The 72089-nt window shown below is 39.6% G+C and overlaps 2 protein-coding genes across 2 annotated transcripts; both read left to right on the top strand.

Moving 5' to 3' along the window:
• The first annotated feature begins 23021 nt into the window (after nt 1-23021).
• Nucleotides 23022-25482, top strand: LOC104247527 (3-ketoacyl-CoA synthase 11-like). Its single transcript, XM_009803568.2, has 2 exons — nt 23022-23173; nt 23386-25482. Exon 2 carries the CDS (start codon nt 23609-23611, stop codon nt 25145-25147), a length of 1539 nt encoding a protein of 512 aa, XP_009801870.1. The 5' UTR covers nt 23022-23173; nt 23386-23608; the 3' UTR covers nt 25148-25482.
• Nucleotides 25483-28358: 2876 nt separating this feature from the next.
• LOC138871705 (uncharacterized) lies at nt 28359-30541 on the top strand. Its single transcript, XM_070149602.1, has 2 exons — nt 28359-28616; nt 30239-30541. Exons 1-2 carry the CDS (start codon nt 28359-28361, stop codon nt 30539-30541), a joined length of 561 nt encoding a protein of 186 aa, XP_070005703.1.
• The last annotated feature ends 41548 nt before the right edge of the window (nt 30542-72089 follow it).

Genomic DNA, 72089 nt, shown 5'->3' with positions numbered 1-72089 from the left:
AGGGGGTATTTATAATTGAGAATTGGGAAAAAGTGTAATTATATAAATTTTGGGGTTAAAATAAAGTTTGGGGGCCAAATGGCTATTTTTGAAAGTTCCAAACGATCAAAATTGCAGCCCAACGGCTACTTTTTAATTTTTGACCGTTGCTAATTTTTAATTTTTAAAAAGTAGCCGTTAGAGGCCCGTTAGGTCCGGTAAGACCGGCCCAGGCCCACCAGCCGGTCCCGGGCTTAGCGGTCCCGGGCTCGTGGGCTATTTTATGTGACCCGGCCCGCCTCGGGTTTTTTGCACCATTAAGGATCGGCCCGCCAGGCCCCTTTAGCCCGTTAGGACTGCGGGCCCAGTCCGGTCCCTGTCCCAGCCCGGCCCACCATACAACATTAAACTGAGTTCAAATAATAAGTCAAACAGTGAGGAAAATAGTGATAAAAATCCCCGAAGGGTCCAAATAGTTGGCACGAAGCCCAAATATAGCAATCAGCCCAAATCATGATGATAACAATAAATTTCAGTCAAATATGCGGTAAAAATCATCAATCGGGACGGACCAAGTCACAATCCCCAGTAGTAAAGGACCCCACGCTCATCATCCAACGCGTGTCTCACCTCAATATAGCACTACGATGTGCAATCAGGGGTCTCAAACCCTCAGGACATCATTTACAATCATTACTTACCTCAAACCGGCTAATTCTCTAGCTCGCGACGCCTTTGCCCCTCGAATTGGCCTCCACGCGCGTCGAATCTATCCAAAATAGAACGGATACGTCACAATATGCTAAGGAAACAAAGCCCAAGCGAAAACATTCGAAAAATATCAAAAATCCTGAAATTAGCAAAATCCGAGCCACGGGCCCACGTCTCGGAATCGGGTAAAATTTACATTTTCGGAATCCTCATACCCTCACGAGTCTAACCATACCAAAATTATCCAATTCCGATACCATTTGGTCCTTCAAATCATCATTTTATATTGTTGAAAGGTTTTACAATTTTCTTCCCAAATTCCATCCCAAATCATGAATTAAATGATGAATTCAATGATATATTCATGTACTCTAGCCAAATATGAGTTAGAATCACTTACCCCGATGAATTTCTTGAAAAACCTTCGAAAAATCGCCAAAATCCAAGCTCTCTAGGTCAAAATATTAAATAAAACCCAAAACCTTGTATTTATAGAGTACCCTCAGATTTCAGCCTCTGCGGTCCGCACAGAACCACCACGGTCCGCGCAAAAGCTCCGCGGCCCACACAAAACCACCACAGTCGCACTTCATTTTGTGCGGTCCGCGCCGCACATACCGCGGCCGCACTCCTTTTTGTGCGGTCCGCGCCGGTGAGTTCCGAGGCCTGCAACCCTTCTGGACCTGCTACAGCTATGCTTTTCGGCCTAAAACATCTCAGAACCTACCCGGAACTCCCGAAACTTCAAACCAATTGTACCAACACATCCCATGACATCGTTCAAACTTGTTCAAAACCTCTGGACTCTCACAAAAACATCAAATCACCAATTTAACAAGGGATTCAAGCCTAAGAACTCCAAGAACTCTTAAATTATGCTTTCGATCAAAAAGTCTATCAAATCTCATCCGAATGACCTAAAATTTTGCACACACATCCCAAATGACACAACGAAGCTATTGTCCCTCTCGGAATTCCATTCAGACCCCTATATCAAAATCTCACCTGTCAACCAAAACCGCCAAAATATCAACTTCGCCAATTTAAGCCTAAATCTTCTCTACAACTCCAAAACCCATTCTGATCGCGCTCCTAATTCACAAATCACCTCCCAAAGCTAACCAAACCATCGGAACTCACTTTCAAGCCTTCTAACACATAAGTCAACATCCGGTTGAGTTTTCCAACTTAAGCCTTCTTAAAAAGAGACTAAGTGTCTCATTTCTTACCAAATCCTCTCCGAACTCGAACTAATCAACCCGATCACATAAAACACGGATAACGAAGCGTAAAGAAGATAAAATAAGGGAAAATGGAGCGGTAACTTATGAGACGACTGGCCGGGTCATCACATATATATTGCTGCGACGTGCAGCCCGATCCATAAATATAAAATCCTCACCACCAGCCCATCGGCCTCTCTCAGTCATTAACCTCACTATCAGACCCTCGGTCTATCTCAGTAATTAATCTCAAAATCATACCCTCGGTCTATCTCAGTCAATACCCTCACAATCAGACCCTCGAACTATCTCAGTCATCAACCTCACAATCACTCGGACCATTAGTAAAACAGGGAACTCAGCCCAAATAGTTTTTCACATTTTAAGAATTAAAGTGATAAAACCAGGTTTAAACAATAAACATGTAAATCATAACTAAGGATATGCTTTCAAAATAAATGGAGTGAGGAAAAATAGTAAAATACCCCTAAGGGTCTCAACAGGTCGGCACAAGGCCCCAAACGTGGCATACAACCCAAAATATATTATCAATCTCTAAAATATGGAATATCATAAGATTTCAAATCAAATACGCGACTTAACACTCGTATGAGATGGACCAAGTCACAATCCCCAATGGAGCACGACTCCACGCTCGTCATCCAGCGTATGTGTCACCTCAAAATAGCACAACGATGTGAAATCAGGGGTTTCAAACCCTCAGGACAGTATTTACAATCATTACTTACCTCGATCCGGTCCAAACTCTAGCTCGCGATGCCTTTGCCCTCACGAATCGACCTCTGGATGCTCCAAATTTAGCCACAATCAATACATAACCATTAGAATATGCTAAGGGAACAAAGCCCACTGGAAAATATCCAATTTACATTAAAAAATCCCGAAATTGCTCAAACCCGGCCCCGGGCCCACATCTCGAAATCTAACAAAATTAACATCAATGGAATCCTCATCCTCTCACAAGTCTATACATACCAAGAACATCAGAATCGGACCTCAAATGGCCTCTCAAATTCCAAATTCTAGGTCTCCAATTACAAGCCCTAGTTCTTCAATACTAGGCTTAAATTCCATGATAAATTAGGTAGAATTTACATAATAAACGAGTATAAAATCCATAAATCTTACCTCCAAGTGATCCCCCTTGAATCCGTCTTCAATCCTCTTCAAAAAGCTCCAAAAACGACCAAAAATGGTGGAAATGAACCCCAAAATCGCGGACAAGACGACTATTTAAACATTCTGCCCATGCTTGAAATACTTCTTCGCGAACGCGGTCAAAGCCTCGCGTTCGCGAAGCACAAAATAACTTTGACTAGAATTTCCTCTTCGCGATCGCGACCTGCCCATCACGAACACGATGCTTCCTCAGACTAAACCTTTGCGATCACGTTACACCACTTGCGAACGCAATGAATAAAAATTCCTCAAGCCCAGCTGACCAAATTACTCTACGCGAACGCGGAGATTCACCCGCGAACGCAATGCCCAAACAATCAGCCCTTCGCGAATGCGGAGCCTTCCTCGCGAACACGAAGGCTAAAATTCCAGACTTCACCCGCTAACCCTTCGCGAACGCGTCGGTCTACGCGCGAACGCGAAGGCCATTTCTCTGTAACATTGATCAACAATTTTCTGTTATTCCAAACAACATGAAATGGTCCGATTGACCACCCGAAACTCATTCGAGGCCCTCGGGACCTCAACCAAACATGCCAACATATCCCATAACCTTATTCAAACTTGTTCCAACCTTTGGAATGCTCAAAACAATATCAAAACACCAAAATCACATCGGATTCAAGCCTAAGAATTTCAAGAACTTCCAAATTACGCTTTTGATAAAAAAATCCAACCAAACCACGTTCGAATGACCTGAAATTTTGCGCACATATCACAAATGAAAAAACAGATCTACTGCAACTTTCGGAATTCCATTCCGTCCCCTATATCAAAATCTCACCTATCAACCGGGAAACGCCAAAATCTCAATTTCGCCAATTCAAGCCTAAACATTTCACGGACTTCCAAAATGCATTTCGATCACGTTCCTAAGTCCCAAATCACCTAACAGAGCTAACCAAATCATAAAAATTCTGATCCAAAATCATATACCAACAAGTCAAATCTTGGTCAAACTTTTCAAATTTCAAGCTTCAAAATGAGAACTATTCTTCCAAATTTATTCTGATTACCCTAAAAACCAAAACCAACAATTTACATAAGTCATAATCCATCACATGAGGCAAGTCATGCCCGAGAACTGACGAGCTAGGTGCAAAAGCTCAAAACGACCGGTCGGGTCGTTACAGATATTCCTACGCCATCACCTTGATGGGGGCCTGAAAATGGAAAATTTCACTATTAAAGATCTAGTCATTTTGTGGAATAATTTGAAGTATAGATATGACCACCTGAAGATGGTCGTTCTTCCACAGGCACGTTATGATTGGACTCATCTAAGACTAGAAGATTTTAAATCTATAAGTGAATATAATTCTGCTATGTTCAGAATTATTTCCCAATTGAAATTATGTGGTGATAATATTACTGATCATGATATGTTGGAGAAAACTTTCACCACTTTTCATGCCTCGAATATGCTCCTGCAGCAGCAATATCGAGAGATGGGATTCAAAAAGTATTCTGAACTTATCTCACATCTTCTTGTAGCCGAGCAACATAATGGGCTATTAATGAAAAATACATGAAAGTCGATCTATTGGTTCTTGTCCATTCCCTGAAGTGAATGAGACGAACTTCCACCAAGCTAAGCGTGGAAGAGGTCGTGGCCCCAGTCGTGGTCATGACCATGGTCGGGGAAGAAATTTTAATCGTGGTAATAATAATGCACCAAAGAACTCTCTTCACCACCAGCAGTGGAAAATGAAGGAACAAAAGCATGAAGTGGTGCAAGCACCAAATGCAGAAAATGCATGCTATAGATGTGGAGGAAAAGGGCACTGATCACGTACTTGTCGTACGCCAAAGCACCTGGTTGAGCTTTATCAAGCCTTCCTAAAAAAGACAGAGAAAAATGCTGAATTAAATTTTATTTCTGAAGATAATTTAAACTTCATGCATTTCGATGTAGCTGATTATCTTGCACTCCCTGATGGAGAAACAAGTCATGTGATCAGTGGTGAATCTGTAGAAATGTAAATATTTTAATTTTTGTTGTTTGTAATAGATAATATGACTATGTAATTGTTGTACATAAATAAAAGTTATGATTTGATAATGATGCTTATTATAATATATCTTATTTATGTCATTTTAAAGAATATGGATAACATTATTAAATCAACTTAAACTCTAGCAGAGTTTGCAAGAAATATACAACCACCAGAAGTGGTTATATTTCGTATATTTCATTGTAACTATATTTTGTTAACCACCAGAAGTGGTATATGCCTATGATCACATAAGTGATAATTCAGGCTTTCTATGATTATAATTGAAGATAAGCTGCATAAATATTCTCTTAAATGCACGCCTCGATTTGCTCCTGAAGTAGTAAATATTTTAAAAGAGGTTGAAGCATCACAATTTGATGTGATTAATGCGCATTCAGATAATTATATTCGATTTCCTGAAGGATGAGAACTTTTGATAGTATTAATTCATTCCTTGAAGTGAATGTGACAATATTAATAAGTCGGGTAAATATGAACACACTCTTGATGTGAATATATTAAAATTCACCTCCAGAAGAGGTAATATAATTGAGAGAATATATACTTAATATTTTGTATATTAAATTTGCTCCTGAAGAAGTAACACAATTGAAATCGCCTCCTGAAATAGGAAAATATTATGAAGAGGAGTTTTCGTGTGCTTAAACAATTATTTTACATTGTTTATTTGATTGTTATTTTCTCTCATGATACTAGAAGTGTCTGAACAATATTTGATAGGACAAAATATATCAACAACTTCTGAAGAGCTAACTGTTTGCCTAGAGGATACATGACACCAGTAGTATCCGATAAATATTAGATTGTGGATAATAAATGAAGACTCTCGAAGAGCTTATATATAAATATGTCATTCATATTATATGATTATGGTCAAAACATATGTTGTATTAAACCTGAAGTTTACTAATACAAATGACTATCATATTGAGACTACAAATGACTGGAAGATTGAAAATCTTCATGTTTCCACAATCATAGGGGATAAAATAATATGTATATGAGAAGTTACCCGCCTTATATCTTCAATTTTTACTACATCATGTATCATAGTAAACCAAAAGTTTACTAATGCAAAAGTTTATGCCACAGTAAACTAGAAGTTTACTAAGAGATAGTACATGCTATGATCAACTTGAAGTTTTCATTTGCCATTTTTTGAGCTATTTGAGAATTCAGATAAGCATATACTGAAGAACTAGAAGATTCTTCAAGAATTCTCTTGTGTTGCTTGTTCTCATAATAAATTGATTATACCAGCTAAAGTTGGGATTAAGATCCCTAATTCTGAAATATATAAAAGGTGAATATGTGCCCATTCACCTGTCATGTGAACCACTTATAGATGCACATATTAGATAGTTACATGTGCGATTATTGTCAACCTGCAGTTTGACATGTGAAAATGCTTTTCTCGGTTATGAGAATAATTTTCAGATTATTAAATCAAGATAGTTCATCTTGATGATGCTGGTTTATATTCAAGCTGGTTTAACATTGAATACCTCCTATTAATGGTTAAACCATTACTTATGAGAACAAAGCTTCATGTGTTGGTCTATGATTTTCTAAATTGCATATATCAGCACTTGTATGCATTAGACCAACAATATATGATAAGTCCTCCCCTCACAATTGGTTTAGGATCAGAAACCAAACATTTTTACTATCTTTTGATGTGTGGTATATGATTAATTTCTCTATCACAATGCACAAAGATATGTTTCCCAAAGAAGGTTGGGAATATATGTTAGTTTTTCTAACATTTGGGGAATGGAATAAACAATTGAAAAATATGCTATATGAATCGAATTATCATTAATATGATCCTCACTTAGAAGATAATTCAAGTCAAATGCCAGAAGCATTTGCTGATCCAAAATTAAATATCATATTTTAGTCACAAATGCTCCTATTAAAATTAAAGTTCTCGAAGGATAGAGTTTACTGTACACATGAAGCGTGGTAGACCCATCGGTTCCAAAGATAATAATTCTTGAAAAATGATTGGAGCTAATGATCAAAATGATCATAATAAGGATAAATAAGCTCTAGAAGAGCCCACGACATAACATTTCATGAAACTCCTGAAGAAGTTCAGGTACCTGAAAATAAAGAAAGTGATGAGATCTCAACAAGTTATGTCGCTTGCGAACCGATACAAAATAATCGTCGACGATATATTTAATGCAATATAGTGCACAGTATTGTAAAAGACTGTGAGTATCAGATCTGTAGTCCAGTCATCCAGACACATGATGTCATGACATTTAAATGCAAGCCATAACCTAATGACTCATTTGATTAAATCTAAATGAAGATCCCTGAAAGATTTAAAATACTTGAAGCATATAATTCAAAGTCTTGATAAATGTACTCGATCAAATTATAAAGATCTTTGTACGGTTTAAATCAATCTGGGCGCATGTGATATAATTGCCTTAGTGAATATTTGTTGAAAGAAAGTTACATAAATGATGTTATTTGTCCATGTATTTTTATAAAGAAAATATCGTCAGAATTTGTTACACTTGCTATTTATGTTGGTAACATAAATCTTGTTGGAACTCCAGAAGAGCTCCAAAAAGGCAATTGAATATCTTAAGAAAGAATTTGAGATGAAAGATCTTGAAAAAATAAAAAATTATCTTTGGTCTGCAAATTGAATATTTAGCAGATGAGATCTTTATCCATCAATTTGCATATACAAAAGGGTCTTTAAACGCTTTTACATGGACAAACCGCACCCATTAAGTACACCAATAGGTGTTCGATCACTTGAAGTGAATAAGGATACGTTCCGACCTCCATAAGAGGATGAGGAACTCCTTGGTTTTGAAATATTCTATCTCAGTGCAATTGTTATGCATTTATGTATCTTGCTAATGCTAACAACGGTAGTGCAGATCGTATTGGTTATACAGATACAAGATTAGAATGCAGAGACTCAAATATTTGAAACAAGGTTTTCATCAGGGGGAGTAAAATACGCGATGCACTCTTTTTTCCTTACTAAAGTTTTTTCCCACAGGGTTTTCCTTATAAGGTTTTTAATGAGGTACCAAGCAATGAGTATTACTAAATATGTGTACTTTTTCCTTCACTAGGATTTTTTCCCACGTGGTTTTTCCTAGTAAAGTTTTAATGAGGCACATTATCATTTAATGAACATCCAAGGGGGAGCGTTATAAATATATTATATTATGGATGTTTATTTAGTACTCCGTTGTTAATAAGCTTCTTGAAGAAGCTTATCCATATGGGACTTCACCGTAAATATATTTATCTATTTAGTACTCTATTGTAAATAAGCCTCCTGAAGAAACTTATCACTTTGGTACCCGGTTATGGATAAATATTATCCCCGATAGAAGATTATTCATACCGGATACAATAAGTTTATCCTTTCGATACTCCATTATGGATAAACATTATCCCCGGTAGAAGATTATCCATACCGGGTACAATGAGCTTATCCTTTCTGTACTCCGTTATGGATAAACATTACTCTCAGTAGAAGATTATCCATATTTGGTATAGTATCAGCTTACACAACAGCTTGCAGTAGTAGCTTACACAACAGCTTCCTTTCTTCTATAAATAGAAGAGATTTCAGTTCATTATGTACATAAATTTGAATTTGAATAATATATTAGTTTCTCTCTATACTTGTATTTACTTTACAGTCTTTATTTTATAACACTATAGAGTATAACGTAGATACTTAAGGGAAAAGAAAATATCATCCACGTAATTGAATTTTTCCGTTGTACCTGGGTTTTTCATATGTTTACCACAAACAATACACATTATTAAGTGCTTGTTTCATTTCTGCATAGACTTTGTGCATTAATTAAGTTTTTTTCCTTTTAACTTTTGTTAATTTATACTCTCTCCATTCTAATTTATGACTGTATACTTATCATAACATAAATTATATTTATAAAATAATAATATTATCTAATTATTTTTTGATGACCCGATAGGTCGTCTCATATTTTAGAACTAAATTCCGTATTCCGAAGCCTTGTGGTCCATTTTTTTCGGGAAGGTTTACATGTTAAAAACTGACAAAAACAAGAATTTTTGCTTTAAAAGTTAAATTGAGTTGACTTTGGTCAATAATTTGAGCAAACAGATCTTGATCCATATTTTGACGGTCGCGGTGGGTCGGTATCATAATTTGGGACTTAGGTGTATGTCCGAAATCGAATTCTGAGGTCCCTAACTCGAGATATGAATTTTTGTTAAAAATTGAAAGTTTGAAAGTTAAATGGTTTTTAAGAATTGATTGATGTTTGGTCTTATTGATACCAGTCGTATTTTGGTTCCGGAGCCCGTTACAGGTTCATTATAATATTTATAACTTGTCTGTGAAATTTGTTGAGAAACGGAGTTAGTTTGACATAATTCGGATGTTGGGTTGTGAAAATAGAAGTTTTAAAGTTTTCTAGAAAATTTCATTTGATTTGATGTTCAATTCGTAGTTATAGATGTTATTTTGATGATTTGATCGCGCGAGCAAGTTCGTATGATATTTTAGGACTTGTGTGCATGTTTGGTTTCGAGCCCGAGGTCTCGGGTGGGTTTCGAATAGGCGACGGAGTGTTTTGAACTTAGTAAAACACAACTGATGCATTTTAGTTTCTGGTATATGTTGCAGGTCTTGCATTTGCGAAGAAACATCGCATTTGTGAGCCTGGGCATTGCAAGGGGTACTCGCATTTGCGAGTAAATAGTTTGCAATTGCGAACTTGCCAGTTCTGCTTTTGCGAAGGCAGAGTCGCATTTGCGACTGAGCACTATTGGGATTATCTCCGCATTTGCGAAGGATGGTCCGCATTTGCGAGGGCATCAGGGTTCGCATTTGCGACCACTTTATCGCAAATGCGATCACTGGGATTCTGAGGGGAGTTCGCAATTGCAACCTCTTTCTGGCAATTGAGATGTTCACAATGCGAACATGTCATCGCATTTGCGACATGTGCAGTTGTGTAAAACTTAAGTTAGATGGGATTTTTCTCTCATTCATCAAATTTTCAAATCCTAGAACCCTGGATGCGATTTTTCCAAGACCATTTCTTCCTCAAAATATTGGTAAGTGATTCTAACCCATTTTCTTCTAATCTTTCATTATATTTCACAAATATTTAATCTAAAATCTAGGATTTTCATGGTGAAAATTGGGGGTTTTGGTAGAATTAGGAATGTTTTTAAAATTGGAATTCAGACCTCGAATTGAGGTCGGATTTCGAAACAAATTACATAATCGGGCTCGGGGGTGAATGAGTAAATGGATTTTGGTCCAAACTTCGGGTTTTGATCAAGCGGACCCGGAGTCGATTTTTGACTTTTTGGGAGAAAGTTTGAAAAATCTAAATTTATGTATTGTAGTTGATTTCTTTAGAAATATTTGATGTTGTTGAGTTAATTGTGGCTAGATACGAGTGGTTTGGAGGCAAATTCTATGGAAAAGGCCCTGGTAGAGCTTTGAATTGACAGTAGAGTGAGGAAAGTGTTGTGTCTAACCTTGACTTGAGGGAATTAAGAATCCCCGGACTATGTGCTATGTGATTCTCATGTGAACTGCGTATATGCGAGGTGACGAATGCTTATACACCGGCGAATTATCTCTTTTCCCTGATTTACTGTTTTTCCTTAATTATTTTCTTTCCTGTCTTAACTGTTATATGCTCTATATGCTTTCCATTCTTAATTTCTAGTTGTTGTTCAATATCTTCTCATGTTCATAATGTTAGTTCTTCTATAGTTTCATAACTCCCTGTTATTTGTTTAAGTTGACTTGCTTGCACCTTCTAATTATCAATTGTTGGATTGGTTTCACTGTTTAGTATTACTCTTGTAGATTTCTTCGTTGTACGAGTTCCCTTTTTGGTTCAATTTGGTAATTATTGACCGTAAAGGCTTAGTGGTAGAACTATTGATTTGATTGTGCTTTGAGTATTTGGTACTGATATAGTAGGATCATGCTGCACGCCGCAGTAGATGTAATAATGGTGGATTGATATGGTAAAATAAAGGTGACTTGTAATATTAATATTGATATATGGTGGGATCGGGTTGCACTCCGCAACAGGGGGAATAAGGGTGGATTGATACGTCGAAATAAAGATGAATTGTGATATTGATATTGATATATGGTGGGATCGGGTTATGTGCCGAAATATTTATATATAGTATTTACTAATGATATTGTTACGGTGAAATAAGGGAGGATTTTTTGTTGTCTGGTGGGATCGGGTTCGCGCCGCAACAACCTATATGTTTCTATTTCTTAAGTTGTGTCGGTTTTCTGGTATTTGTATTTGAACTATTAAAGATTGGTAATTCTGGACGACGCTGGTTTATTCTTGAGGCTATGGTTATTATTTTCAATTGACTGTTTAATTATGTTCAGTATTTCTATTATTCTATCATTATTATATATACTGCATACAGGTTATAGTGTAAGTGACTCGCCTTAGTCTCGTCACTATTCGTCGATGTTAGGCTTGGCACTTACCAGTACATGGGGTCGGTTGTACTGATACTACACTCTGTACACTGTGCAAGTTTTGAAGTCGGTCCCAGCGGCGGTTATTAGCGTGCTCGGATTGGACATTTACGGAGACTTGAGGTACGGCTGTTCCGCGCCCGCAACTCCTGGAGTTCCTATCCTCTTTCTATTTAGCTGTGTATTTTCATTCAAACAACTTTGTATTTATTTCAGACCCTTATATGTATTACTCTAGAAGCTCGTGCACTTGTGACACCGGGTTCAGAGATTTGTAGTTGATGTGTTACGGTTTTAGCTTCCGCATTTTCATTTGGATTATTGCAGTTAAATCAGTTCTTCTTCATTGATTTTTTAAAAAGTTAAAAATGATAAATTGTTCTAATGTTGGCTTGCCTAGCAAGTGAAATGTTAGGTGCCATCACGGTCCTGACGGTGGGAATTCCGGGTCGTGATAATTTTTGTATTTAAAATAACATGATAAATAGTTTATTGTGAGTTTGAATCTATCTAGAATCTAAAATTTTGAAAATAATAATAATGCCTTTTGTAGTGTAAATAGTTATAAAGTCATTTAAGTCGTTTTAATAGAAAAAAGAGCTTATCAGAACTTTTTAATTAAACACTTCAGTTGCTTATTATCAATTTCAACACTTTTATTTAAATACGTAACTGTTTATTTATTAAATCAATTTCAATACTTAAAAATATTTTTTAACACCTAATGTTTATCAGTTACTAAAAATCAGCTAAGCCAAACGGGTAAGTTTTGATAGTGCCTGCCCAGAAGCAAGCCTCAGACGACTCTAAAGAAGCCTTCAAAAATACTGTTTAATTCTTCGTAACATTCTTTATTTTCTTACACTTCTATACATCATTCGAATTGAGAGTAATAAATGATAGATGCATCACATATCTTTTTGTTGAGTAAGGTTATGGACTGAATAGCAGTGTAGGGCTTGATAGGTAAACCGTGTACATATGCCTGTCTAAATTGCCGTCCTTTTCTACGAAGAAAGACACTTCATTGAAATATTCTCATCGTCATTAACTGCGTCAATATTAAATGTGCACAAATTAATTGCATGGTGTGTCATTGTGGTCACATTTCTCCTTTTTAACGTTGACAAACTAATAAGTATTTGACTTTGAATTGTTCGATCTTTTGAACAACCCACCATAACTTTACCAACTCTCAACGTTCTCTATCAAAATTTTGATATATCAGAATAGATAATAAATATTTGACATCTTGTGTAGTAAAGTTTATGAAGAATTAATAATCGAATATAAAACATAGTTTAATAATTTTTGTCCCCACTTAACTTATCCTAAAAGTGTGATAAAATAATTGAAATTTCTTTATATTTAATGAAAGGTATCGAGTTCAAGATTTACAAATGAAAAATCTAGTAATTGAAAGCGCTTTATTACCTTTAATGGAATGTGATTTCAAATTAATTAATTCAATAAAGCTTAGATATCGATTAGTCAAACAGAAAAAAACTTAGAAATAATTAAATGAATAGCCAAAGTGAACGTTTAAACTTGAACCGTGACATTAGTTATTGTAACATGTGTATGTATTTTTAAATGAACCCCAAAAGTTCTAGAACTTGCTGCAATCATGAAGTATGGCTGCGGATATGAACATTTGCCAAGTCAATATAACTTTGTTGTTTTAGTCATATAATATAGTAATTAAATTTGTCGATCGCTGGCCGAATTAAAGATGTAATTAATAGAATTGGGAACTAATAAGCTTTCCAATTTTTTTTTTTATTTGGCTTTCCTAGAAAAGAAGAAGAAGAAGAGAAGTTCTGACGAAGATTAGATGACCGTGAATCTCACTTTGTTTCCCCAAATCCCTCTTACACAACTGTTAAATATGAGAATAATATTATACACCAAAACTTTTAAAAGTGTGTCAAATACACACCACTTCACTATTTGACCACATCTGCTTAAAAATTGCTATTACTTGCGAATGCATCTGACACGTTTCATAAATCTAGAAGAAAAAAAAAAAGAAAAACTGAAGGAAAAAAACCTCTGCCCCTCCCCCCAAACCCCATCTCCTCATCTTTCCAACGAAAAAAATACAAAAAAGAACCCCCCTCATCTTCCCAACCTCATCATCTTCTCCACCACCAGCCCTTCCACCACAAACACCTTCTCCCCTAACTATATATTCTAACTCTTTGCCGATTTTAATAGGTTTTAACAACATCCATCACAAATAGAGATGTCTAACGGGCCGGGTTAGCCCGTTTCCGAACCGGCCAGACCGATTGAAACTGGAACCGGCCCGGAACCGGTACAAGGGGGCCGAGTGGGGCTGAGTTAAAAGGGGCAAGGGGATTTGGTCCGTTCACCTATTTTCAACCGATTAATCGGACCGGTCAAACCCGGTCAACAAAATACTGTAGAACCGGTTAAACCGGCCCGACCCGGACTGGTCCAGACCGGTTAACTGCTAATTTTTTTCTTAAATTGTTGATTGGGCAGCCCATGTTAACTGTTGGCAACGGTCACCTGCCAAGGAGTCGTTGCCCAACGGTTGTTTCGCACAATTAGCCCTTTTGGGCCTTTTTTTTTATTTAAAATTAACACTTTTGTAATTACAAATTTAACCCTTTGAAAAACTATAAATACACCCCCTCTCTTCTTCATTTCTTCACTCATCTCTCATTTTTCAAACTCAAATTCTCAATTCAAGTTAAATTATGCCTCGTACTTCTAGAGTGTGCTCATATGTTTCGGAACACTTTGAGGTGGTAGAAGAAAATAAAGAAGTTCAGAAAGTAAAGTGTAAGAACTGTGGTCGAATCTTAAATCTTCTTCCAAAGTGTGGCACAGGCAGTTTAAGGAGGCATATGAAGAGTTGTCTTGAGCATCCTCCGAAAATTCGTATTTAAGTTGATTTGAGACAATTTGTGTTATTTTAAAATTATTAGACGTATTTATGCTTAATGTTTTAGTTTGTTAGATTAATAATTAATTTGAAGTATTATTATGCATGAAAATTTAGTTTTACCTTTTTTTGTTAATTTACTTGTTAAATGCAAACTTCAATTTTGTAATTTTGAAATAAATGTAGCACTTGCAATTTATAAGTGCAATTTTTTCCCATCTTCATTGTATTCTTTATATTTTTAATTTATATTAATATAACTTACAATGGTTATGCAAAATACAAAAAAAATTATTAAAAATTACACTAAACCGGCCCGAACAGACCCCTTGTACCCGTAACCCTTACGGTTCATTTTTTACCCGGATGAACCCGAACCTGTTAAACCCAGTAAGCCCCAACCCGTAACCGGCCCGGACCTCAACCCGTACGGTTCCTAAATTTTCCTACCCAGCCTGGCCCAGCCCACCCGTTACACACCCATAAATCACAAATCCTTATACAATTTTCAAATTCAAGCTTAAACCCAAAGCTTCAAACTTGTTAATGGTGTTTTTTGAATTTTATCAAAATTAATCACCAAATTTTCAGCATGTTTTAAGTAAATTTTTACTGAACAATAATTACGAATTCAAACTAATTTTCTAAGTTATGGAACACCAAAATCAATAAGACCCGATAAAATTTTCAAGCTTTTTCAAAAGGTCAATAGTGATGATTTTACAAAACCCAATAGTTCCTCTCCTTTTCTTTTTCTTTTTCTTGTTAGACATGGGGATTGGAGAGACGAAACATGAGGGGTAGACAAAACTAGGATGTGTGTTGTGGAAAGAAGACGAAATTGGGGGGAGGGAGGGAACGCTAGGGGTTTGAGATTGGGGAAGAAGACATGAGTTATATTTTTTTTCTTTGATTTGAAAAGGAAATAGTTAAAAAAAGGGGAAAATTAAAAATAAACTTTATTTCAGATGAATTTTTTAGTTTTCACACGCCTCTTTTATGTGTAATACACGCGCGTGACACATGTCAAAAAAGGTGTGTAATTGACATATTTTTAAAAAATTTGGTGTGTAATATTATTCCTGTGTTTAACAAATATGTAAGAGAAATTTGAGTACAAGATCGATAGGTAAAGTATGTATTTTACTTTTTATTTATTTATTATTTTACGCTATATATAGATACATAATTATCTTTTGGTTGCAAAATTGATATTATGACTTTGATGAAATAAAAAGTTGGATGACCATCTAATAATATTATTGCATGTATCTCTAACCGTCATTCTTTGTTCGTTTATGTATTATATATCTTACTTATCCTAGTTTGAGAGGAGTCTTGAAAAGTTATTTCTTCATATAAATGGTCTTTGATGCGTGTAATTCTAACAGTTAATTTCAATGGGAAAACAGAAAATAAGCCAACAAGGGAAGGAATTGTTATGAATAGTTTGTACATTGAATGCTACGTTGGATGCCTATGTTGTGAATAACTTAAAGATTAAATCTCTTACTTTATGTACATCATCTTTACTTTTTATGCCTACAAAAGGCCATGTAATTGCAAATGAAAGATACACCAAAGTAAAAGAATAAAACACTTCTCCCTTCTTTCCATCTCTTCTTATTAACATTTTACTACATTACTTTTATTTTATAACACGTTATCAGCACGAAGCTCTAATTTTATTCCTATTAAGGTATGTATCATTATAATCATTTTATTTATGGCAGTACATATCATATGCTCACTGTTTGTAGATTACTTGTGCGCTTGGGCATCTTAAATAGTTTAAGTACATTGCAGTGATAAAATAACTATTTTCTTCCGTGCTTAACTCTTAGAGGACCTCAAAGTCATCAGACTAGCTATGCACTAATGTCATACTTATAATATTCATGGACTCCCTGGATCAAAACATATCTTTAAGGCATTTTGAAAAACTATGAGAAATGAATTGACAAGCAATAATTTTATAGTTTAATTACTTTATATTTATTGGAACATATAAATAATGTTAGTCACGTTCAATTCTATTAACACATATATATCAATAATATAAAGTGAAATGAAACAAGTATGTAATTTCTACTTTATGGCAAGAATAAAATGAAATAGTAGATTGTTAACATGATATAGCTCTATTTTCATTTCTTTTACCTTAATCGTTTTGTTTTCATTAATTGTTTATTATTATAATTATTTCTCTAACTTATTCATCTTTTATGATAGTTTTCACTATGTCAAATTTATCAAAACTTGAATTTGTGGCACTTGACATCACCGGGAGGAACTATTTATCATGGGTCCTTGATGCTGAAATTCACCTTGACGCTAAAGGTCTTGGAAATACTATTATACAAGGAAATGAAGCATCAAATTAGGATAAAGCAAAGGCCATGATTTTCCTTCGTCATCATCTACATGAAGGGTTAAAAACTAAATATTTAACCGTAAAAGATCCACTTGAATTATGGATTAATTTGAAGGATCGGTATGACCACCTAAAACTTACGGTATTACCGAAAGCTCGGTATGAGTGGATACATTTAAGGTTGCAAGACTTTAAAACTGTAAGTGAGTATAATTCTGCTATCTTTAAAGTAAGTTCTCTATTAAAATTATGTGGAGACATTATCACAGATGAGTACTTATTGGAAAAAATATTTTCTACTTTTCACGTTTCAAATGTGATGCTACAACAACAATACCGTGAAAAACGTTTTAAGAAATATTCTGAGTTAATCACATGCCTACTTGTGGCAGAGCTGAATAATACTCTATTAATGAAAAATCATGAAACTCGTCCCACTGGGTCAGCTCCATTTCCGGAAGTGAATGATGTAGCAGCATATGATAAGTTTGAAAGAAAATAAAATAATTACCGTGGTCGTGGACATGGTCATAAACATGGACGTGGCAGGGGGCGAAACAATTATCGTCATTATTGGTGGAAATAAATTGGAGAACAATAAGGGTTCTCAAATTAATCATTCAAAAGGTAAAACTAGTATGTGTCACCGATGTGACATGAGAGGTCATTGGGCACGCATTTGTCGTACGCCAGAACATTTTGTCAAACTTTATCAAGTCTCCCTAAGGAAAAAAGAAAATAATGTGGATACACACTTGACCTTTCAAAATAATGATGATGAAGCAGGTTCTTCAAACAAATATGATTCTAAGGCACATCTTGCATATAAAGATGATGATTTTGAAGGCCTAACAAATATTACTCATTTAGAAGCTGGAGACTTCTTTAAGGATATTGACTGAAGAACTAATCATCTTACTGGGAAATGAAGCTATAAAAGTTGTTATTTTTATGTTTGCAACTAGTTTATTTTTCTTGAGTGTATTTTCCTAATGCATCACATGTTGCTAGTTTCTACATTCCTAATGTATTTCTTAATATTTTTTTCTGCTTGTCTTTCATATTTCTTATGATGTATTATTTATCTTTTTTTTTATGAAGAATATGAAAATTCCTCAGTTTTCAATTGGACTCAAGATTAATAAAGATGATATAGGTCTTCTGGATAGTGCTACAACACACACTATTTTAAAAGATAAGAGATATTTCTCTTATTTGGTAATGAAAGAAGCAAATGTTAATACAATATCCGGTAGTACAAGATTAATTGAAGGTTCTGGAAGAGCCAATTTATTATTACCAGGAGGAACAAATTTGGCTATTGATGAAGCACTATATTGTAGTAAATCTCAAAGAATCTTATTAAGTTTCAAAGATATTCGCCAAAATGGCTATCATATTGAGACTACAAATGATGAAAAGATTGAATATCTTTTATATTACTACAATAATGTCCGGTAAGAAATATGTGCTTGAAATGTTACCTGCTCTTTCCTCCGGCTTATACTACACAAGTATTAGCAGGATTGAAACACATGCCATAGTAAACGAGAAGTTTACTAATCAAGATAATTTTATTATTTGGCATGACCGGTTGGGCCATCCTGGTTCTAATATGATGCGTAAAATAATTGAGAATTCACATGGACATGCAATGAAGAATCAGAAGATTCTTCAATTTAAGGAATTCTCTTGTGCTGCGTGTTCTCAAGGAAAATTAATTATTAGACCATCAACTATTAAAGTTAGGATGGAATCCCCTGCATTTCTGGAACGTATACAGGGTGATATATGTGGGCCCATTCACCCTCCATGTGGACCATTCAAATATTATATGGTTTTGGTAGATGCATCTACAAGATGGTCACATGTGTGCTTACTATCAACTCGCAATATGGCATTTGCGAGATTGTTGGCTCAAATAATAAAGCTAAGAGCACAATTTCCAGATTATGCAATTAAGACAATTCGTCTTGATAATGCTGGTGAGTTTACATCCCAAGCCTTTAATGATTATTGTATTTCAACTGGGATAACAATTGAGCATCCGGTTGCTCATGTTCATACACAAAATGGTCTAGCAGAATCATTGATCAAACGCCTCCAATTAATTGCTAGACCAATGCTTATGAGAACAAAACTTCCCATTTCAGTATGGGGTCATGCTATTTTGCACGCAGCAGCACTTGTGCGGATAAGGCCCACAAGTTATCATAAAGTCTCCCCATTGCAATTGGCTTTTGGTCAGGAGCCAAATATTTCCCATCTTAGGATCTTTGGTTGTGCGATATATGTTCCAATTGCTCCACCACAACGCACAAAGATGGGTCCTCAAAGAAGGTTGGGGATATATGTTGGATATGAATCTCCTTCTATTATAAAATATCTAGAGCCGATGACTGGAGATTTATTTACGGCAAGATTTTCTGATTGCCATTTTGATGAATCAGTATATCCAATATTAGGGGGAGACAATAAGCAGCTGAAAGAGAAGATAGATTGGAATGCATTATCACTGTCTCATTTAGATCCTCGAACAAATCAATGTGAACAAGAAGTTCAAAAGATTATTCATTTACAAAATATTACAAATCAATTGCCAGATGCATTCACTGACCTACCAAGGGTGACTAGGTCACGTATTCCAGCTGCTAATGCTCCAATTCGAGTTGATATCCCGACAGGACAATAAATTAAAACAAATGAGTCGAATAGCCTGTTTGGCCAAGCCTCTCAAGAGGCCAAAAGTGCTTTTTTCCCAAAAGCACTTTTTTCCCTAACTTGAACTGTTTGGCCAAGCTTATTTGGGGAAAAAGTGCTTTTGGGAAGAAACAGAAGCAGTTTCAGAGAAGCAGAAAAAAGTAGCTTCTTTCCAAAAGCAGAAGCAGTTTTGGCTTTTCTTCTTACCTAAAATACCCTTAACAAAATATAGTATATACCAAAATAATCCTTAAACCTAATACTCAGAATATTAATTTATAAATATTTCTTCTTATTTTTAGGAAAAGTTTCTAATATATAGTGACTTTAGGGGTGAATGCTTTTATATTTGTTGAAGGAATTTTAATATATTTAACTTATATTAAAAGAATTAAGTATTTTTTAATTTTATTTTCATATTTTACTTAAATAAAATGAATTTCTTTTAATTATTGCATGTAATAACAACATTTTGAGATTATTTATTTACTTATAATATTAATTATTAAGTAAATCTATTCATGTCCTTATTCATAATTTGACACTTAAAAGCACTTTCTAAAAAGCTTGGCCAAACACAAATTATTTCTCACAAGTGCTTTTCAGACTGATTAGCTAAACACAAACTGCTTCTTTCCAAAAGTACTCTTTTCAAAAGCACTTCTCAAAACAAGCTGATTTCTCCAGCTTGGCCAAACAGGCTATAAGCCATGCTTGAAACGTGGTAGACCAATCGGTTCTAAAGATAAAAATCCCCAAAGAAGAAAATGAGCAAGTGATCAAAGTGAACATAACACATAGGTAGTGGCTCAAGAAGAGCCCCAAGACGTAACAAATGATAAGACCTTAGGGGAGATCCAAGTACCTGAAAATAATGAGAATGAAGAGATATCAATAAGTTACGTCTCAACCGGGAAAAGATGGAACCGAAATAATATTGTTATCGATAACATTTTTGCTTATAATGTTGCTGTTGAAATAATGCAACAAGATGAGGATCTTGAACCAAAATCTGTCAATGAATGTAGACAGAGAAATGATTGGCCAAAATGGAAAGACGCTATCCAGGCAGAGTTAACTTCACTTGGAAAACGTGAAGTCTTCGGACCCATAGTTCGAACACCTGAAGGCATAAAGCCAGTAGGGTATAAATGGGTTTTTGTGCGAAAACGAAATGATAAAAATGAAGTCGTTAGATATAAAGCACGACTTGTGGCACAAGGGTTTTCCCAAAGGCCTGGAATTGATTATATGGAGACATATTCTCCTGTAGTGGATGCTATCACCTTCAGGTATCTCATAAATATGGCAGTGCAAGAAAAACTTGATATGCATCTAATGGATGTTGTTACAGCCTATTTGTATGGATCATTAGACAACGAAATTTTTATGAAAGTACCTGAGGGATTTAAAGTGCCAGAAGCATATAAAAGTTTTCGAGAAACTTGTTCAATAAAGCTTCAGAAATCTTTATACGGATTGAAACAATCAGGTCGTATGTGGTACAATCGCCTGAGTGAATACCTGTTGAAAGAAGGGTACAAGAATGATCCAATTTGTCCTTGTGTCTTTATAAAAAGGTCTGGATCTGAATTTGTTATAATCGCTGTGTATGTTGATGATTTAAATATCATTGGAACTCCTGAGGAGCTTCCAAAAACAGTAGACTGTTTGAAGAAAGAATTTGAAATGAAAGATCTTGGAAAGACAAAATTTTGTCTTGGTCTACAAATTGAGTATATGAAAGATGGAATATTTGTCCATCAATCAACATACACCGAAAAGATTTTAAAGCGATTCTATATGGATAAAGCACATCCATTGAGTACCCCGATGGTTGTGAGATCACTTGATATAAAGAAAGATCCATTCCGACCTCATGAAAATGATGAAGAGCTTCTTGGTGCCGAAGTACCATATCTTAGTGCAATTGGGGCATTAATGTATCTTGCCAATAATTCCCGACCAGATATAGCTTTCTCAGTAAGCTTATTGGCAAGATTTAGTACTTCGCCAACACAAAGACACTGGAATGGTATTAAACATATATTCAGATACCTCCAAGGGACCATTGATATGGGTTTATTTTATTCAAATGAATCCAAGCCATCATTGATTGGTTATGCAGATGCAGGATATTTGTCTGATCCACACAAAGGTCGATCTCAGACAGGCTATTTATTTACAAGTGGAGGTACAGCCATATCATGGCGTTCGACAAAACAAACTATGGTTGCTACTTCTTCAAATCATGCAGAGATAATAGCCATTCACGAAGCAAGTCGAGAATGCGTTTGGTTAAGATCTATAACTCAACACATTCAGCAAACATGTGGTCTTTCTTCGAAAGAGAATATTCCAACAATATTGTATGAAGACAATGCTGCATGCATAGCTCAATTGAAAGGAGGATATATCAAAGGAGATAGAACAAAACACATTTCACCGAAATTCTTTTTCACTCATGATCTTCAGAAGAATGGTGAAATAGATGTACAACAAGTTCGTTCAAGTGATAATTTGGCTGATCTGTTCACTAAGGCATTACCAACCTCAATATTTGAAAAGCTGATATATAAGATTGGAATGCGTCGTCTTCGAGACATTAAGTGATTTTTCATCAGGGGGAGTAACTACACGCTACACTCTTTTCCTTAACCAAGGTTTTGTCCCACTGAGTTTTCCTGGTAGGGTTTTTAATGAGGCAGCAAACAATGCATATTATAAATAACTATGTATACCCCAATATTTTTTTTTGTAAGTTCTTAATGAGGCACATTATCTTACATGGACATCCAAGGGGGAGTGTTATGAATAGTTTGTACATTGGATGCTACATTAGATGCCCATATTGTGAATAACTTAAAGATTAAATCTCCTACTTTATGTCCATCATCTTTACTTTTTATGCCTATAAAAAGCCATGTAATTACAATGGAAAGATGCACCACAAGTAAAAGAAGAAAACACTTCTTCCTTCTTGCTATCTCTTCTTATTACATTTTTCTGCATTGCTTTATTTTATAACAGGAATATATATTTAAACCTTATGTTTAAATATTTTTCTAATGCTGATTAATAAAAGAGCAAGCAAGAAAAATACGAAAAATTGTTTTCTAGTGTTGTGGATTCTGGCAGCCAGGCTGCCACTAGCCTAGCAACACATTGGCACGTTGTGGTCAAATTCGATAGGCTTATTCATAGCCACGAGCAGTCCAAAATCTTTACGAAACCAAACTTCTCTCTCTCTAACTTCAAATCTCAACCCTCCATTTTCTTGATTTTGAAGTTTCAACGTTCCAAAATCCACTGCTTTATCCTCTTTCGTCCTACTTTCTTGGCTGCCCCACAAACAACTACTAGTATACAACACTTTCAGATTCTCAGTGTTGCCTCCTCCATTCCACTCCCCCTTATTTATTAATAAACCTGATTATTCCCCCTCTTTCAAATGCCATTTTCTCTCTCTCCTCTCTCTCTCTCACACACACAGAGTTCATAGGTTTCTCCGTTTGTGGGGTACTCTGCGTAGACAAAAAGGTTTGTTCTTAATCTGGGATTCTGTTAACTTATGCCTTTTTATGCTCTTAGATGCTTGTTTTGAAATGGGGTTCTTTGCTTTTTTTAATTTATTTAAGCTTTTAAGAATTGGGGTTTTGTGCTAGATCTTATGTTTGACTGTAATGTAGCTATTGTACATGAAATCTGATTCAAATTTGTTTTGTTTTGCTCCCTCTTAATTTTGGTTGCAGGAGCTTCTCTAATCTTGGACTGAGTGAGGTACTCCTTTGAAATTCTCCATTTCCTTTGTTAGATCTGGCTGTGTTTTAGGAACCCTTTTGTTGTTAAACCCTTTGACCTTATAAAAATTCAATCTTGAGAACCATTTATTAAGCAAAAAAAACTCAATCTTGAGCTGTTGGTTTTATTAGTTTTGGCCTTTTGGGTGGGGAAAAGTTGTTGAATTCCATCAAAATGAGTGAATCCAAACCGGAAGCCCAAGTTAGTAATGCCCCTTCTTATTCCAGAAACTTCCCTGATTTCAAACAATCCGTGAAACTGAAGTATGTGAAACTTGGATATCATTACCTCATTACTCATGGAATGTACGTATTTTTATCCCCTCTAGTTGTTGTCCTTGCTGCTCAACTTTCCACGTTCTCGCTCAGTGACCTATATATTCTTTGGGAGCAGCTTAGGTTCAATCTCATATCCGTCGTCATATGTTCCACCCTTTTGGTCTTCCTGTCCACCCTCTATTTCCTAACCCGTCCTCGCCCTGTATACCTTGTTGACTTCTCGTGCTATAAGCCTGAAGATTCTAGGAAATGCACGAGGCAGATTTTCATGGAGAGGTCAAAGTTGACTGGTTCGTTCCCTGATGAAACTCTTGAGTTCCAAAGGAAAATTCTTGAGAGGTCTGGACTTGGTGAATCAACCTATCTCCCTGAAGCCGTGTTGAGGGTACCGCCAAATCCTTGTATGGCAGAAGCAAGAAAAGAAGCTGAGATTGTTATGTTTGGTGCCATTGATGAACTCCTTGCTAAAACCGGTATTAAGCCGAAGGATATTGGAATTCTAGTAGTAAATTGCAGTTTGTTTAACCCAACACCGTCATTGTCTGCAATGATCGTGAACCATTACAAGCTTCGTGGAAATATTGTTAGCTACAATCTCGGTGGAATGGGTTGCAGTGCTGGGTTGATCTCGATTGATCTTGCAAAAGATCTTCTTCAAGTCCATCCCAATACTTATGCTTTGGTGCTCAGCATGGAAAACATCACTCTGAACTGGTATTTTGGGACTGAGAAATCCATGCTCCTTCCGAATTGCTTATTCCGGATGGGAGGCGCTGCTGTATTGCTCTCCAACAAAGGATCTGAGCGAAGAAGATCAAAGTACCAGTTGGTTCATACTGTCAGAACTCACAAAGGTTCTGATGACAAGTGCTTTTCTTGTGTTTATCAAATGGAAGATCCCAATGGAAAAGTTGGAGTATCGCTGTCGAAGGATTTGATGGCAGTAGCTGGCGATGCGCTAAAAACCAATATCACTACATTGGGTCCTCTTGTGCTTCCTATGTCCGAGCAGTTGCTTTTCTTCGCAACGCTCGTGGGAAGAAAACTGTTGAAGATGAAGATCAAGCCTTATATCCCAGATTTTAGATTGGCCTTTGAGCATTTCTGCATCCACGCTGGCGGCAGAGCTGTGTTAGATGAAATAGAGAAAAACCTGCAACTTACTGACTGGCACATGGAGCCTTCAAGGATGACATTGTATCGATTCGGAAACACCTCAAGTAGCTCTCTCTGGTACGAATTGGCCTACTCGGAAGCTAAGGGAAGGATCAAGAGGGGAGACCGAACTTGGCAGATAGCATTTGGTTCAGGTTTCAAATGTAACAGTGCAGTTTGGAAAGCTTTACGGTCAATTAATCCAGCCAAGGAGAAGAACCCGTGGATGGATGAGATCAACCAGTTCCCTGTTGATGTTCCAAGGGTTGCAAAAATCTAACAATCCTTCATTTAGCTTAGTGTTCCCAAAATTGTTGGGGAATTATTCTTTATCTGTTGGCATGTGCTGTTCAGTCGTTTCCTTTTGTGATTCGAAAGCTAGTCTTTAGCTGATGTAATTTCTATTGAGAAGCTGGGATAGGGAATTCTACTTGCTTTCAATTGTAATGAGGATCAATCAAGTAAGTGTTCTTCTTGGATATTGAGTTTAGGGTCATTGACTTGGTGGTAATTTGGAGTTGAGGGGGTAATTTGCTGAATATCTGCCAGTTGATATTCATGTGTACTATTTCTTATTCATGATTTATCCTAGAAATTGATACATTTATTATGTAATGCTGATTGTTTTAATCAGTGGAGCACACTGGTTATGTTGGAGAAGAGCAGTTGTGCTATTGCTCTCTGCAATAAGTTTCCTTCATCAATATGCATTTCCCTATTAACCCCATCATCTTGCCCCCTAGAAAGAAAAAATAAAAACATGTATATTGCCTGTCTCAAACAAGCAACTAATGATCAAGGAAAGAAAAGGGATCTAAGGCAAGGATGATATTTACGTAAGGATTCAAATTTTACAGAATAAATAGAGGTGAGAAATGTGCTTTAAAACAGGAACCTCGCAGTAAAACATTCATTTCAACTTGTTAGGTTTTGTCATCCTCAATCTTTTGATGGCTCCTATGTTTTATCATTCAATGTCCACAATCTACAGGTTAAGAAGCAGATTTAAGATTGAAGATGTAAAATGAATCTGTTGGTGATGTAAAATTGAAGATGTTATTCTACTCGTGCAAATTTATTTTAAATGTACATAAAAAAGTTAATTCCCTATTGAAAATATTGACTTTACTTGTGTTGTTAGTAATATAGGTGTGATTCCTTATTTAAAATGGTAATTACGTTTGTTTCTTGATATTTGAGATGTGATTTTTTTTATGCAAATGAAAAACGCCTATTAAGTTGACTTCAATAAGCTCAAAAGGGATCAAATCGAACCGATACAGATTCCTAACAAATTGTATTAGTCATTATAAAGTAGAGCATACATTAAAGAATATTTTGACACCTAATGTCTTCAAATCCTAGTTCCTGTCACCCAAAAATGAAAAAAAGAAGAAAAAGGAAATATGGCAAAGCGCGTGAAATTGGGAAAGGTTATTTTTTTTTTGAAACACAAGTCATTGTAATTCGATAAGATTTGTGACCAATTGAATATGATTGGTAGAATAACAATAATATCAAATCCTGTCAATTCGTTAGAAATTGCGAATAACTGAACAACACAAACATGTCTTATAAATCTGTCATTTGTCAGAACTTGTGATAGAGTTTCTGGATATATTTTTAAATTAATTACTGCTTCAACTATATGCGATAAATAGGGTGGTATAGCACTAATTTTCCGGAGGTAACATGCGGCCGGTGACGTTCAATTCTTTATGGCGTTGACTCGATTTTCCCCTATATGTATCTCCAAATGCCTACCAATTTCCAACCTTTATTATTCATCTTTTCATTTTTTTAAAACATTTTTGGGGTTTTTTTTATACTTGCTTCTAGTTTATATAAGTTTGAAAAATGATAAGTTTGGTGTTACAATTTATTACTAAATACTTAGAGCCTGTTTGACCAAGCTTCTGGAAGGCCAAAAATATTTTTTTTTTTAAAAAAAATTTAAGTTGTTTGGCCAAAATAGATAAGTATTTTCGTCCAGCAACAAAAATAGTTTTTCTGCTTTTGGGAAGAAACAGAAAATTCTAGCTTCTTCCAAGAAGCAGAAACAGAACATTAATTTATTCAAGACAAAACTTTTCGCACAATATTTTTTTTTTAAAATTATCCCATATTGATTTAAGTTTTTTTCTTTATTTTTGTTTCAAGTTTTTATCATTCTTTTAAATTTAAAGATATCATATACATGAATTATATTGTAACTTTTCAAATTCTTTATTGACTTTTCTTGTTTTTGATATTTTCTTTGTGTAATGTCTTGTAACTTACCAAAATATCTTCTTTTTTTTTTACACTAAAGTAAATTATCTACATCATTCTTTAGATTATCAATTCTCTTCATTTATAATTTCTTTTTCTTATAGGCTATTAATTCCTGAATTTTTAAAATAGTTATCAAATCTACTTTGTGAAAATTACCTAGAAATAGATAATAAATTTATAATCATATTGTTACCCGTAAAACGCTACAGTTGAATTTATATGCGGTTTTTAGATAAGTGAATTAATTCGATCCTAGAATAATAAAGGAATTGAAGAAATATGTAATACTTAGCCTTGATATGAAAGATGAAATAGCAGAAATAGTAATTTCGGGAGCGAAGCTTCCGGGCACAGCAATAATGAAACCAAAAAATAAGAAGATAAAATTGTATAGAGCTTTGAATAGATTATAACATAAGTTTGCCAGAAAAATCCCTTTAGAATGATGATAAAGCTCACTATTTATAGATACACATAGGGAATAAGGTCCTAGGATCAAACCCCTCTTCAATGCCAATTATGAGGACCATTGAAGGATATGTAATGACAGTCATGAATGCCATATTCTTTTGTAACAGGAAGCATATTAAGTGCTGTAGAATATTCTCCATTAAATACTATCAGGTGGAGGGTATTTATTGTATCTTTACGAGTGTCATTCCTTCTGGTAACAAATGAAAAAATTGCCTTCGATTTTAACTATCTCCCCTTAGGCTCCATGTGTCTTTCTCTTAAGCGGCAACTTAGCATATCATGTTTTACCCTATACACACATTCACATACACACACACACACACACACACATATATATATATATATATATATATATATATATATATATATATATATATATATAATATTAATAGAAGAAGAAAAAGCCTCCACATTAGCCAAGTTGCAGCCTCACAATAGACCATTTGGCAACAAGATTTGGAGATAGTGTGAAACTATCTTGTCAAAGCCCAAAAGCGGATAAAGAGGCATGCTGATCAAAATCGTCTCTTTGTTGAATACCAAGTAGGAGACAAAGTGATGGTCAAATCCCAAAACGGTACTTGTTTGCAGGGGTCCATGACCCTCGCCTATTGCAAAAATACATTGGACCTTTGTCCATTGAAAGACGCATTGGGAAAGTTGCGTACCGGGTGGATACCCCAGCCCGGTGGAAAATCCATCTCGTCTTCTACGTTAGTCTTTTGAAACCTTTTCGGGAAGACATGGAGGATCTTTCACGGATCCAACTCACAATACCCAGTATTCGAGGCCCCAATTCAATCGAAAAAAGGTGTGTTGAAGCTATTCTCGATGATCGATTAATTCACGCCTCAAGGAAAGATCACCAAGAGTTCTTGGTGAAATGGCAGGGCTGTGATGTAGAGGAGAATACTTGGAAGAAGGGAACACACCTCAAAGCCTACAAGAGCCTTATTGATGATTATCTTGCAAGTAAGGCGCTAAGGAAGTCGCTAACTCAGGTGAGGGAGAATGTCATGGGCGTCTTTCTAACCATGCCCTATGACCCTCTTGGACGCATCCCATGGCGTCCTAGCAAGCCTCCCAACGCCTAGCGCCATGGACGACCCTGTGGTCTTAGCTGCCAAATGACAAGCGCGCATATGCCTCTGTCGCCCCATCGATAACCCTCGCCAGCGCCCAGTCGCATGCATATGCCAACAGCGCCGCACGCGTAAACCGTGATGCCAAAGACAAGGTTGCTGACAATGGACCTATTTCTACCTTGTAGAAAACTAAGTCATTTTCATTGTAAATATAGAGTAGTTTTTTTTCATGTACTTCCATTATGTTCCTTTAGCTTAGTTAGGTCAAGTCTTGTAACTTTAGTTTATTTTTTTTAATCATTATTAGGGGGAGATCAAGCAATCAAACTTTCTAGCAAGCAATTCTCTGTACTGGTGTCTCTCCCCCTTGACACCGTGTTGTCTTTCTGTAATAGCTTTTATTAATTCAATCAAGCTTTCTTTTATTCTCAATTCAATTTTTTGTTATCTCAATTGCTCTTGACATTGGTATTCCCGTACGACACTGACAATCTAGTCTAGCGTACAGAGGGGACCTCAGTTGGCGAATAGTAACTACACGGACATCAGTTTCTTAGCCTTATGTTGCCCTTCTAAGTAATCTCAGGAAGGCGCCACGTAACATTTGGTATCAGAGCCTAGGCTCGACATCAGACGAGGGAATACATTGTCATTACCACCATTTCTGACCATAGTGAATCATGGAGATCACATAGTGGCCCTTGAAGAGACGTTTGATGTATTATAGTCCATCATGGATACGGCGCCCGAACTAAGAACCAACCTAGTGCAAAGGTTAGACGACCTGGACCGTAGAATGCTCCAGGCGAAAGTTGACATAGAAAACATCAGTCGCGACTCCGAAGGAGATCGGCAAATGGCAGCTACAAAGGCAGCTATAATTTTTAATAAATTCGAGGGCCTCCAACAGGAGCGTGCCGAGGATTTAGCCTATAGGCACAAGAGGCAAACATGGTGACTACCATGCAGAAAACTATAGAAAACTTGACAGGACATCTCAACATTGTCAATGCTACTCTATAAGTTTTGCTTCGAGGAGGCAGAAACCAAATTGGGGGTGCTGTGAACCTTGCCCCCGTGGCATAAAAATTGAAAATTCCTGAGCCAAAGCCATATTGTAGAGCTCAGAATGCCAAAGAAAGAAAACTTCATTAGGGTGATGCTAAACTCTAGTGGCGGGTGAAGTACGAAGCCATCAGAGCCGGTGAAGACACTCTCGAGACATAGGCAAAACTGAAGGCAGCCATACACGTACAATTCTTCCCTGAAAATGTTGAGTACATTGTAAGGAGAAAGCTACGGGAGCTCTGCCAGACCAAATTAGTGCGGGATTACGTGCGAGAATTATCCGTGCTCATGCTGAACATACGTGACAAAGACAAACTCTTCACATTCCTGGAAGGGTTGAAACCTTATGCCCGTACGGAGCTGTAAAAACAAATGGTAGACACTTTACCCAAGGCAATCCAAGCAGCGGAGTGCCTTAGGGACTATCAAGTGGAAGCTTAGAAGGATAGGCCTTAACAGCCTGTCCAAAGGGATACAAAGAGGGCCAACCTAGCACTGGTGGCCCTAGTAGATGTGGAGGAGATCAAAGTGCAACCAAATCTAAGGCTCCATCCTCAGGTAGTACTAGTGCTGCATCTAACAACAACGATCGGGGGAGGAAACTCCCTTCAGGATGCCATCATTACGGTAGGCCATATTGGAATAATGAATGTCCACATGCACAGACAAACGCCCATCAAGCTTTTAATGATGGGATGGATGATGATGCCGATGATGCTGACCAAACTGAACCAGTAGGTGCCTTTAATGCAATTATTGGCTCTATTTCTTAGGCCTTAGCGGAAACCAGTACTAGTATCCATAAGAAGAAGGACCTATGCCAATCACCAGGAAAAGGGAAAAAGAAGAGGATGAGAGGACTCCTCTTAAACAAGAGAAAACCTTAATGCTCGTCAAGATGAGGGTAAATGATAAGCCCATTCGGGCGATGATAGACATGGGTGCTACCCACAACTACTTAGCCTCGACTCAAGTGGAGTGCCTTGGTCTAGTTGTAGTAAAGGGCAGGGGTCGTGTCAAGGCTATCAACTTATCACCTCAGCTAGTAGGTGGAATAGCCAAAGAAGTACCAGTGAGGCTTGGACCTTATGAAGGAAAATTCAACCTGCGCGTGGTGATCATAGATGACTTCGAGTTGATAGTTGGTTTGGAATTCTTGAGGCAAACCAGTACCATGCCCGTACTATATGCCGACATGCTACTGATAATGGGATCAAAAGGGGCCAAGCCCTGCATTATCTCGTGCGTGCCCATAAAGATGGCCGCTGAGAACATCTCGGTCTTGCAATTAAATAAGGGGGTTAAAAGACATGAACCTACATTTTTGGCTACCCTCTTTATTGAAGATATAGAATGCTCCTCGGATCCCATTCCTGCACCCTGAAAGAGCTGCTACTGGAGTTTGAAGATGTCATGCCATAGGACATGCCAAAGCAACTCCCGCCCAGGCACACTATGGACCATGAGATTAAGTTGGTGCTAGGAGCGAAGCCACCCGCCCAGGCGCTTTATAAGATGTCACAACCCGAACTCACCGAGCTTCAGAGACAATTGACAAAAATGCTAGACACATGGATCGTCGTGCCATCCAAATCCCTGTACGGGTCCCCTATGCTATTCCAAAAGAAGCATGATGGCAGCCTATGACTCTATGTGGTTTATCGGGCTCTAAAAAAAATCACCGTGAAGAACAAGTACCCTATTCCGCTAATGGCAGACTTGTTCGATAGGTTGGGTGGTGCGACGGTGTTCGCCAAAATAGACTTGAAGATAGGTTATTAGCAAGTTTGAATTGCGGAGGGTGATGGACACAAGACGATTTGTGTGAAAAGATATGGGTTATACGATTTCCTGGTTATGCCATTCGGCTTGACTAATGCTCCAACCACATTTTGTACCCTGATGAACCAAGTCTTCCTAGAATACATTGACGAATTCGTGGTGGTCTACTTGGATGGCATTGTAGTATATAGCCAAACACTGGAAGAACACCTGGAGTACTTGCGGAAGGTCCTAGCCCAATTGCGGGAGAACGAATTATATGCAAATCTATCCAAGTAATCCTTTGCTAAAAAATAGATTGATTTCCTTGGACATGTCATCGAGGAAGGGCAGATCAAGATGGACCAACAGAAGATTCATTCTATCACAGATTGGCCGCGGCCTAAGAATATCCACGCCTTAAGGGCGTTCCTTGGCCTATACAACTTATATCAATGATTTGTGAAAGATTACTCCCTCATCGTAGTTCCATTAATAGAAATCCTAAGGAAGTTCACGCCTTGGGATTGGTGACCTAGGAAAGCAGAGGCTTCAACGCATTGTAAGTGGTTATGTCTAGTAGCCTCGTCTTGTCCCTCCCTAATTTAGCCAAGCCGTTCGAGGTACAAATGGATGCCTCTGACTATGCCCTTGGCGGAGTCTTGTTACAAGAAGGGCATCATGTAACGTATGAGAGCCGGAAGCTAAGGATGCAGAGCGGCGCTATGTCGCCTATGAGAAAGAATTATTGGTTGTCATTTATTGCTTATGCCTCTGGAGGCACTATCTGTTGGGAGCCCCTTTTGTGGTCGAGACAGACAACACAACTATTAGCCATTTTATGATCCAGCCGAAGCTAAATAGTCGACAGGCTAGGTGGCAGGAACTCCTAGCGGAATTTTACTTCAACCTGGAGTATCGAAGTAAGAAGACTAATTATCTACTAATGCACTCAGTCGGAGAGCTGATCTAGCATCAGTGTGCCTACTCTCCACCCTAGTGAAGTAGCCACCACCATAAAAGACCAGATACAGGATCTACTCATCAAGGATCCTGCTTGTGATGACTCGATAGTTCATCTTATGTTTTAGAACCTAATTCTATGCTTTGAATCCTTAGATACCTCAGTTTATCCCTCCTCGACTTGCATGCACAGTCCGGGTGTTTTTACGAAAAGCTTTTATGTTAAAAACTGAGAAAATATGATTTTTTTGCCTTAAAATCCATTTGAGTTGACTTCAGTCAACATTTTAAGCAAACGGACCTAGATTCATATTTTCACGATCCCGGTGGGTCTGTATCATGATTTGGGAGTTGGGTGTATGCCCGACATAGAATTCAGAAGTCCCTAGCTCGAGTTACTGCACTTTTTTGAAATTTGAAGGTTTAAAGGCTTAATGGCTTTGAAAGTTTGACCTATATTTGACTTTATTGATATTAGGTTCATATTTTGGTTACAGAACCCGATATAGGTCCATTACTATATTTATGACTTGTCCGTCAAATTTGGTGAGAAATAGAGTTGATTTGACGTGATTCGGACGTCCGGTCGTAAAAATAGAAGTTCATAAGTTTTCTTGAAAATTTCCTTTGATTTGATGCTCAATTCGTAGTCCTAAGTGTTATTTTGGTGATTTGATCGTGCGAGCAAGTTCGTATGATGTTTTTAGACTTATGTGCTGATAAGTGGGGATTTTGACTAATTATTAGCGCCTTTTAGCTTTCGTTTTAGTCCAAAGGTGTTTAATTGTATTCCCGAAAACTGATGAAATATGCTTAATTGCAGGAGTATTGAAAAATGAGCCACTAAGATGAAATCCAACTCAAGAAGGAGTGATATGAACTCAAGGACAAAATCAGGCACAAAAACTCAAGCGCGAACCGCAGATTTCCATCTGCGGCCGCAGACTACGAAGGAAAATCTATTAGAGTCCTAATGCAAAGTGCGGACCGCACATGAAATGTGCGGCCTCATAACTAACCAAGAGAAGAAGTTCAGAAAGTCATAATTTCAGGATCAAAGGAAATGCGGACCGCACAATTATTGTGTGGCCGCGAAAGTCAACTACGCAGCCACATTCAGAAATGTGCGGTCCGCAAAAGAGCCCTGTGCGGCCACACCAAGAATTGTGCGGACCACAGAATATGAGAGATACAGCTGCATTCCAGAACAATGCAGCCGCAGATTCAACTCCTATCAAGACTGAGGCAAAGTGCAGACCGCACATGGAATTGCGCCGCCGCAGAACCTCCAAAAGGGTACTTTTGTCCGAAAATTCCAGCTTTATATAAATAGAATAGTTTCACGAAATTAGGTTATGTTTTGAATATTTAAAGTGCTGTAGCCGTTTCTTCTTACTTCTTTAGGCAACTTTAGCTTATTTTGGTGATTTAACATTGGATTTTCATATTTTAATATTTCAATATGAATTTTGTTATGTTTTTTTTCCTTGTTTTCTTCTATATCCACTATGAGTAGCTAGATTTTTAACTAGGGTTGTGACCCAACCCTAGTGTGTAAACCTTATAGGTGATTAATTTTATGCTTGTTTATGAATGTGTGTTCGTTATTTAGCTAGGTTTATGCTTTAATTGTGAAATTAATGGTTGCAAATATTAATTTATGCCTATTTGACTTAGTCTCTTCTTGAAAAAGAGAGACCTAGTCTAGGTTAACCTAGCTAACAAGGAATTGGGTCAATTGAGAGATTGATTGACCCAATTAAAGGGTTCAACCTAGAGATAGTAGCAACCCGACTTGAGCTCTTATCAACCAATTTGGTAGATACCCATTTGGTCTTGAGAAAGTCAAATTGGGCAAAAACACTCTCTGACCAAGAGGTATTGAGTGGGCAGCATAGTGTTGTGAGCTATAATACACCATAGTCAACAAAACAACATAAAAGTCTTTATCCCAGTAGGCAAACACCTAGGTCATGGTCACAGCCCTATGCCTTTTTATATCTTTGAAAAGCATCCAAAATAATATTCTCTAGTTTTATATCTTTAGAATTGCAATCCTTAGCATAATTTTAGAAGTAAAAACAAAATTCTATTTGTGGAAGTGCAATCTAAATACTTCACGTGCTCAATCCAAATATATACTACTTTATCCCATCTCAGCTCCTTGTGGATTCGGTCCTGACTCCTTGTTGGGTTTTATTATTGCAAACGACCGTGTCATACCTCATTAAAGGCGTGCATTTGGACGTGATCAATTTTTTCCACCGTTGTCGGGAGCTAAAAATGGATTTATCTATATATTTGGTTTTGTGTGTGAATTATCTTCTTTTCTTCCGTGTTACTAATCTTTTTTGTGAAACAATTGTAGGTGTAAAAATGGCTCTCAACAACAATGATTCACTCGGAAACATGCCTATGGGGGATGTGGACGTGGAAGATGACCAAGTTGAAGAGGTTCCTCTTGAACCTCAAGCAAATAGACGAGGTCGACAGCCTCAAGACAGCCTTCCTGTTCCACCCCTACCTCTACCAAGAGAGGCTCCACATCAGGTGTTTCCGAATGAAGGGTATGCAAGTGCCATAGTCCTGCTCCGCATTAGGGCGGGCAACTTTCAAATCATGAATGTTATGCTCACATTGCTAGAGCAACGAGGATTCTTCACCAGGGCTTCGAATCGAAATGTGTACAAACACTTCAAGGAGTTTGTGGACATTTGTTGGGGGAGTAAACAAACGTCTTAGAGGATGCTTTAAGGTTGAGGCTATTTCCTTTCTCTCTATGGGGGAAAGCCTTGGATTGGTTGGAGAGATTTCCAAACCATTCCATCCATACATGGGATGAATTGGCGGAGAAATTTATTTCCAAGTTCTTTTCTCTTGGGTATATGGCTACTCTTAGAGACGAGATTCTAGCATTCAAACAAGACCCAATAAGCTTTTGCATGAGATATGGGAGAGGTAACGAACTTTGGTGAAAGAGTGCCAAAAAATGACATGACGTAGGCTATGATTCAACAAACTTTCTATAGGGGGGTCTGTGATGACCCAAAAGGCCATCACTTGTTTTAGAAACAAATTCAGTATTTCGAGGCCTAAAGACTTCCTTTTTATCTCACCTTGATTTGCGTGCATGGTCTGGACCTATATCCGAAAAGCCTTCTATGTGAAAAGATGAGTAATAGAAATTTCTAGAGTTAAAAAAAATTTAATTTTGGTTGACTTTGGTGAACATTTTGAGCAAACGGACCCGGATCCATGTTCCGACGATCCCGGGAGGTCCTCAGTAAAATATGGGACATGGGCGTATGCCCGGAAATGAATTCCGAGGTCCCAAGCCTTAGAAATCAATTTTTGAAAGAAATTATTTTGCTGAATTATCTGAGAAATGAAGAAAATAATTAATGTTTGAAACCATTGGTATCGGGACCATATTTTGGTTTCAGATCCCGGTACAAACTTGTTATAGTATTTAAAAGATAACTATGAAATTTGGTGAAAAACGGAGTTTATTTGACGTGAGTTGGACTTCCCGTTGAAGAGTTCTAAACTTTGAGTGTTCTTGATGAAAATGTTGAGTTTTGAGGTTTAATTCATGGTTTTACATGTTATTTTGATGGTGTGATCGCACGAATAGGTCCATATGATATTTTTGAATTAGTATGCACATTTGGTTTGAGGTCCCGAGGGCTCAGGTGAGTTTCGGGTAGATTCCGGGATGTTTTAGGCTTAAAACATAGTTGTTGCAGGTTCAGAGAAGTTGCAGATCTTTGAACCCGCCAGTACGGTCCGCATTGATTTTGTGCTGCCGCGGAGGGGCCTTTGCGGCCGCACTCGATTTTGTGTGATCCGCGGTGAGGAAGAATCCGCAGGTTCACTGGTCTGACTTCGGAAGCCTATATCTTTTGATTTACAAGGAATTTTGAGATATTTTAAAAATGAAAGTTGTATCCCTTCGTGTCTAGTTTCCAGAAAGTTAAAGAAATCATAATTTGGACATCTACAGAGAAAGGTATAGCCAAAATACTAAAGCATGTCACTGCAATCTCCGTGGTGAGCTTCGCGACCGCGCTCCTTTTGTGCGGTCCACAGAGGGGGTCTAAGAGGGGTATATTTAAACGGGATTTTCAGTTATTTTTTATTTTTCAAAACCCCAAAAACATAAGAGACAATTTTTCAAATAACCTTTCTTCTCCAAAATATTAGTAAGTGATTTCTAACTCATTTTTTTTTACTCCTTAACTTCTTTTTACAAGATTTCATCCTAGAATCAAGGGTTTTCATGGTGAAATTGGGATTTTGGGTAAAACCTAAGAATATTGAAATTTGGGGATTTATACCTCATATTGAGGTCGGATTTCAAAACCAATTATATATCCGGGCTCGGGGTGAATGGGTAATCGGGTTTTGGTCCGAATTTCGGGTTTGGACCAAGCTAGCTCGGTGTCGATTTTTGACTTTTTGGGAAAAACTTTAGAAAACTTATTTCCATGCATTAGAATTGATTCATTTAGCACTTATTAATATTCTTAAGTAACTTGTGGCTAGATACGAGCGAGTTGGTGGTGGAATTAAGAGGTAAAGCGATAGTTGAGGCTTGAATTGTGTTCGTGGCATCAAGGTAAGTGTTTGGTCTAACCTTAGCTTGAGGGATTAGGAGTTGTGTCTTATTTGATATGTCTTAGTTATAGAGTACGACGTATAGGCATGGTGATGAGTATCTATATGTCGGTGTCAAGCATGCCCGTGAGTCTCGTATTGTAATTGTTGTGACTCCGTTATGATTTGTTCATGACTAAAATGTTGATTATCATTGTTGGTTCCCTTGCCGGGATGTTATGGTTTATAATAATGTCTCCCTTACTGGGATGTTATTGTTATGACATTGTCTCCCTTGCCGAGATGTTATTGTTTACGATATTGTCTCCCTTGCTGGGATATTGTTGTGTACTTTTGTGCCCTTGCCAAGATCCTTTTGTAATTGATGTTGATTGTAAATGGGAGCGGGTGGTACGCCGACACGGAGACATATGAAATGGGAGTGGGTTGCATGCCTGCAACGAGACATATGAAATGGGAGCGGGTTGCACGTCTACAACGAGATATATGAACTGGGAGCGGGTTGCACGCCTGCAACGAGATATATAAAATGGGATCGGGTTGCACTCCTACAATAAGATATATGAAATGGGGTCGGGTGGCACGTCACCACGGTAATATTTGAAATGGTATCGTGTTGCACGCCTGCAACAAGAAAGAGATGAAAGTGAATACTGTGTTTGGTTTTCTTACTCTATTAGTAATTGAATTTTAGTTTCTTTACATTCCTCTATGGTATTCTCTTGTTATCCGATGCTCCCCGCAACATGTTTCCCCCGCCCAACTTTAGTTGTAATTATCTCCTTCTATTTCTGTTGTATATGATTTAACTGCACAGGTTTATTTTGTAGTATGGTCCTAGCCTCCTCACTACTTCGCGGAGGTTAGGCTAGGCACTTACCAGCACATGGGGTCGGTTGTGCTGATACGACACTCTGCACTCTTTTGTGCAGATCCCAGTGCTGTAGACTTCGAACCGCATTGAGATTGCTATTTCTTGTTTACCAGGCAACTCAAGGTAGTTCTACAGGTGTCTGCAGGCCTTGGCGTCTCCTTCTATCTACTATTCCTGTTTCTTTCATGTATTTCCAGAGACAGTGTTGTATTTATTTCTTTCAGACTTTTAATTGTAGTACTCCTATACCGTTTGTGAAGTTGTGACACTAGTCTTTGGTAGATTTGTTATAGATTGGTATTAGTATTATTATTAAAACTTTACAATGCAGCCTTCCACTTATTCAATTTTGTTGTTATCTAATTATTGGCTCTTAACTGTTATCGGATTAAAAATGGAAACAAAGTAAATAGTTCAGTTGGTTGGCTTGCCTAGCTTTCACTATTAGGCGCCATCACGAATCTCGAAGGTGGGAAATCCGGGTCGTGACAAGATGGTATCCAAACTCTAGGTTACATAAGTCTCACAATTCACAAACAAGCTTAGTAGAGTCTATATTTATCCCCCCAGTAGCTACAGAGTTAGGAAAAACTTCACATCTATTCTTTCTTGTCGTGCGGTTTGGTTTATTAATGCTGATTGTATTTCTACTCTGTTCTTTCGCAGATGCTGAGAACACGCGCTTCCTCATCTGCTGATCAGCATCCCGAGCCCCCAGCAGCAGCTCCCACGAGGGGCAGAAGGCGAGGCCGAGGCCGTGCTAGAGGCTGAGGTAGAGGCAGAGCTCAGCCTAAGGCAGCAACACAGTGGCGGAGCCTCAGGTTGAGTTTGACGAGGAGGTGTGAGCACGTGATTTTCGCCCTATATGAGAATCACTCCCAAAAATTCAAAATAAAATAATTTTCCTTTGTGTGAAATGTTTGTATTTTTGTGGTATTTTTGTATAATTATTTGTATTTTTGTCTGTGCATGTTTATTTGTTTAAATTAATAAAAATATAAAATATGTCGTATTTTCATTTAGTATTTATTTAAGTTTGTTTTACAAAAATGAGAAAATCATAAAAAAATAATGTACGTTGCATTTTTAGCATTTAACGTCTAAATTGTGCGATTTTATCGTTAATTGCTATTTAAATGTGCGATAATAGTTATTTGGAATTAATTAGTATTTTTTATAAGTTAATTTAGTTTATAAGTTAATTTAGAATTTTAGTTTTATTAATTAGGAAGTAAAAGAAAAGAGAGCAAGAATATAAAGGAAATCGGAATTAGGCCTCTTCTTCAATTTTGAACCACAGGCCCAAATATACCCAACCTTCCTCTATGACCCGGTCCATTTCAAACCGGGTCGACCCAGTCCATAACCCAAAACCTCACCCCTCCCTTTCTATTTTCATTCTTGAACAAAAAAATTGCAAAAAACCCTAAAAAAACAAGACCTAACCATCTGCCCCCCCTCTCTTTTCCTTCTTCCTCCCCAAGCTTCACCAAAGCCTCTCCCATGGCTGCCTTTGCCCTTCCGTCTCCTTCCCCTTCACCTCGTCACACTCACACACACACACATCAACACATACACACACATACACAGTGCAAAACCAGCTCCACCATGAACAACCAACGTTCATGGCTGCTGCTTCCTCCTTCGTTCTTCGTCCAAACAGACCTTGCTGCTCCTCCTTCGTTCTTCGTACAAACAAGACCCCGCTGCCACTGCTTCATCTTCTTCGTCAAGCTCGAGCTTGAGCTCGACACTCATGGCTACTGCTGCGTCTTCTTCTCCACCCCGTCGCACGCTGCTCCTTCTCCTCCTTCACGACTGCGTTGATGCTTCTTCTTCTTCGTCATTGTCGCTGCTGCTCCTGCTACGTCCAGCCATGGATGAGATCCTCACTGCCATGGCTGCGTCTTCAAGATCGAGATCTCGTCGCACGATGGCTGCTGCTCCGCTCCTGCTAGGCTCGTCGCTACTGCTGCTCCGTCACTGCTGCTGCTCGATGCTTCTTCTTCTGCAGCTTCGCGCAACCATGGCTGCTTTGTTGCTGCTGCTCGATGCTTCTTCTTCTCCAGCTTCGCGCGGCCATGGCTACTTTGTTGCTGCTGCTTCAGTTCTCGTCTTCGCCAAACACCCCTCCATCGAGCTTTGTCTATTGTTTAAGTTTCCGGGCAGATTCGAGTGATTTTGGTGCAATAATTGTCTCCGGATAGATTTGCTTTCATTCAAGTTCTTCGTCATTTCGATCCGGTTAGTGGGTTTTAGTTTCATTTTGTCCGTATTTTGTTTTGATATTCTCGGATCTAAAATCGGTGAATGTTTGATTCTTGTTTTGTTCGTGTTCATCGTTTAATTAATTAGTTTTTCAGTTTGTTCATGTGTTTTTATTAAAAGAAATCGTTAGTTTAATTTTAATGTTATTAGATTCAAATTGAAATTTAATTAATTATTTCTTCAGTTTGTTTCATGTATTTTTATGTATTTTTTTTAGAAATTTTTAATGTTGTTAGATTCAAGTTGAAATTCAATTAATTATTTCTTCTTCGGTTGTTTTTATTCGTTTAAAAGAATTTAGTTGTAATATAGAAATATGTCAGTTTAATCGCTTGAATCATCCATGTTTGTTGTTTAATATAGATTTAATTCATGTTCATTTTTTGTTTGAAGTTCGTTTTTAATCTAGTGATTTAATGTGAGTTTATGTTTTGTTTTTTTTTTAATTTTTTGATTTAGTTTGAATCATGTATCTTTGTTATAATTTTGTTGGATTTAATTTGAAGATCAATTAATTATTTGAGTTTAGTGATTTGAATCTGTTTATTTATTTTGTTTAAGTTTAATTTGAATTTGAGCTCATGCTTTGAATATATTTGTTTGTTATTGTTGATGAATCTGAAAATAGGTTTGTTATTTAAAAAACATTGTTCAGTCAAAATAATTCAAGTTGTTTCTTTGTTGTTCATCATTTAGTTTGAATTTGTTCATAAAATTTGATTAGGAATTGGTTATAGCTGCTATATTTTGGTTAGAATTGATTAGCTGAATTGTTTATAGCTGACGGGGTAGATTGGTAAATTGCAGTACGTTCAGGGGTAAAATGATAATTTCAGTAAGGGCGGAGGGGTATTTTTGGAATTAAAAATCTGAACAATTATTTATTTTTGAGTGCTCTGTCCATTAAGATTAAATATTTTTTTTATAATATTAAAATAGTATATGGTGGGGGACAAGACATAATGGTGGGGAATAATGCTATTGTTTAATATAGGCATGGGGAACAAGATATAATGGGGGGAGGATAATGTATTTGTTTAATATAATGGGGGACAAAACAATAGGTAGTGGGATTAAAAGGGGATGAGTGGAAGATAGTGGGTTTTAATTTTTAAAAGATGCTGAAAGATGGTAATAAATAGGGGACTTGGACAGATTTAAGGAAGATGAGAAGATAGAGAAAAAGAGAGCTGAATATTGAAGAGAGAGAAAAATTCCGAAAATATTAAAACTTCCAAAAATACAAATAAAAACATTCTGGAAATTAAAAGAGTGAGTAGTATACACCTGATATACAATCTAAATATTCTGATATACGGATTCAGAAATTAAGGGTTAAGCATTAACTAGTCTTTCAAATCTGAAAATATTCCCTTTGCTTCGGTCCGTTGATTGTTGTTGGTGTTTCTGGATTTTTATCGTGAGTTTTAAAATCCGTCACTAGTTTCTCATTGCTGGTTGTTGCTGGTTATTGAGTGTCGCTGTTGTTGTATGCTACTAAATTTCTGCTGATATCCCTTTTCTTTTGCTTCCAATATCAGGTACACAACTGACACGCTGGTTATTGTAAACTGAAACATGAAGCATGAATACGAAAAATGAAGAGTTGAAGTTCTGAATTTATTTTAATTATATTCTGAATTTTATTTGTATATATAAATTATTTAGCTTACTCTAATCAGAATCATGTAGCTGTTTAAAATATATAGTGGAACATCTGACGATAGCTTAACGGACGAACTATCTATATATTGCCTAAAAATAAATAAATGGTGTAGTAACTCCGTCTAGTTAATTCGTTATTGTTGGATGATTATCATGTCTCAAAAAGCACATTAGTTCATCAAACGAATAGACCATTTAGGAACTTGTAGGAATGTGGTTTAGTTAAATACTGTTGGTTAATTTCAGCATGTAAATGGTTTAGAATTAAAATTAGATTGCTAAGTTTTTTTTTAATTTGACAAACTGTGAACATGCCTAGTATAATGTAACTAGGTAGTAACATGTGAATAAGATGACCCAGGTCTAGTTTATGCCATACACATTGAGTCTGGGCCCGCATTGGCAACGGACTGCCCTGCTTGCATTATATTTAGAATTTATGAATCATATTCGAAACCCAATTATAACAACTCAGGCATGTAAATAAATTAAGACCTTTTCTCTTTCATTTTGTAGAGACAATTTCAATAGAAAAAATGTAGGCACTTTAGCATTATCCTTTTAAAATAAATGAGATGAGCCTCGCCCAATAAAACCCACAAATTGCGGGGCCCTCGATAAATGTTTAATTAAAATTACTTAGACTTCAGGATGAGCCGTTTAGCAAAATTCCACGGCCTTACCCAGAAATAATAATACGCTAATCGCTTTAGGCGCGCATTTTAATAATCTTACCTTCTTAAACTCGGGTGTGCATTTCACGCGACCCAAATTCAAATCCCAAAACATTGAATAAAAATACGTTCCGGATCGCGGGTGCATTTCATGTGACGCAATCAAAAGACATGTTTTTAAACGATGTTCACATTCTTTTAAAAATATAATAATAAAAGCGGTAAAGAGTTAAAAATTTGCACATGAGCTCATAATTGTATAAAATCAGATAAACAAACCAAATATGACAGTTGAGCGACCGTTCTAGAACCACGGAACTCGGGAATGCCTAACACCTTCTCCCGGGTTAACAGAATTCCTTATCCGGATTCCTGGTTCGCAAACTGTAATACAGAGTCATTCTTTTCCTCGATACAGGATTAAACTGGTGACTTGGGACACCTTAAATCTCCCAAGTGGCGACTATGAATAAATAAATAAATCCCGTTTCGATTGTCCTTTAATTGGAAAAACTCTTTCACCCCTTGCGAGGAAGGAAAAAGGAGGTGTGATAGGAGGTTCTGGCCCAGGCAGTTCCAGTAAGACCAGCTCAGGTCCTAGAGTAGTTCATTGCTACCCCAATACTCCAGGATACTCTGGTCTGCCTAGTAGGCCTTATGGAGAGTGTCACTCGGGCAGGTTTGCTTCCCGTAGCACTAACCGTCTCTCAGGCTAGAGGAGGGGCCCAGACTCCCGCTACCCGCACTCCGAAGAAGATGGCTCCCCAGTTTCAGACTCTAGTAGCTCAGCCAGTTAGAGCAGTTCAGCCGGGTGTATTAGCCCAAGCCGGTGATGGAGCGGCTATGTTTGCTGATGCCTTGTGGAGATTGGATAGGTTTACCAAGCTCTTTACTACCACTTTCAGCGGTGCATCTTCTGAGGATCCCCAGGATTACTTAGACAGATGTCATGAGGTTCTCAGGAACATGGGGATAGTGGAGACCAATGGGGTTGACTTTGCTACTTTTCGCTTATCTGGATCCGCCAAGACTTGGTGGAAGGATTATTGTTTGGCTAGACTAGTTGGGTCACCATCTTTGACTTGGGATCAATTTTCTCAGCTGTTTTTGGAGAAGTTTCTTCCTGTCACTCAGAGAGAGATCTATCGGAGGCAGTTTGAGCGTCTCCACCAAGGTTCTATGACTGTTACTTAGTACGAGACCAGGTTTATTGGTTTGGCCCGTCATGCTCTACTTATACTTCCCTCTGAGAGAGAGAGAGAGAGAGTGAGAAGGTTCATTGAGGGGATCATTTATCCTATTCGACTTCAGATGGCTAAGAAGGTGGGGAGTGAGATTTCTTTTTAGGAAGCAGCCAATGTGGCCAGGAGTGTTGAGATGGTTCTGTAGTAGGGAGGTGGTCAAAGGTCTGACAAGAGGCCTCGTCATTCAGGCATATTCAGTGGCACCTCATCTGGAGGCAGAGATTCTTTTGGTAGAGGCCATCCTCATAGGCCTTTTCAGTTAGCACTTCAGGCTTCTCACAGTGACCCAAGTGGCCGTGTTTCTCACATGCAGTATTCCGATCAGCAGTCCTATATTGCACCACCAGCTCCTATTAGTGCACCTCTACTTTAGAGTTTTCAGGGTCGTCAACCCCAGCAGCCGAGGGCTTGTTTTACTTGTGGTGACACGAGGCACATTGCTAGATATTGTCCTTGAGCATCGAGCAGCTCTCAGCATTCGGGTTCCCGTGCCATGGTTCAGGCACCGAGTGTTCCACAGCCAGCCCAGCCAGCCAGAGGTAGAGGTAGAGGAGCTAGAGGTGGAGGTAGAGGTGTTAGAGGTAGAGCTCAGGCCGCTAGAGGTGGAGGCCAGCCAGCTGCAGGCCGTCCCAGAGATGTAGTCCATGGCGGTGGGGCCCAACCCCGATGTTATGCTCTTCTAGCCAGGCCTAAGGCTGAGGCTTCCAGTGTAGTGATCACATGTACGGTTCTAGTTTGTAGTAGGGATGCTTCAGTGCTATTTAATCCTGGGTCTACATACTCTTATGTGTCATCTTATTTTGCGCCGTATCTGGTCATGCCTAGGGATTCTTTGAGTGCTCCTGTTTTTGTATCTATACCGGTGGGTGATTCTATTATAGTAGATTGTGTTTATCGCTCTTGTGTAGTTGTGATTGGGGGTCTTGAGACCCGAGTAGACTTATTATTGCTGGACATGGTTGATTTTGATGTCATATTGGGGATGGACTGGTTATCACCTTATCACGCTATCTTGGACTATCATGCCAAGACTGTGACCTTAGCCTTGCCTGGGTTGCCTCGTTTAGAGTGGAGAGGTACTCCTGGTCATTCTACCCATAGTGTTATCTTATATGTGAAGGCTCGGTGTATGATCGAGAAAGGGTGTTTGGCCTGTTTGGCATATGTTCGTGATTCTAGTGCCGAGGTTCCTTCTATTGATTTTGTGCCTGTTGTTCGTAAGTTTCTTGAGGTATTTCCTTCATACCTTCCGGGTATGCCACTCGATAGGGATATTGACTTCTGCATTGATTTGGCTCCAGGCACCCAGCCCATTTCTATCCCGCCGTATCGTATGGCCCCGCCTGAATTGAAAGGGTTAAAGGAGTAGTTGTAGGACTTGCTTGAAAAAGGCTTCATTAGACCTAGTGTCTCGCCTTAGGGTGCACCGATGTTGTTTGTTAAGAAAAAGGACCGATCGATGAGAATGTGTATAGATTTCCGTTAGTTGAACAAGGTTACAATCATGAATAAGTATCCATTACCAAGGATTGATGATTTGTTTGATCAGCTTCAGGGTGCCAAGGTATTTTTTAAGATTGACTTTAGATCTGGCTACCATCAGTTAAGGATTAGGGCATCTGATGTCCCTAAAACAACTTTTCGCACTCGGTGCAAATATTATGAGTTCTTGGTGATGTCATTCGGGTTGATAAATGCCCCAACAACGTTTATGGCTTTGATGAACCGTGTGTTCAGGCCTTACTTGGATTCGTTCATGATAGTCTTCATTGACGATATTTTGATCTATTCCTGCAGCCAGGAGGATCATGAGCAACATCTAAGAATGGTTCTTCAAACTTTGAGAGATAGTCAATTGTATGCGAAGTTTTCAAAGTGTGAGTTCTAGTTGAGTTCAGTTGATTTCTTGGGTCATGTTGTTTTAGCAGAGGGTATTCAGGTAGATCCAAAGAAGATAGAAGCAGTCAAGGACTGGCCTAGACCTGCATCAGCTACAGAGATCCGGAGTTTCTTAGGGTTGACAGGCTATTATCGTCGGTTTGTGGAGGGGTTTTCATCTATCACAGCCCTGCTGACTAGGTTGACCCAGAAGGGTGCACAATTTAGGTGGTCGGACAAGTGTGAGGTGAGATTTTAGAAGATCAAGACAGCTCTGACTATGGCACCAGTGTTGGTTTTGCCCACAGGTTCAGGGTCATATACAGTTTATTATAATGCACCTCGTATTGTACTTGGTGCAATATTGATGTAGGATGGCAAGGTCATGTCTTATGCTTCATTTCAGTTGAAGATTCATGAGAAGTACTACCCGGTCCAAGATTTGGAATCAGCTGCCATTGTTCACGCGCTGAAGATTTGGAGGCATTATCTGTATGGCGTGGCATGTGAGGTGTTCATAGATCACAAGAGTTTGCAATACTTGTTCAAGTAGAAGGAGCTAAATTTGAGACAGAGAAGGTGGTTGGAGCTTTTAAAAGATTATGACATCACCATCTTATATCATCCGGGAAAGGCCAATGTGGTGGCCGATGCTTTGAGTATGAAGTCAGCTAGTATGGGCAGTCTTGAGTATATTCCGGTCGATGAGAGACCACTTACTTTGGATGTTCAGGCTTTGGCCAATCAGTTTGTAAGGTTGGATGTTTCTAAGCCCAGCCATGTATTAGCTTGCACAGTTACTCGCTCTTCTTTATTGGAGCGTATCCGAGATCGGCAGTATGATGATCCTCATTTGTGTGTCTTTAGAGACATAGTGCAGTACGGAGGTGCCAAGCAGGTTACTTTAGGAGATGCTGGAGTTTTGAGGCTGCAGGGTCGAATTTGTGTGCCTAATGTGGATGGGCTCCTGGAGTTTATTTTAGAGGAGGCCCATAGTTCCCGGTACTATATTCATCCGGGCGCCACCAAGATGTATCAGGATTTGCAACACCATTACTGGTGAAGGAGAATAAAGAAGGACTTTGTTGCATATGTGGCTCGGTGTTTGAATTATCAGCAGGTTAAGTACGAGCATCAGAGACCTGGTGGACTATTCCAAAAGATTGAGATTCCTTAGTGGAAGTGGGAGCGTATCATTATGGACTTCGTTGTTGGACTCCCACGGACTTAGAGGAAGTTCGATGTAGTGTGGGTTATTGTTGATAGGATGACCAAGTCAGCGCATTTCATTCGTGTGGCAGTCTCCTATTCTTCTGAGAGGATAGTTGAGATATATAGCCAGGAGATTGTTCGTCTTCATGGTATGCCCATGTCTATCATATCTTATTGAGGTACACAGTTTACCTCACATTTCTTGAGAGTAGTTCAGCGTGAGTTGGGCACGCGGGTTGAGTTGAGCACAACATTTCATCCTCAGACAGACGGGCAGTCCGAGCGCCTTATTCGGATTTTGGAGGATATGCTCCGAGCTTGGGTCATTGACTTTGGAGGCTCATGGGATCAGTTTTTGCTTTTAGCGGAGTTTGCCTACAACAATAGCTACCAGTCAAGTATCCAAATGGCTCCTTATGAGACTTCATATGGTAGGCAGTGTCGGTCTCCGGTTGGATGGTTTGAGCCGGGAGAGGCTCGGTTGTTGGGTACGGATCTAGTGCAGAATGCCTTGGACAAGTTTAGAATCTTTTAGGATATGCTTTGTACAGCTCAGTCCAGGCAAAAGAGTTATGTCGACCTTAAGGTTCGTGATTTGGCATTCATGGTCGGTGAGCGGGTATTGCTTCGGATGTCACCTATAAAGAGCGTGATGAGATTTGGGAAGAGGGGCAAGCTTAGCCTTAGGTTTATTTGCTCGTTTGAGATTCTTGATCGAGTAGGGGAGGTGGCTTACACACTTGCATTGCCGCCAAGCTTATCAGCCGTGCATCCAGTGTTTCATGTGTCCATGCTTTGGAAGTGTCACAACGATCCATCCCACGTGTTAGACTTCAGCACTGTCCAATTGGACAAGGACTTGTCATACGAGGAGGAGACAGTAGTTATGTTAGACCGGCAGGTTCGTCAGTTGAGGTCGAAGAGTTTCCCTTCTGTTCATGTTCAGTGGAGAGGTCATCCTGCTGAGGCATCAACCTGGGAGTCAGAGTCCGATATGCGGTGCCGTTATCCCCATATTTTTCCCGACTCAGGTACTTCCTTCTTATGTCCGTTCGAGGATGAACGGTTGTTTTAGAGGTGGAGGATGTGATGACCCAAAAGGTCATCACTTGTTTTAGAAACAAATTCAGTATTCTAAGGTCTAAAGACTTCCTTTTTACCTCACCTTGATTTGCGTGCGTGGTCCGGACCTATATCCGAAAAGCCTTCTATGTGAAAAGATGAGTAATAGAAATTTCTAGAGTTAAAAAAAATTTAATTTTGGTTGACTTTGGTCAACATTTTGAGCAAACGGACCTGGATCCGTGTTCCGACGATCCTGGGAGGTCTGCAGTAAAATATGGGACATGGGCGTATGCCCGGAAATGAATTCCGAGGTCCCAAGCCTTAGAAATCAATTTTTGAAAGAAATTATTTTGCTGAATTATCTAAGAAATGAAGAAAATAATTAATGTTTGAAATCATTGGTATCGGGCCCGTATTTTGGTTTTAGAACCCGGTACAAACTTGTTATAGTATTTAAAAGATAACAGTGAAATTTGGTAAAAAACGGAGTTTATTTGACGTGAGTTGGACTTCCGGTTGAAGAGTTCTGAACTTTGAGTGTTCTTGATGAAAATGTTGAGTTTTGAGGTTTAATTCATGGTTTTACATATTATTTTGATGATGTGATCGCACGAGTAGGTCCATATGATGTTTTTGAATTAGTATGCACATTTGGTTTGAGGTCCCGAGGGCTCGGGTGAGTTTCGGGTAGGTTCCGGGATGTTTTAGGCTTAAAACATAGCTGTTGCAGGTTCAGAGAAGTTGCAGATCTCTGAACCCGCCAGTGCGGTCCGTATTGATTTTTTGCTGCCGCGGAGGGGCCTTTGCGGCCACACTCGATTTTGTGTGATCCGCGGTGAGGAAGAATCCGCAGGTTCACTGGTCTGACTTCGAAAGCCTATATCTTTTGATTTACAAGGAATGTTGAGATACTTAAAAAACGAAAGGTGTATCCCATCGTGTCTATTTTTCAGAAAGTTAAAGAAATCACAATTTGGACATCTGCAGAGAAAGATATGACCAAAATGCTAAAGCATGTCACTGCAGTCTCCGCGGTGAGCTCCGCGGCCGCACTCCTTTTTGTGCGGTCCGCGGAGGGTGTCTAAGAGGGGTATATTTAAATGGGATTTTCAGTTATTTTTCATTTTTCAAAACCCCAAAAATATAAGAGGCAATTTTTCAAATAACCTTTCTTCTCCAAAACATTATTAAGTGATTTCTAACTCATTTTCTTTACTCCTTAACTTCTTTTTACAAGATTTCATCCTAGAATCTAAGGTTTTCATGGTGAAATTGGGAATTTTGGGTAAAACCTAAGAATATTGAAATTTGGGGATTTAGAACTCATATTGAGGTCGGATTCCAAAATCAATTATATATCCGGGCTCGGGGGTGAATGAGTAATTGGGTTTTGGTCTGAATTTTGGGTTTGGACCAAGCGTGCCCAGGGTCGATTTTTGACTTTTTGGGAAAAAACTTTGGAAAACTTATTTCCATGCATTAGAATTGATTCATTTAGCACTTATTAATATTATTAAGTAACTTGTGGCTAGATACGAGCGAGTTGGTGGTGGAATCAAGAGGTAAAGCGAGAGTTGAGGCTTGAATTGTGTTCGTGGCATCGAGGTAAGTGTTTGGTCTAACCTTAGCTTGAGGGATTAGGAGTTGTGTCTTATTATATGTCTTAATTATAGAGTACGACGTATAGGCATGGTGACGAGTATCTATACATCAGTTTCAAGCATGCATGTGAGTCTCGTATTGTAATTGTTGTGACCCGTTGTGATTTGTTCATGCCTAAAATGTTGATTATCATTGTTGGTTCCCTTGCCGGGATGTTATGGTTTATAGTATTGTCTCCCTTGCTGGGATGTTATTGTTACGACATTGTCTCCCTTGCCGAGATGTTATTGTTTACGATATTGTCTCCCTTGCCGGGATATTGTTGTGTGCTTTTGTGCTCTTGCCGGGATCCTTTTATAATTGATGTTGATTTGTAAATGAGAGCGGGTGGCACGCCTACATGGAGACATATGAAATGGTAGCGGGTTGCACGCCTTCAACGAGATATATGAAATGGGAGCGGGTTGCACGTCTATAACGAGATATATGAACTGAGAGCGGGTTGCACGCCTGCAATGAGAAGTATGAAATGGGATCGGGTTGCACGCCTGCAACAAGATATATGAAATGTGGTCGGGTGGCATGCCGCCGCAGTAATATTTGAAATGGGATCGGGTTGCACGCCTGCAACAAGAAAGAGATAAAAGTGAATACTGTGTTTGTTTTTCTTACTCTGTTAGTAATTGAATTTTAGTTTCTTTGCATTCCTCTCTGGTATTTTGTTGTTATCCTATACTCCCCGCAGCATGTTTCCCCCGCCCAACTTTAGTTGTAATTATCTTCTTCTTTTTCTATTGTATATGATTTAACTGCACAGGTTTATTTGGTAGTCTGGTCCTAGCCTCCTCACTACTTCACGAAGGTTAGTCTTGGTATTTACCAATACATGGGGTCGGTTGTGCTGATACTACACTCTGCACTCTTTTGTGCAGATCCCAGTGCTGTAGACTTTGAACTGCATTGAGATTGCTGTTTCTTGTTCACCAGGCGACCCGAGGTAGTCCTACAGGTGTCCACAGGCCTTAGCGTCTCCTTCTATCTACTATTCCTATTTGTTTCATGTATTTCCAGAGACAGTGTTGTATTTATTTCTTTCAGACCTTTAACTGTAATACTACTATACAGTTTGTGAAGTTGTGACACCAGTCTTTGGTAGATTTGTTATAGATTGGTATTAGTATAATTATTAAAACTTTACAATGCGACCTTCCATTTATTCAATTCTGTTGTTATCTAATTGTTGGCTCTTAACTGTTATCGGATTAAAAATGGAACAAAGTAAATAGTTTAGTTGGTTGGCTTGCCTAGCTTTCATTAGTAGGCACCATCACGACTCCCGAGGGTGGAAAATCCAGGTCGTGACAAGATGATATCCGAGCTCTAGGTTACATAGGTCTCACAATTCATAGACAAGCTTAGTAGAGTCTGAGGGATCGGTACAAAGACATGTGTATTTATCCCCAGTAGCTACAAAGTTAGGAAAAACTTCACATCTATTCTTCCCTATCATGCGGATTGGTTTCTTAATGCTGATTGGATTTCTACTCTATTTTTTCGGTGATGCCGAGAACACGCGCTTCCTCATCTACTGATCAGTAGCCTGAGCCCTCAGCAACAGCTCCCACGAGGGGCAGAGGGCGAGGCCGAGGCCGAGGTAGAGGTAGAGCTCAGTGGCGGAGCCTCAGGTTGAGTTTGATGAGGAGGTTCCAGCCCAGGCAGTTCCAGCAGGACCAGCTCAGGTCCTAGAAGGGTTCATTGCTACCCCAGTACTCCAGGATACTCTGTTCCGCTTAGTGGGCCTTATGGAGAGTGTCACTCGGGCAGGTTTCCTTCCCGTAGAACCAGCCGTCTCTCAGGCTGGAAGAGGGGCCCAGACTCCTGCTACCTGCACTCCGGAGCATATGGCTCCCCAGTTTCAGACTCTAGTAGCTCAGCCAGTTGGAGCAGTTCAGCCGGGTGTAGTAGCCCAAGCCAGTGAGGAAGCAGCTATGTTTGCTGATGCCTTGTGGAGATTGGATAGGATTACCAAGCTCCTTACTACCACTTTTAGAGGTGCATCTTCTGAGGATCCCTAGGATTACTTAGACAGATGTCATGAGGTTCTCAGGAACATGGGGATAGTGGAGACCAATGGGGTCGACTTTGCTTCTTTTCGCTTATCTGGATCCGCCAAGACTTAGTGGAGGGATTATTATTTGGCTAGACTAGTTGGGTCACCATCTTTGACTTGGGATCAATTTTCTCAGCTGTTTTTGGAGAAGTTTCTTCCTGTCACTTAGAGAGAGATCTATTGGAGGCAGTTTGAGCATCTCCAGCAAGGTTCTATGACTGTTACTTAGTACGAGACCAGGTTTATTGGTTTGGCCCGTCATGCTCTACTTATACTTCCCTCTGAGAGAGAGAGAGAGTGAGAAGGTTCATTGAGAGGATCATTTAGCCTATTCTACTTCAGATGGCTAATGAGGCGGGGAGTGAGATTTCTTTTCAGGAAGCAGCCAATGTGGCCAGGGGAGTTAAGATGGTTCTGTCGCAGGGAGGTGGTCAAGGGTCTGACAAGAGGCCTCGTCATTCAGGCATATTCAGTGGTGCCTCATCTAGAGGCAGAGATTCTTTTGGTAGAGGCCATACTCATAGGCCTTTTCAGTCAGCACTTCAGGCTTCTCATAGTGCCCTAGGTGGCCGTGTTTCTCACATGAAGTATTCCGATCAACAGTCCTACATTGCACCACCAGCTCCTATTAGTGCACCACTGCTTTAGAGTTTTCAGGGTCATCAGCCCCAGCGGCCGAGGGCTTGTTTTACTTGTGGCGACACGAGACACATTGCTAAATATTGTCCTCGAGCATCGAGCAGCTCTCAGCATCCGGGTTCCCATGCCATGGTTCAGGCACCGAGTGTTCCACAACCTACCCAGCCAACCAGAGGTAGAGGTCGAGGAACTAAAGGTGAAGGTAGAGGTGTTAGAGGTAGAGCTCAGGCCGCTAGAGGTGGAGGTCAACCAGCTACAGGCCGTCCCAGAGATATAGTCCAGGGTGGTAGGGCCTAGCTCCGATGTTATGCTCTTCTAGCCAGGCTTGAGGCTGAGGCTTCCAATGCAGTTATCACAGGTACGGTTCTAGTTTGTAGTAGGGATGCTTCAGTGCTATTTGATCCAGGATCTACATACTTTTATATGTCATCTTATTTTGCGCCGTATCTGGTCATGCCTAGCGATTCTTTGAGTGCTCCTATTTTTGTGTCTACATCGGTGGGTGATTCTATTATAGCAGATTGTGTTCATTACTATTGTGTAGTTGTGATTGGGGATCTTGAGACCTGAGTAGACTTATTATTGCTGGACATGGTTGATTTTGATGTCATATTGGGGATGGACTGGTTATCACCTTATCACGCTATCTTGGACTATCATGCCAAGACTGTGACCTTAGCCTTGCCGGGGTTGCCTCGTTTAGAGTGGAGAGGGACTCTTGGTCAATCTACCCGTAGTGTTATCTCATATGTGAAGGCTCGGCGTATGGTCGAGAAGGGGTGTTTGGCCTATGTGGCATATGTTCAACATTCTAGTGCCGAGGTTCGTTCTATTGATTTTGTGCATGTTGTTCGTGAGTTTCCTGTGGTATTTCTTTCAGACCTGCCGGGTACGCCACCTGACAAGGATATTGACTTCTGCATTGATTTGGCTCCAGGCACCCAGTCTATTTCTATCCCGTAGTATCATATGGCCCCGCCTGAATTGAAAGAGTTGAAGGAGCAGTTGCAGGACTTGCTTGAAAAAGGCTTCATTAGACCTAGTGTCTCGCCTTAGGGTGCACCAGTGTTGTTTGTTAAGAAAAAGGATCGATGAGAATGTGTGTAGATTATCGTTAGTTGAACAAGGTTACAATCATGGATAAGTATCCATTGCCGAGGATTGATGATTATTTTGATCAGCTTCACGGTGCTAAGGTAGTTTTGAAGATTGACTTGAGATCTGGCTACCATCAATTAAGGATTAGGGCATCTGATGTCCCTAAGATAGCTTTTCGCAGTCGGTACAAGCATTATGAGTTCTTGGTAATGTCATTCGGGTTGACAAATGCCCCAGCAACTTTTATGGATTTGATGAACCGAGTGTTCAGTCCATACCTGGATTTGTTCGTGATAGTCTTCATTGACAATATTTTGTTCTATTCCCGCAGCCAGGAGGATCACGAGCAACATCTGAGAGTGGTTCTTCAGACTTTGAGAGATAGTCAATTGTATGCGAAGTTTTCGAAGTGTGAGTTCTAGTTGAGTTCAGTTGCTTTCTTGGGTCATGTTGTTTCAGCTGAGGGTATTCAGGTAGATCCAAACAAGATAGAGGTAGTCAAGGACTGGCCTAGACCTGTATCAGCTACAGAGATCCGGAGTTTCTTAGGGTTGGCAGGCTATTATCGTCAGTTTGTGAGGGGTTTTCATCTATCGAAGCCCTGCTGACCAGGTTGACCCTGAAGGGTGCTCAGTATAGGTGGTCAGACGAGTGTGAGGCGAGCTTTTAGAAGCTCAAGACAGCTCTGACTACGACGCCAGTGTTGGTTTTGCCCACAGGTTCAGGTTCATATACAGTTTATTATGATGCATCTCGTATTGGACTTGGTGCAATATTGATATAGGATGACAAGGTCATTGCTTATGCTTCGCTTCAGTTGAATATTCATGAGAAGAACTACCCGGTCTATGATTTGCAATGCTTGTTCAAGAAGAAGGAGCTAAATTTGAGAGAGAGAAGGTGGTTGGAGCTTTTAAAAGATTATGACATCACCATCTTATATCATTCGGGAAACGCCAATGTGGTGGCCGATGCTTTAAGTTGGAAGTCAACTAGTATGGGCAGTCTTGCGTATATTCCGGTCGGTGAGAGACCGCTTGCTCTGGATGTTCAGGATTTGGCCAATTAGTTCGTGAGGTTGGATGTTTCTAAGCCCAGCCGTGTATTAGCTTGCACAGTTGCTCACTCGTCTTTATTGGTGCGTATCCGAGATCGACAATATGATGATCCTCATTTGTGTGTCCTTAGAGATACGGTGCAGCACGGAGGTGCCAAGCAGGTTACATTAGGAGATGATGGAGTTTTGAGGCTGCATGGTAGAATATGTGTGCCTAATGTGGATGGGCTCCGGGAGTTGATTTTAGAGGAGGCCCATAGTTCCCGGTACTATATTCATCCGTGCGCCGCCAAGATATATCAGGATTTGCGACATCATTATTGGTGGAGGAGAATGACGAAGGACATTGTTGTATATGTGGCTCAGTGTTTGAATTGTCAGCAGGTTAAGTAGGAGCATCAAAGACCTGGTGGTCTGTTCCAAAAGATTGAGATTCCTGAGTGGAAGTGGGAGCGTATTACTATAGACTTCGTTGTTGGACTCCCACAGACTTAGAGGAAGTTCGATGTAGTGTGGGTTATTGTTTATAGGCTGACCAAGTCAGCGCATTTCATTCATGTGGCAGTCTCCTATTCTTCCGAGAGGCTAGCTGAGATCTATATTTGGGAGATTGTTCGTCTTCATGGTATGCCCGTGTCTATCATATCTGTTCGAGGTACGCAGTTTACCTCACATTTCTAGAGAGCAGTTTAGCATGAGTTGGGCACGCGGGTTGAGTTGAGCACAACATTTCATCCTCAGATGGACGGGCAGTCCGAGCGCCTTATTTAGATTTTGGAGGATGTGCTCCGAGCTTGGGTCATTGACTTTGGAGGCTCGTGGGATCAATTTTTGCTTTTAGCAAAGTTTGCCTACAACAACAGCTACCAGTCAAGTATCCATATGGCTCCTTATGAGGCTTCATATGGTAGGCGGTGTCGGTCTCCGATTGGATGGTTTGAGAAAGGGAGAGGCTCGGTTGTTGGGTACAGATCTAGTACAGGATGCCTTGGACAAGTTCAGGATCATTCAGGATATGCTTTGTACAGCTCATTCAGGGGCAAAGCATAGCCTAGGGCAGCAGCACCAATGGCGGAGCCTCAGGTTGAGTTTGATGAGGAGGTTCTGGCCCAGGCAGTTCCAGCAGGACCAACTCAAGTCCCAGAGGGCTTCATTGCTACCCCAGTACTCCAGGATGCTCTATTCCGCCTAGTGGGCCTTATGGAGAGTGTCACTCGGGCAGGTTTACTTTTCGTAGCACCAACCGTCTCTCAGGCTGGAGGAGGGCCCCAGACTCCTGCTACCCGCACTCCGGAGCAGATGGCTCCCCAATTTTTGACTCCAGCAGCTTAGCCAGTTGGAATAGTTCAGTCGGGTGTAGTAGCCTAGGCCGGTGATGGAGTGGCTATGTCTGCTGATGCCTTGTGGAGATTGGATAGGTTTACGAAGCTCTTTACTACCACTTTCAGCGGTGCATATTCTGAGGATCCCCAAGATTACTTAGACATATGTCATGAGGTTCTCAGGAACATGGGAATAGTGGAGACCAATGGGGTCGACTTTGCTACTTTTCGTTTATCTTGATCCGCCAACACTTGGTGGAGGGATTATTGTTTGGCTAGACCAGTTAGGTCACCAACTTTGACTTGGGATCAGTTTTCTCAGCTATTTTTGGATAAGTTTCTTCCTGACACTTAGAGAGAGATCTATCGGAGGCAGTTTGAGCGTCTCCAATAGGGTTCTATGACTGTTACTCAGTACGAGACCATGTTTATTGGTTTGCCCGTCATTCTCTACTTATACTTCCCACTGAGAGAGAGAGTGAGTGAGAAGGTTCATTGAGGGGCTCATTCAGCCTATTCGACTTTAGATGGATAAGGAGGCGGGGAGTGAGATTTCTTTTCAGGAAGCGATCAAAGTGTCTAGGAGAGTTGAGGTGGTCAGGGGTTTGACAAGAGGCCTCGTAATTCAGGCAGATTCAATGGCGCCTCGTCTGGAGGCAGAGATTCTTTTCGTAGAGGCCATCTTGATAGGCCTTTTCAGTCAGCACTTGAGGCTTCTCACAATGTCCCAGATGGCTGTGGTTATCACATGAAGTATTCCAATTAGCAGTCCTACAGTGCACCACTAGCTTCTATCAGTACGCCTCCGCTTCAGAGTTTTCAGGGTTGTCAGCCCCAACATTCGAGGGCTTGTTTTACTTGTGGCGACACGATGCATATTGCTAGATATTGTCATTGATCATCAAGCAACTCTCAGCATCCGGGTTCCCGTGCCATGGTTCAGGCACCGAGTGTTCCACAGCCTGCCCAGCCAGCTAGAGGTGGAGGTAGAAGAGCTAGAGGTGGAGGTAGAGGTGTTTTAGGTGGAGCTCAAGCCGCTAGAGGTAGAGGCCAACCAGCTACAGGCCGTCCAAAGATGTAGTCCAGGGTGGTGGGCCCTAACCCCGATGTTATGCTCTTCCAGCCAGTCCTGAGACTAAGGCTTCTAATGTAGTTATCGCAGGTACGGTTTTGGTTTGTAGTAGGGATGCTTTAGTGCTATTTGATGCAGGGTCTATATACTTTTATGTGTCTTCTTATTTTACTTTGTATCTGGTTATGCCTAGCGATTCTTTGAGTGCTCCTGTTTATGTGTCTACCCCGGTAGGTGATTCTATTATAGTAGACCGTGTTCATCGCTCTTGTGTAGTTGTGATTGGGGGTCTTGAGACCCGAGTAGACTTATTATTGCTAGACATGGTTGATTATAATATCATATTGAGGATGGACTGGTTATCACCTTACCACGCTATCTTGGACTGTCATGCCAAGACTGTGACCTTAACCTTGCCGGGGTTGCCTCATTTAGAGTGGAGAGGGACTCCTGGTCATTCCACCCATAGTGTTATCTTATATGTGAAGGCTCGTCGTATGGTCAAGAAGGGATGTTTGGCCTATTTGGCATATGTTCGTAATTATAGTGCCGAGGTTCCTTCTATTGATTTTGTGCCTGTTGTTCATGGGTTTCCTAAGGTATTTCCTTCAGACCTTCCGGATATGCCACCCGATAGGGATATTGACTTCTGCATTGATTTGGCTCCGGGCACCAAGCCCATTTCTATCCCGCCGTATCGTATGGCCCCGCCTAAATTGAAAGAGTTAAAGGAGTAGTTGCAGGACTTTCTTGAAAAAGGCTTCATTAGACCTAGTGTCTCGCGTTGGGGTGCGCCGGTGTTGTTTGTTAAGAAGAAGGACCGATCGATGAGAATGTGTATAAATTACCGCTAGTTGACCAAGGTTACAATCATAAATAAGTATCCATTGCCGAGGATTGATGATTTGTTTGATCAGCTTCAGGGTGCCAAGGTATTTTCGAAGATTGACTTGAGATCTGGCTACCATCAGTTGAGGATTAGGGTATCCGATGTCCATAAGACAACTTTTCGCTCTCGGTACGGGCATTATGAGTTCTTGGTGATGTCATTCGGGTTGACAAATGCCCTAGCAACGTTTATGGATTTGATGAACCGAGTGTTCAGGCCTTACTTGGATTTGTTCATGATAGTCTTCATTGATGATATTTTGATCTATTCCCGCAGCTAAGAGGATCATGAGCAACATCTAAGAGTGGTTCTTCAGACTTTGAGAGATAGTTAGATGTATGCGAAGTTTTCGAAGTGTGAGTTCTGGTTGAGTTCAGTTGCTTTCTTGGGTCTCGTTGTTTCAGTAGAGGGTATTCAGGTAGATCTAAAGAAAATAGAGGCCATCAAGGACTGACCTAGACCCGCATTAGCTATAGAGATCTGGAGTTTCTTGGGGTTGGCAGGCTATTATCGTCGGTTTGTGGAGGGGTTTTCATCTATCGCAGCCCCGATGACCAGGTTGACCCAGAAGGGTGCTCAGTTTAGGTGGTCGGGCGAGTGTGAGGCGAGCTTTCAGAAGCTCAAGACAGCTCTGACTACGGCACCAGCGTTGGTTTTGCCCACAGGTTCAGGGCCATATACAATTTATTGTGATGTATCTCGTATTGGACTTGGTGTGGTATTGATGCAAGATGGCAAGGCCATTGCTTATGCTTTGCTTCAGTTGTAGATTCATGAGAAGAACTACCCGGTCCATGATTTGGAGTTAGCCGCCATTGTTCATGCGCTGATTGGAGGCATTATCTGTATGGCGTGGCATGTGAGGTGTTCATGGATCTCAAGAGTTTGCAATACTTGTTCAAGCAGAAGAAGCTAAATTTGAGACAAAGAAGGTGGTTAGAGATTTTAAAAGATTATGACATTGCCATCTTATATCATCCGGGAAAGGCCAATGTGGTGGACGATGCTTTGAGTAGGAGGTCAGCCAGTATGGGCAGTCTTGCATATATTCGGGTCGGTGAGAGACCGCTTGCTCTGGATGTTCAGGCTTTGGCCAATCAGTTCGTGAGGTTGGATGTTTCTGAGCCTAGCCGTGTATTAGCTTACAGAGTTGCTCGCTCTTCTTTATTGGAGCGTATCCGAGATTGATAGTATGATGATCCTCATTTATGTGTCCTTAGAGACACGGTGCAACACGGAGGTGCCAAGCAGATTACATTAGGAGATGATGGAGTTTTGAGGCTGTAGGGTCGAGTATGTGTGCCTAATGTGGATGGGCTCCGGGAGTTGATTTTAGAGGAAGCCCATAGGTCCTGGTACTCTATTCATCCGGGCGCCGCCAAGATGTATCAGGATTTGCGACATCATTATTGGTGGAAGAGAATGAAGAAGGACATTGTTGCATATGTGGCTCGATGTTTGAATTGTCAACAGGTTATGTACGAGCATCAGAGACCTGGTGGTCTGTTCCAGAAGATTGAGATTCCTGAGTGGAAGTGGGAGAGTATCACTATGGACTTCGTTGTTGGACTCCCATGTGGGTTAGAGGAAGTTCGATGTAGTGTGGGTTATTGTTGATAGGTTGACCAAGTCAGCGCATTTCATTCGTATGGCAGTCTCCTATTCTTCCGAGAGGCTAGCTGAGATCTATATCCGGGAGATTGTTCGTCTTCATGGTATGCCCGTGTCTATCATATCTGATCGAGGTACGCAGTGTACCTCACATTTCTAGAGAGCAGTTAGGCATGGGTTGGGCACGCGGGTTAAGTTGAGCACTACATTTCATCCTCTGACGAACGGGCAGTCCGAGCACCTTATTCAGATTTTGGAGGATGTGCTCCGAGCTTGGGTCATTGACTTCGGAGGCTCGTGGGATCAGTTTTTTCTTTTAGCAGAGTTTGCCTACAACAACAGCTACCAGTCGAGTATCCAGATGGCTCCTTATGAGGCTTCATATGATAGGCGGTGTCGGTCTCCGGTTGGATTGTTTGAGCTGGGAGAGGCTCGGTTGTTGGGTACGGATCTAGTGCAGGATGCCTTGGACAAGTTCAGGATCATTAAGGATATGCTTTGTACAGCTCAGTCCAGGCAAAAGAGTTATGTCGACCGTAAGGTTCGTGATTTGGCATTCATGGTTGGTGAGCGGGTATTACTTCGGATGTTACCTATAAAGAGCGTGATGAGATTTGGGAAGAGGGTCAAGCTTAGCCCTAGGTTAATTGGCCTGTTTGAGATTCTTGATCGGGGGGGGGGAGGTGGCTTACACACTTGCATTGCCACCGAGCTTATCAGCCGTGCATGTGTCCATGCTTCGAAAGTGTCAGAACGATCCATCCCACGTGTTAGGCTCAACACTGTCCAGTTGGACAAGGACTTGTTATACGAGGAGGAGCCGGTAGCTATTTTAGACTGGCAAATTCGTCAGATAAGGTCAAAGAGTTTCCCTTCTGTTCGTATTCAGTGGAGATGTTAGCCTGCTGAGGCATCGACCTGGGAGTCAGAGTCTGATATGCGGAGCCGTTATCCCCATATTTTTCCCGACTCAGGTACTTCCTTCTTATGTCCGTTCGAGGATGAACAGTTGTTTTAGAGGTGGAGGATGTGATGACCCAAAAGGTCATCACTTGTTTTAGAAACAAATTCAGTATTCAGAGGTCTAAAGACTTCCTTTTTACCTCACCTTGATTTGCGTGCATGGTCCGGACCTATATCCGAAAAGCCTTCTATGTGAAAAGATGAGTAATAGAAATTTCTAGAGTTAAAAAAAATTTAATTTTGGTTGACTTTGGTCAACATTTTGAGCAAACGGACCTGGATCCGTGTTCCGATGATCCTGGAAGGTCCGCAATAAAATATGGGACATGGGCATATTCCCGGAAATGAATTCCGAGGTCCCAAGCCTTAGAAATCAATTTTTGAAGAAATTATTTTGCTGAATTATCTAAGAAATGAAAAAAAATTATTATTTGAAACCATTGGTATCGGTCCTGTATTTTGGTTTCAGAGCCTGGTACAAACTTGTTATAGTATTAAAAAGATAACTGTGAAATTTGGTAAAAAACGGAGTTTATTTGACGTGAGTTGGACTTCCGGTTGAAGAGTTCTGAACTTTGAGTTTTCTTGATGAAAATGTTGTGTTTTGAGGTTTAATTCATGGTTTTACATGTTAGTTTGATTATGTGATCTCATGAGTAGGTCCATATGATGTTTTTGAATTAGTATGCACATTTGGTTTGAGGTCCCGAGAGCTCGGGTGAGTTTCGGGTAGGTTCTGGGATATTTTAGACTTAAAACATAGCTGTTGCAGGTTCAGAGAAGTTGCAGATCTCTGAACCCACCAGTGCGGTCCGCATTGATTTTGTGCTGCCGCGGAGGGGCCTTTGCGGCCGTACTCGATTTTGTGTGGTCCGCGGTGAGGAAGAATCCGCAGGTTCACTGGTCTATCTTCGGAAGCCTATATCTTTTGATTTACAAGGAATTTTGAAATAATTCAAAAGCAAAAATTATATCCCTTCGTGTCTAGTTTCTAGAAAGTTAAAGAAATCACAATTTGGACATCTTCAGAGAAAGCTATGACCAAAATACTAAATCATGTCACTGCAGTCTCCGCGGTGAGCTCCGCGGCCGCACTCCTTTTTGTGCGGTCTGCAGAGGGGGTCTAAGAGAGGTATATTTAAATGAGATTATCAGTTATTTTTCATTTTTCAAAACCCCAAAACATAAGAGGCGATTTTTCAAATAACCTTTCTTTTCCAAAACATTAGTAAGTGATTTCTAACTCATTTTCTTTACTCCTTAACTTCTTTTTACAAGATTTCATCCTAGAATCTAGGGTTTTCATGGTGAAATTGGGAATTTTGGGTAAAACCTAAGAATATTGAAATTTGGGGATTTATACCTCATATTGAGGTTGGATTCCAAAACCAATTATATATCCGGGCTCGGAGGTGAATGGGTAATTGAGTTTTGGTCTGAATTTCGGGTTTGGAGCAAGTGAGCCCGGGGTCGATTTTTGACTTTTAGGGAAAAACTTTAGAAAACTTATTTCCATGCATTAGAATTGATTCATTTAGCAATTATTAAAATTATTAAGTAACTTGTGGCTAAATACCAGCGAGTTGGTGGTGGAATCAAGAGGTAAAGCGATAGTTGAGGCTTGAATTGTGTTCGTGGCATCAGGGTAAGTGTTTGGTCTGACCTTAGTTTGAGGGATTATGAGTTGTGACTTATTTGATATGTCTTAATTATAGAGTACGATGTATAGGCATGGTGACAAGTATCTATACGTCAGTGTCAAGCATGATCGTGAGTCTCGTATTGTAATTGTTGTGACTCCGTTGTGATTTGTTCATCCCTAGAATGTTGATTATCATTGTTGGTTCCCTTGCCGGGATGTTATGGTTTATAATATTTTCTCCCTTGATGGGATGTTATTGTTATGACATTGTCTCCCTTGCCTTGATGTTATTGTTTATGATATTGTTTCCCTTGCCGGGATATTGTTGTGTACTTTTGTGCCCTTGCCGGGATCCTTTTGTAATTGATGTTGATTTGTAAATGGGAGCGGGTGGCATGCCGCCACGGAGATATATGAAATGGGAGCGGGTTGCACGCCTGCAACGAGACCTATGAAATAGGAGCGGGTTGCACGCCTGCAACAAGATATATGAACTGGGAGCGGGTTGCACGCCTGCAATGAGATATATGAACTGAAGCAAGTTGCACGCCTGCAACAAGATATATGAAATGGGGTCTGGTGGCACGCCGCCACTATAATATTTGAAATGGGATCAGGTTGCACACCTGCAGTAAGAAAGAGATGAAAGTGAATATTGTGTTTGTTTTTCTTACTCTATTAGTAATTGAATTTTAGTTTCTTTGCATTCCTCTCTGGTATTCTGTTCATATCCGATACTCCCCGTAGAATGTTTCCCCCACCCAACTTTAGTTGTAATTATCTGCTTATATTTCCGATGTATATGATTTAACTACACAGGTTTATTTGGTAGTCTGGTCCTAGCCTCGTCACTACTTTGCTGAGGTTAGGCTAGGCGCTTACCAGCACATGGGGTCGATTGTGCTGATACTAAACTCTGCACTCTTTTGTGCAGATCCCAGTGCTGTGGACTTCGGACCGCAGTGAGATTGTTGTTTCTTGTTCACCAAGCGACCCAAGGTAGTTCTGCAAGTGTCCGTAGGCCTTGGCTTCTCCTTCTATCTACTATTCCTGTTTCTTTCATGTATTTCCAGAGACAGTGTTGTATTTATTTCTTTTAGACCTTTAATTGTAGTACTCCTAGGCAGTCTATGAAGTTGTGACACCAGTCTTGGGTAGATTTGTTATGGATTGGTATTAGTAGTATTATTAAAACTTTACAAAGCAACCTTTTGCTTATTTAATTCTGTTGTTATCTAATTGTTGGCTCTTAACTGTTATCGGATTAAAAATGGAAACAAGGTAAATAGTTCAGTTGGTTGGTTTGCCTAGCTTTCACTAGTAGGCACCATCACGATTCCCGAGGGTGGGAAATCCGGGTCGTGACAAGTTGGTATTAGATCTCTAGGTTATATAGGTCTCACAATTCACAGACAAGCTTAGTAGAGTCTGAGGGATCGGTACAGAGATGTCTGTATTTATCCCCTAGAGGCTACAGAGTTAAGAAAAACTTCACATCTATTCTTTCCTGTCGGTAGTTTGGTTTCTCAATGCAGGTTGGATTTCTACTCTATTCTTTTGCAGATGCCGAGAACACACGCTTCCTTATCCGCTAATCAGCAGCCCGAGCCCCCGGTAGCAGCTTCCACGAGGGGTAGAGGGAGAGGCCGGCCGTGCTAGAGGTCAAGGTAGGGGCAGAGCTTAGCCCAGGGCAGCAACACCAGTGGCGGAGCCTCAGGTTGAGTTTGACGAGGAGGTTCTGGCCCATGCATTTCCAGTAGGACCAGCTCAGGTCCCAGAGGGGTTCATTGCTACCCCAATACTCCAGGATGCTCTGGTCTGCCTAGTGGGACTTATGGAGAGTGTCACTCGGGCAGGTTTACTTCCCGTAGCACTAGCCGTCTCTCAGGCTGGAGGAGGGACCTAGACTCCTGCTACCCGCACTCTGGAGCAGATGGTTCCCCAGTTTTTGACTCCAGCAACTTAGCCAGTTGGAGCAGTTCCGTCGGGTGTAGTAGCCTAGGCCGGTGATGGAGTGGCTATGTTTATTGATGCCTTGTGGAGATTGGATAGGTTTACGAAGCTCTTTACTACCACTTTCAGGGTTGCATCTTCTGAGGATCCCCAGGATTACTTAGACAAATGTCATGAGTTTCTTAGGAAAATGGGAATAGTGGAGACCAATGGGGTCGACTTTGCTACTTTTCGCTTATCTGGATCTCCCAACACTTGGTAGAGGGATTGTTGTTTGGCTAGACTAGTTGGGTCACCAACTTTGACTTGGGATCAATTTTCTCAGCTATTTTTGGATAAGTTTCTTCCTGACACTCAGAGAGAGATCTATCAGAGGCAGTTTGAGCGTCTCCAATAAGGTTCTATGACTGTTACTCAGTACGAGACCAGGTTTATTGGTTTGGCCCGTCATGCTCTATTTATACTTCCCACTGAGAGAGAGAGTGAGTGAGAATGTTCATTGAGGTGCTCATTTAGCCTATTCGACTTTAGATGGCTAAGGAGGCGGAGAGTGAGATTTCTTTTCAGGAAGCGGACAAAGTGTCCAGGAGATTTGAAATGGTTCTATCGCAGGGTGGTGGTCAGGGGTTTGACAAGAGGCCTCGTAGTTCAGGCAGATTCAGTGGAGCCTCGTCTGGAGGCAGAGATTCTTTTAGTAGAGGTCATCTTCATAGGCCTTTTTAGTCAACATTTGAGGCTTCTCACAGTGCCCCAGATGGCCGTGGTTCTCAAATGAAGTATTCCGATCAACAGTCCTACAGTGCACCACTAGCTCCTATCAGTACGCCTGCGCTTCAGAGTTTTCAGGGTCGTCAGCCTCAGCATTCGAGGGCTTGTTTTACTTGTGGCGACACGAGGCACATTGCTAGATATTGTCGTTGAGCATCAAGCAGCTCTCAGCATCCGGGTTCTTGTGCCATGGTTCAGGCACCGAGTGTTCCACAGCCTGCCCATCCAGCTAGAGGCGGAGGTAGATGAGCTAGAGGTGGAGGTAGAGGTGTTTGAGGTGGAGCTCAGGCCGCTAGAGGTGGAGGACAGCCAGCTACAGGCCGTCCCAAAGATGTAGTCCAGTGTGGTGGGCCCTAACCCCGATGTTATGCTCTTCCAACCAGTCCTGAGACTAAGGCTTCTAATGCAGTTATCACAGGTATGATTTTGGTTTGTAGTAGAGATGCTTTAGTGCTATTTAATCCAGGGTCTATATACTTTTATGTATCATCTTATTTTACTTTGTATCTGGTCATGCCTAGCGATTCTTTGAGTGCTCCTATTTATGTGTCTACACCGGTGGGTGATTCTATTATAGTAGACTGTGTTCATCGCTCTTGTGTAGTTGTGATTGGGGGTCTTGAGACCCGAGTAGACTTATTATTGCTGGATATGGTTGATTTTGATATCATATTGGGGATGGACTGGTTATCACCTTACCACGCTATCTTGGACTGTCATGCCAAGACTGTGACCTTAGCCTTGCCGGGGTTGCCTCGTTTAGAGTGGAGAGGGACTCCTGGTCATTCCACCTGTAGTGTTATCTTATATGTGAAGGCCGAGGTTCCTTAGCCTATTTGTCATATGTTCGTGATTCTACTGCCGAGGTTCCTTCTATTGATTTTGTGCCTGTTGTTCGTGAGTTCCTGAGGTATTTCCTTCAAACCTTACGGGTATGCCACCCGATAGGGATATTGACTTCTGCATTGATTTGGCTCCGAACACCCAACCCATTTCTATCCCGCTGTATTGTATGGCCCCGCCTGAATTGAAAGAGTTAAAGGAGTTGTCCCACCTCCTTTTTGCCTACGCCCACAGGGGCGTAAAGGGGTTTTTCCAATTAAAGGACAAATCGAAACGGGATTTTATTTAAAGATTCAGAGTCGCCACTTGGGAGATTTATGGTGTACCAAGTCACCGGTTAAATCCCGAATCGAGGAAAAGATCGACTTTGTATTACAGTCCGCGAACCAGAAATCCGAGTAAGAAATTTTGTTAACCCGGGAGAAGGTGTTGGGCATTCCCGAGTTCCGTGGTTCTAGCACGGTTGCTCAACTGTCATATTCGGCTTATTTATCTGATTTTAATACATGTTGAACCTATGTGCAAATTTTAACTTTTTACCGCTTTATTATTATTTTAAAAGAGAATTGCAATGTCGTAAAAGCGTGTCTCGAACCACGTCACATCAATGTACCCGTGGTTGTTGACACATCTCGACTCCGTTGAGAATTGGATTTGGGTCACATAAATGTGCACCCGAGTTTAGGGAGGTAGTGTTATTAAAATACACGCCTAAAGAAACTAACACATTATTATTTTGGGAAAGACCGTAAATTTCACTAAATGACCCGTCCCGAATTCTAAATGTTTTATTTTACCCATTTATTGAGGGCCCCGCAAAGTTGCATTTTTATTTGGCGAGGCTCATCTCATTTTTATTCAAGGATATCCTATAGCGACTATGATTTTCTATTTATTTGTCTCTAAGAATAAAGAAAAATCCTAATCAATTAGCATTAAAAGTTCGGGCTTCAAGTTCAAGTCCGAGTCCAAACAAAAAGAAACACCTTCTAGTTTAAACCCGCTACCTAACTTAAGATCCGCCGCCTGCCATTGTAAATATTAACAAACCAGCTACCATTTCGATCCAGTTCAACTTTAGCTTTATTAAATGAATTGGACTATTGGAATTAACTATGTGTAATACAAAGCCATTTTTTGAACTCTTTTTACGACTTGTTGAAAAATGCATCAATGCTTAAAAACTGACATCAGGCTAACATTAATCACTAACATTAGTTACTAACATTATTTACATTTCTATTTAAAATGATGTTATTTACTCAAGTGAACTCGCAATTTTAAAATTAGACCTATTAAACCAACATGCTGATTTCCATAAACTATTTGAACCTGTTTTGTGACATAAACTATTTGAAACTATTTCACGACTACTGAAAAAGAATTAAATACAGTATATTTCATAACTAGTAATCACCAACTAAGATTAATTACAATTGATATTCACATGTTTGTAGAAGTAAATTCAATCAGTCCAGTTTATGCATTTCAAAGTCATTCTAATACATACTATGAAATATCAAGTGAACTACTGATTATACATTAAATTAAACACAAAGAAATAGGGGAAATTCAGAAATCCATTCCAACAACTCTTTACTTCCTTTCCATTAAATTTGAGAGCTTTAGAACGTGTACCTGGATAATGGAAATACAAGAAGATGAAGGAGCATTCAACAACAGTAATAACACAGCAATACAACAACAACCCAACAGTAGCGATTCAAACCAAACTCGAAGCCCAGAAAGATTTGAAGAAAACCAAACAGGCTCGATAAAACAGCCCCAAAATAATACCAAAACTCAAGTTTGAACACAGGGACTGAAATGCAAGCAACCATCTCTTCTTTTTAAGGTAACAATGACCTTTCCTCACTCTCCAAAATTAAAATGCTTGACGACTTTTGAACTCTCTCTGAACTGATAAAAAATGCTCTTAAGAATTCTCAAAATGTTGTCTAAGAACTCTTCAGACTCTCTTTCAATGCTTTTAGAAATATTCCCCAAACTCTCAACACTCTATTTTTGTATTCAAGCTTTTAACTCTTTTTTCCTCTTCTGCCCGTTCCCCCTCCTTTTATGTCTCTACTCATCTCTATATTTAAACCCAAACTCTTCAACCCTTTTCAGCCCTCCTCCTTTCTTTACAGCTGTAAGAAGGATCTTTTATTATTACCCCTAAGTTTCTTTTGCTTTCCAGCTTTTTAATATTCCTCCCCATGTGAACCCTTTTAGCTTTTTCATTATTATTCCCCTCTTTTTACTTTTCAGCCCCTTTTTCCTTTATTTACATCACTATGTCTTGTTCCCCACTACTCTTAAACAAATACAATAGTTTAATGATCCATTAGTACCTTACTTACAACCATTCAAACTAAAGCATTTTTCAAGTTTTGACACCCCAAATTACCCCTGTGATGCCCAGAACAACTATTCTACCTCAAACCCCTGCGACCACATCAGCTATAACCATTTCCTAAATAAGAAACCTAATCACTGATTAACCTAAACTAATCCTTAATTAATGACTGAAAACAAATGAACTGACTCTAAACCAATAAACATATCAGCTATAACCAATTCAAACTTATCAGAATCAGTTAACGAATCAAGCTAGAAACTTAGTTTAGATCAAATATCATCAGAATGAAACCAATGATTCCGGGCAACATATATTGAACTATTAAGTTCAGATTGATTCACACAGATACAGTGAATAAGCTAACCAATTCTAACCTAAACAAGAACAAATGAACACTGAACGAAACAAACTGAACTCATATGAAAAAACATGGTGAATAACAATGAGAAAGGGAAATTGGAGCAATTTGAAACAAATGATACCAACAGGCTTATTTCAATACAAAATTAGAACAGAAAAGAAACAGGAGGGTAAACCTACTGGAATGAACCAAAAATTAAACTATTATCATGCTAATCTAACATTCAAGCATAACAGATTAATCGACGACACTTATTCAATCGATTACACAAATTATAACATATAACAATCGACAACAAACAGAAGCAATGATAAAATTGGACCAAATAAAAGGTCTGATGGAGAAAGAAAAGAGTAATTGATAAAAGACGAATTTGAACTCATCTTAAACAAACAAACAACAAAACATGAAAAACAAATAGAGAAACAGAAGAAATACCTCAAAACTCAGACCTATCTCTCACTCGCTCTGCTCGTAACTCCAACTTGAGTCTTTTGGGGTAAAAATGGACTTTAATTGAGTGTTCTCAACTGAGAACACTCGACTAAAGTCGATTAGAACCCCCAATTTTTCCTTTGACTGCCTCTAGATTTGGTGTTAGGGTTTGTTTGTTTGATTTGGGATTTGAATAGTTCCGATGAGATTCGAATGAAACTGGGGTGTGATTTGGGACTAGGGAGGTCTAGTGGTCAACGGGTGTAAGTTTGGGGGCAATTGGGTAAACTAGGTTTTTTGGTCGGATTTTTCGATCTAAGATTCGAAGAGCTCTATCATGATTCGAGGTTAAAGGGGTATGGATTCGGAAAGAGGAAGGCATGGAGGTTCAACGGTGTTATTTGGGTGGCCGGCGGCGTCGTTGCCGCCTGGTTTCAGGCGAAGGTGTGGGGTGGCGGCTCTAGGGTTTTGAGGGGTCGTTTGGTTTATGGTTTGGGAGACGAAGTAGAGGGGCCAGGAAATGAGGGGGGGTAAGGGGTTTAGGAGTTGGTATATTGAGATGGTGAGATTAATGTGGTCCGTTGGATCAATGAAGATTGACGGTCCAGATTAGATCAGGGGGGGCAAACTGGGCTGGTGATTGGACCGGGTAAAGGGGTGAAATTTGGGCCTGGTTTTTGTCAAAATAAAATGGCCCAGTTCCGATTTCTTTGGATTTTTCATTTCTTCCTTTTCTTTTAACTTCTTTTTAATTCCTAATTACCAAAAATTAAATTCCAAAAAATCTTAAATTAAATTATAGAACATAAATTAACTTATTAAAAACACAAATTAACTTCTAACAACTATTTACACATTTAAACATCAATTACAAACAAAATCACACAATTGGACTAAAATACATATTTTTTGTGATTTTTGTTCTTTTAAAAACCAAATATGGTTCAATTAATTCCTAATTGCAAAATTAAATCCTAAATGTGCATGCAACATATATTTTGTATTTTTCCTTTAATAAAATGAAAACAAACATGCACAGACAAATATAGATAATTAACAACATGCCACAAAAAAAACTCTCAAAATTTCGTATAAAGGAAAAATTATTTTATCTTGATTTCTTTTGGAGTAGTTCTTTGTGAAGCAAAAATCACGTTCTCACAGCTGCCCATCTTTGTCCGAAAACACAAAGAGTTTCCGTGCAAAGATAAAGTGAGCGAATACGAGCGATTTTTGCCCGTTCGGCTACTCTGTGTGAAGCATTTTTGAAAGATTTGAACGAACCTCTGCTTCAAAGGTTTCCTACATATCCTTGGCTAAAAAGGAATCAGGTCAATGTAGTTCGGGAAGTTTTGGTAGCTAGGACTACCATGAAGTTGTGGTTTTACTGTTACTGCTGTTGCTGCTGCTACTGCTTACTGACCTCCTTATTACACCTTGATAAAAAATAAAGAAGTTATACTAAGCTATGGTTTATGAATTACAAAGATTTATTCTCAAACTTGGTCATGTGATTGTTGTTGCCTTGATGCCTCGCTGTCTTGTTGCCTTGTGTTTCCTCTGATGTTTCTTTACTTCTGACTTGACTTGTATTCTCTCTTGATTGCCGAACTCGAACTACTTATTTCGTTCTTGTGAACGTCAAATTATTTTTCCTTCGAAGCTTGAACTGCCTTCTTCTGACTAGTGTTGCCTTCCTTCCGACTTCTGAACTTTAATTTATGCTGGGGATTGTTTTTTGTTGTAACACTCCGCTTTACTGACTTCAAACTTCAATGTATTCCTCGGTTATACGGGTGGACTCCCAAATTCCAAACTTGAAATGTAAAGACTGAAATGTATTCCTCTATTATATGGGCGGGCTCCCAACTTCAAGACTTGAAAATAAAACGTCATTCCTCTCTTCAGGCGGGCTCCTGACCTCAACCAACAACTTAGAAAATATAACGCCATTCCTCTCTTCAGGCGGGCTCCTGACTTCAACAACAACTTAGAAATATAACGCCATACCTCTCTTCAGGCGGGCTCCTGACTTCAACAACAACTTCGAAAATGAAACGCCATTCCTCTCTTCAGGTGGGCTCCTGACTTCAACAACAACTTCAAAAATAAAACGCCATTCCTATCTTCAGGCTGGCTCCTGACTTCAACAACAACTTAGAAAATAAAACGCCATTCCTCTCTTCAGGAGGGCTCCTAACTTCGACAACAACTTCGAAAATAAAACGTCATTCCTCTCTTCAGGCGGGCTCCTAACTTCAACCAACAACTTAGAAAACAAAATGCCATTCCTCTCTTCAGGCGGGCTCCTGACTTCGATAACAACTTAGAAAATAAAATGCCATTCCTCTCTTCAGGCGGGCTCCTGACTTCAACAACAACTTCGAAAATAAAACGCCATTCCTCTCTTCAGGCGGGCTCCTGACTTCAACCAACAACTTAGAAAACAAAATGCCATTCCTCTCTTCAGGCAGGCTCCTGATTTCAACAACAACTTAGAAAATAAAATGCCATTCCTCTCTTCAGACAGGCTCCTGACTTCGACAACAACTTTAGAAATATAACGCCATTCCGATCTCCAGGAGGGATCCTGATTTCTGAAACTTGGTCCACCTTCTTCTTAAAACTGCTTTTCTTTGACTTGTTCTCCCTCGTTCCTCCAGGTGAATGCCTGATTACCAATGCTTGTGCCAATCTTCCTTGAAACCTGATTTGTTTTCCCTTGTTCTCCAGAACCATTTTCCTTCTAACTTGAATTATCTTTCTTCAGAACTGCTTCCCGCAAAACTTGTATTGTCTTCCTTCTTCAAAACTACTTTCCTCAAAACTGGTGTTTCATTCCTCCGCAAATTGCTGGGATAACATTGTTTTTTTTCAAAATATGTTATCTTTCTCCCGAAATTGCTTTCTTTAAAACTTGTTTTGCCTTCTTCCAAAAACTGTTGGGGATACCAATTTTCTCCAAACTTGTGTTATCTTCCTTCCTCCCCAAGTGGGTACCTGACTTCCAGAAAATTTTCAAAATGAAAGAAAATTTTCTGCCCTAGTTTGACAATCTTTCTTGTGGCATATCTTTCTGTCATCAATTACATTTCCTGTCCCTGCTTAAAATCAAAGAGAATTTGTTAGTTTAAAACGTGGTGGTTGGTTGTGATACTCCTGCTGAGGATGGTGTTCCTTTTTTTTCCATGCTATGGGTTGTCTGACCATCTTGAAACTTGGCTGATACCTTCCGACCTTCTTAACGATTCCTTATTCACAAACCTCTCAACCATTTTCCCAGTCTTCTTATCTGACCCCATGTATTTTCCATGACAGCTGATTTCACTTGAAGTTCTTGCATGTTTATTGATTAACCACTTTCTCCATCGTC

This window comes from Nicotiana sylvestris, chromosome 6 (assembly GCF_000393655.2).
Source record: "Nicotiana sylvestris chromosome 6, ASM39365v2, whole genome shotgun sequence".
NCBI classification, from domain to species: Eukaryota; Viridiplantae; Streptophyta; class Magnoliopsida; order Solanales; family Solanaceae; genus Nicotiana; species Nicotiana sylvestris.
Note: the sequence above shows the minus strand (reverse complement) of the source record. Positions and strands in the feature narration are given on the sequence as shown.

Coding starts and splice junctions, on each gene's coding strand:
- LOC138871705 (XM_070149602.1), top strand. CDS start 28,359: ATGGAGGATCTTTCACGGATCCAACTCACAATACCCAGTATTCGAGGC. Junction 28,617..30,238: donor TAAGGAAGTCGCTAACTCAG/GTGAGGGAGAAT, acceptor GCCTGTCCAAAG/GGATACAAAGAGGGCCAACC.
- LOC104247527 (XM_009803568.2), top strand. CDS start 23,609: ATGAGTGAATCCAAACCGGAAGCCCAAGTTAGTAATGCCCCTTCTTAT.